Here is a 70,783-nt window from a genome sequence, read left to right on the forward strand (position 1 = left end):
CCGTAACCTTAGTATTTGTCTTTCATATATGCTTGAGGCTCAGATGCACAGCCTATTATTATGTTATTATGATTGCTGTAATTATTCTTGGATTCAATATGTAATTTATAGGTGTGACTACAACATGGAAATAGAAAAAGACACTCCCATTATTTTTTGTTGTTTTCGACACATAATTGCGTGCAAATTGCTCCTTAAGAATCACAAAGGTCTTGTGAAAACCATTATGGTCCTTTGTCCAGAACATGACTCTCATATAAAAAGGCGTTGGAACTATTAAAAGAAGAAGCATCATGGAATGAGCCGTTGGCTAATCAGATAATGCCTCTGCTCTCCTGTGTTGATTTGCGTTTTATAGCGTCAAACACATACCTGTGGCTTCAAAAAGCTTTAAAGAAATGTTTGTGAGAAAAACTTTATCAAAAGCATTTCAACACTTCTCAGTGCAAGCATCAGGCTTTTATTTCTGCTGAAAACGCCCTCAGGCCTTTTTACAATACTGTGCTGCATATTGCTCATAATATCCTGCAGAGCTGGAAGTCCGACGCTGTTTTTAATTTGAATTTCTTCTCTTCAAAAGTTGAGGTTACAGTATGAGAAAATATTTTCACACGAGACACAGCAACCCGTGACACAACTGCTCAAGGCAACTTTTGAAATAGTACAACTCAGTCAGTAAAGCTAACCTTTATGCAACAATAAAAAGTTGATTTATTGTGTGAGTCCGACTTGAACTGAACTCATGCTGACATGTTGTTCCACCTAAAATCCAGTCCTTGTGTTGTTCTGCAAGGGAGCGCAGAAGCTCAAGTGGCTCCTTTGCTCTCTCTCTGTTGGGTTTTGACGAGTTGCATGGAAAGCGAACCAGGGCTTGGGGGCCAGGCAGTGGGGCTTGGACTGTGTGGCTTGGGCGGTAGTATGGAGGGTAGTGGAGCGGAAGAGAGAAATCCCTACCACATGGGTATGACTCAAGGTTATGTGTGTTTTGTTGGAAAGACAACGTCTTGAAGTCAAACTAACACATCTTGATAATGATACTAGGGGTAGATTTTCTCTTGCTTGTATATACACTTCAATCGGCCCCACATTGACCGGGGTGGTCTGTGCATGCTCCACAGTTCCTTGACAACATAAATGCATGGAAGAAAACTGGGAGGAAAACCACACGAAGCTATCAGTTTGGCGAGTGCTAGAGCGAGAACGTACAGAGCTGTTGTCCATTTTTGGCCGTCCAACATACAACCAGTTTGCTGCTTGCTAATTTGTCAACAAGGTCAACCGGATGAAGGTCCAAGAACTAGCTGAAAAGGGCTCGGAATATCAAAACACCTACTGTCCCAGAGTTCGTTATATGTCCGTCAATAGATCGATTTCCCTTCCAATGCTTGTGTACTGGGACACAGACCATGAATGGCCTAATCAAGCTTTAAATGCAGCTCAAATTAACTGTGCATGTACAGTATGTGTTGTTATTACACTCATGAGTAGCATGCTGGTTTTTCACTTTTTTTGCAAGATATGGACTTGAGATTCTGATGTTTATAGAACCTAAACACCTTGGTAAGAAAAAAGATGTGTGTTTGGATGAGTCCTCTGCAGATCGTGATATCGTGCCATTTATCATTTCCTCGTCCGCTTCTTTGACCAGGCGTGGTCACCACAAATGCATAGAATAAGGCCTGTTTCCCCATTCCTTCAGTGCATCGGGGGCCGGGTCATCAATAACTGTAAAAACAACCACAGAGAGAAACAAAGAAAAACGTAAGAAAAACCAAGCTGGTGCGTTGGCAAACAACCTTTACGCTATCGGTTCCCATCTATTTCTGTTTTGGTACCTCACGTGTTGATGAAAAGCTACCTGCAGCACAGATTTATCAAACTTAAAATAGTGTGTAAATGACAAACACATCCAGTCTGCAAACGCGGAACAGATCACATCTTCCCGGCAGTTGAAGCTGGTTAGGCTTGTCTCCATTTCAACCGCAGCTTGAGTTGTGAGGCTGCCAAAACATTTTTGTTTTAATCTCTGCATCTGTTGGTATGAGGATATGGTGCCTGTATTTACTAGAAGACACAGAAAAGGTTTTTTTTGCCAAATCACTCTGACAAGGATATGAAGGAATCCTTTTACTGGTAGGCTGCGTTCACCTCGAGGCACGAGGGGAAATTGGAACATGTTTTGCTAGTTTGAAAAAGGTCATGTGGGCCTACTTTTCATAACTACAATGATAACTACATTTTGCATTACTATGCTGCTTTAACTCTTAAATCGGACGCCTCCTGGAAATTGGTCTTGAAATATTTACAGAGAAAATATTAAAATTTCAGCTTTGATTCTATTTGAGCATCCACCAAAGTCTGGTTGGACATTCACCAAACAAATACAAAGCCAAGATTTAAAAGCAAAAATCCTAATTTTGCTGATTAACCTTTTTTTTTCAAGGTTCTTTAAGAAACTTTTGGTTTGTGTGGATTGACGTCCTCTCTGGACGAGGTGGTACTTCTATCTCATCTCTTTGCGTATTTTGTAAGTAGTGTTTGTTTTCATCTCATCCTGCAACCTTTTAACAGTCAAATGTACAACTGTTTGAGAATATAACTGCTATTTCAGTGTGTTTCATAAGCAGCTAATAATACCTCACTTGGCCTTTAAGACTCGTAGGTGTGGCTGACCACTTTTCAAACATGTGACTGTTTGCGTAGTGAGCCATTGTTTGAGTTGTATTAGTCACAGTCAGAGGAGGATGCCTTGTTTTTAAAAACCAGCTGAATCAGTCAATGAATGCTTTAGCGGTTAGCGGTTAGCATACACACGCAGGTGACCTGAGATGCTCTTTGATTGAAGAGATATGAATGTAATGCTAAATGATGGACTCAGAGTGTAATGATAATAAGTGAGTAATCATCAATGTTACTGAATACTTTTTGCTTTATTATACTGTAGTCCTATACGTCCATCCATCCATCCATTTTCTTCCACTTATCCGAGGTCGGGGCGTGATGGCAGCAAGCGCAATAAGTCAACCTAGACTTCCCTCTCCCCCCAGCATCGTTTGCTAGCTCCTCCTGGGAGATTCCAAGGTGTTTCCAGGCTAAACGGGATACATAATCCCTCCAGGAAACTGGATCTACCCTGGGATCTCCTCCAAGCTGAGCGTGCCTGGGAAACCTCCAAAGGGAGGCATTCTAATCAGATGCCCGAAACCACCTCAACTGACTCCTTCCAGTGCAAAGGAGTAGCGGCTCCACTCGGAGCTCCCCCCGAATGTCTGAGCTCCTCACCCTATCTCTAAGGCTGAGCCCAGACACCCTCCGGAGGGAACTAATTTTGGCCGCTTGTATCTGTGATCTTATTCTTTAGGTCACGACCATAGGTTGGAATGAAGATTACTGCTGCCAACGCTTAGCCAATCCGTCTGTCAATCTCACAGTCCATCTTACCCTCACTCATAAACAAGAACCCCGAGATACTTAAACTCCCTCACTTGGTGCAAGGGCAGTAAAGGCCAAATAAGGGACAAGCTGCAACGCATCAGTTTCATGTTCCGATTTAAACTATGTTAAATTGCATGGTTCCTATCAAATTAATCAATTCAATTATTCATTGTTGTTGTTGCTGTGGTTGTCCCTATCCGTCTTCGGCATCTCCTTCTATCCCACTTTTCAAGACCAACACAGATGGCAGATTGCTGTTCATCAAGAGTCTGGTTCTGTTCGATGTTTCTGCCTCTTAAAGAACATTTTTCCTTCACATTGTAACTTCACTAAATGTCGCTTAGTGCTCATGATGGATTCACATTCACATTCTTTGTAGAAGAACTTTTTTTGTCTTGGGATAACATTTGTTGGTGAATTGGCAATATACGGGGGCGGCAGTAGCCAAGTAGCTGATTCCTAACTCTATCCACCATCCTGTCTGAAATGAAGGCATAAAAAGTGCCAAATTAAACATTTAAAAAATGAATTGGTGCGTTACAAATAAAGATGAATTAATGGATTGATTGAATTTGTCTCTTAATGCAGAAAATATCAATGACTTTCTGTGCTATCAGAGTAACATGTTGGCATCTGACTACATTACAACATACAACATGGTCATACAAACAAGGTCTGACTCACAACCAGAATGCTGGAAGCAAAATGATTCAAACACAGAGAGCATTCAAAGTTACACAATGACAGCATTGTAAAAACTTTTCCTATAGGCTCATATATATCAAAGACTTCAGTTGGACCTGTTCTCTGTGTAGGTTTGTCCAAACTCTGGCCTTCCTCTGTACACACACCATGACACTTCTGAACAATATGTGTCGCATATGACGACCTGTTACATTGTGTGTCGACTTAAACTTGTAACATTGAGTGTTTGCCTTTCAAAGAAGTGAAATATCGTCGTCAAAAAGACGACAGAATGTAAGGGATCATTATGTGCTTGATTCAAAGCGGTATTTATTTTGCTAAGCTGTCATGTCATTTGTCAGGGTCATGTCACTTCAGTAGCATTGTTGGAGAACAGTCTGTACCGTCCTGTGTCTTTTTTTTTCTTTTTCCATAGAGCTACTGAACAGACAAAACAAGAAATTCAACTGTAATTTGTTATTACAATTTGTCAATAATTGCATGCCTGATTAGCTCCAGAGATCCAAATGAAAAAAAAAACAATTACTAATCTCCAGAGGCTTTCAGTTGGTACTAACAATTCACTTTCCCCTTATCCTTAACTTTGTTGACATACACTGAAGGCTGAAATGTTGACAGAAAGATATGCCATGAAAAATAAACATGTTCAAGAATGCTGGTAGGAAAACTTGGTGTTCATTTTCATACCTCAGAGTCAGTAGTGTGCTGAATGCCTCCAGTTACAAAGCAAGTCTTGTTGGACTGTCACAACAAGTGTATTTTGTGCTTCAGTGTCAGTGTTATGAGGAGATTGTGTTTTCAATACCCCAGTAGGAAAGAAATCCTATACACCCATATGTACAGTATAAAGCTTGGAACAGTTAATCACTGTTTTTTCTTCTACACAGACTGTAGATTAAGGTTTTATAATGCTTGTGGCATGTGGTTCAGAATGACCTCTTTGATAAGTTTGCGGTCGTTAAGATTCAACAAAGGGGGTTCCTCAAGGCTCATTACTTGGACCGTTTTTATCAAATACAGATAACTTCTTCAATATAAATTGGAGTCTCTATCCTTATGCAGATGACACTGTCCTTTATTATGATGACAGTTACATTCATAGTTTCATTCATTCTCAAACCACTACAGCAGTGGTTCCCAACCTTTTTGGGGTTGTGACCCCACTTTGGTTTCACAAAACTCTGGCGATCCTAGACATCCAAATACTAAAATGTACATGTTTACAATCATGTAATAGTTTCTCTACTGTGTTACAATAAAACATTCATTTTAGACCTAGACCACATTTAGGCTTTTGTATATATTATATAAGGACAGAGGAAGAAAGGATGGTATGACATTTCTGCACAATAGATGACAGACAGACAGAGACTCTGCAAGCTTTTTGTTTTAGCCCCTTTTGAATTCCATGTGACCCCTAGTGGGGTCGGGACCTCAAGGTTGGGAAAACCTTCACTACAGATGTCTATAACCTAAAACAGATCTTCTCCCACAGGTGAGTTTTATTAGAGGATTGTGTATTTAATACTCCAGGACAAAGGGAATCCAATTCACCCTTATCTGTATATGGTTAATGGTAAATGGACCTGAGCTTGTATAGCACTTTTCTTCTGACTACTCAAAGCGCTTTTACACTGCAGGTCAAACCTACACATACACACCCATTCACACTCTAATGTCAGAGGCTGCTATGTAAAGAGTCCATCAGAAGTAACTGACCTCTCTGAAGATAGAGAGGTCAGATAATGGGTAAATTCAAGTCCCCTTTTCTTCAAAATAAAACAAGGGAGTTCCTCAAGGTTCAGTTCTAGAACCCATTTCATTCATTACTTAATAAATGATATTAGTTCTTCAATGTTAAATTGCAATATCAATCTTTATGCAGATCACTATGTTTTGATGCTGATTTTATTCATATTTGATCTAAAACTTCAGCTATATGTTAGCTTGAAAAGCTTAAAAGTAATTTAAGTTGTCAAAAACTTTCCAAAGACAGAAAGGTTGTTGATTTTAAATGCAATTTTATTTCATTTTTGAATGTTGCATTGCTGACTTTTTTATGCTGCTACTTATTTCTTCTATCTATTTATTACAATCGTTTTCAAGGGATAAAAGGGTTGCATTAACTGTGCACTTCACTTTTAATGTAAACGACAAATACACTGAATTTAATTTAATTGATGGTGTCAACATTTCATCTGACTATAATATTAGACTGAGTTGCAATATTGTATATTTGGGTATCTACATCAATTAAAAGCTCAGTTTTAAATCCCACATTAGTAAAACTGAGATTATACCAAATGGGCTGTCTTTTTAAAATCCATCTGGTTTTCTTTTATTGACAAAAAGAAGTATGCTTAAGCAGTTCTTCACTAAGTGTTGGATCAGAAAAATTGGCACTTGGGAGTCAAATCTCATCACCCCTCACAGATTTTTTTACATGCAGAATCTTGAGAGGTGATGAGATTATATCTTGAACCTCTGAGTCAGAGCCTGAAGGGGAACGCTAGGGTGGTGCTAGGGCTGAAAGTATGAGTGCAGAACTGATGCGGTGTAGTGCGCTGACAATGATACAGCAAAGCGAGAGACTAGAAATCTTGCAGCTTTATTACACTGCAGACCTAGGAGGTTATATTGTCAGGTGAATCTGGAGAATGATGCATGTCAAGTTTGAAATCTTCAGTTGCCTGTCTGAACTAGCTCGCAGACGTCCCTACAATTAAGTTACTGACAGCCTAATAACAATTACCGCCCTCAGGCTCTACCAATAGGAAGGGATTGGCATTCCTACTTATATGTTTGTAAACCTACCCAACAAAAGATTACTTCTTACTTACTGAATTACTGAATGACTGCCACTGTTTTGCTTTAATCCTTTAATTGTCTTGGTTTTTAAAAAATAATTATTTCACATTTTGCTGTCAAAATCTGCAGAGGTAAAAAAATATGATAGGTCAAGTGGGAGGAACAAACCTTTCCTTGTAGTAGGAATAGAGCAATGTGCGGATCTCAGCGGATAAATCTGGGACCTGTAGACCCTCTCTGGGCGAGGAGGGAGTGACTGGAAAAGAAGAGAAACAGGAAGAAGAGTTGCTTTAATTATCTGCTGTAAAGAAAGCAAAAATATTTCAGATACCTTACTGGAAAAAATATTCCCATAAGTTGATAAGTGATTGATGGAGGGGAATTCACAGACACATTGTTCTTTCCATTATATCTTGCGTTCTTCCTCCAGAGAGGTTTTGTTCCTGTAGCCTGTCTTAAAGATTGGAATGCTCTTTGAACATCTTGTTATTCAGACGACACACCCCAGTGAAAGCACTAACATTTTTGATACCCTTGGCTGCATCTATAAAGCATATCTGTACACTTTTGGATGAGCATGACTGACGTTTTTGTCGGCAGGTGTTGGAGATAATGCACCTGTTCACGTCAACAGTCTGGCTTGTCGCCCAGTGTTGGTGTAGTGCTGCATTATATATCTCTTTAACATCTTGCTATTGACTGTGGCTTTTTTACTGACGTATACAAAGCATGTAGACAGGAGGCGTTACTTTTGACCTGTCTATATATTGTAAGAATTTGAGGCATGAACAGACAGAAGTGCAATTAGAGCATGATCATCCAATCCAGCGAGTGATGTGTAGGTTTGCCTTAAGCTCTGACTTGGTTTGTAATGTATTGTGGGAGGAGGTGTGTGTTTGTGTGTCTGTCAAAAGAAAGCAGGAACCTAAAAAAATGTTTGTGGTTCAGTTAGTTTGTTTGGTTTTTTTCAGTGAGCGTAGGCACTAATTAGCAGGTTTCTGCGTCTGTGCTCACCATACCTGGCTCGTTTGTAATGCATTGATTTATTTGTGGCAGTCACGGCTTTAAGGTGAGGAGGAGAAGACAGAGCTTTTAACAAGGATAGTTTGGATTTTATTTAGATATGACATTAAGTAGATAGTCTCCAGTGCCTGCTAGTAAGAGCTGGCTGAGCTGTTTTTACATATGCACCCCTTACAAAAGTCTCAAATCCTTTTAGGCAGACCGCCCCTGGGGGGGGAGTCTCCTTAGACTAGACATGACATAAAAAAAAGAATGACCCAGAAGTGTCAAACTGAGCAAAAGAATCAGCTGTGCGATGTTGAAATGAGAATATTGTCTTTATATTAATGTTATGTGCAGGTTGACAGAATCACAATATAAAAAAAAGAGCAGAGAAGAACATACTGGAGAACAGGAAACATAATGCAGCAGTTTAATTATGTGCATGAAGATGTGCAGACAGTCTATGGTCGCGCACCGATCGCAGAGAAGAAACGTCAGCCCCCCCCCATTGCTCTAGATGAATTCTCCTGATTATATCCTGCTGCTTTCTCGCATCCGCTCAATTGGACCTTTTGCAGTAAAAATACAGCTCTCTTCCAGCGACACACCTCCAACCCCCCTGAAGGGAGTTATCTCGCCATAATTAAGCACCATTAAGCGCAAACGGCGGACAACATTGTCCTCGACTCGAGCTGCAATCGCCTTTGACCTGCATTGTTGTGTTAGCATGCTAATGTTAGCGCTCTTTAGTTAGCTCGTAGCTTCACATTGCATGTAAATTAGCACAGAATGAGCGTGATCTAAAAACTCTTACTAACATCCAAATAATCAGTGAGTATGTTCTTCTTCTTCTCTCTAGTTCTTGACTAAAACAGCTTTTATACACAAGGGGAGGAGCCGGCCGTCCCGTCCATGTAAACACGGCTCTGACAACAACACAGCCAGCGGGACTCGAGCTTCTCCCTCATTGTAGACAGTCATGACTCAGAGACACATTTACACAGGACAGACTTTATGATTTATTTTTGTGTCAAATGCTGCACATTCTTCCTTTTCAGATTCATACTTCCAGTCCAGCAGTAACTTCAATGACTTGTGTGAACCTTTCTCCTCCAGGTCAGATGTGGCAGTTTGATAAGCTTTTATGTCAGGATGTGACTGAAGGTAAACCAGCAGAACAGCCTATCAGGCCCCTACTTGTCTCCTCTACTTGTCTCGTACCTATTTCATGATATAGCGATCCCTGCCTCGCTGTCGTGGCTTTCCTGGATCTGGGCATCTCAATCTTCATCAGGTGATCACAACACTGCTTCCACTTGCCTGCAACACAGAGGATGAGGAGTTATTTTGTTTCTTCAGACATAAATCAACCATCAGTAGCTAGTTTCTAATTATTGCAGTCAGAGGGTTGGCAGACATTCAATACCTGTGTAATGATGACAGTGCATACCTATAATAATGCCATAAGCATAACTCCACATACCAGACAGACAGGGATGATGCAACTCAGGGGTGGCCTGGAGTTTGTGCACCCAAATTAATTTGAAAAAAATGTAAAAAAAATAGTTGTAAGTAAAACATTTTGGCAACATATACATATTTTTAACCTGATTCTTTTGGGTATCAAAAAGATATATGGACACATTTTATAGTACATACAAACTCTTGCACGTTGTCTAACTTGCAATAACACATTTATTGGCAAGTAAGTCAATCGCTTACTTGCCAAGTTAGACAGAGTGTACAAGTATTTGCGTTTAGCTCTTCATCATTTAACAGTCTTTAACCTCTCACTGAGTCAACTCTCAGAGATCAGGGTCAAAGGTCAGATCCGGAGGTCAGCTCTCAAGAGGTAAGGTCTCATCAGGACACAGAGGTCATGTCTCAGAGGTCATGTCTCAGAGGTTCTGTCTCAGAGGTCGTGTCTCAGAGGTCGTGTCTCAGAGGTCGTGTCTCAGAGGTCGTGTCTCAGAGGTCCTGTCTCAGAGGTCGTGTCTCAGAGGTCGTGTCTCAGAGGTCCTGTCTCAGAGGTCCTGTCTCAGAGGTCGTGTCTCAGAGGTCGTGTCTCAGAGGTCCTGTCTCAGAGGTCGTGTCTCAGAGGTCCTGTCTCAGAGGTCGTGTCTCAGAGGTCATGTCTCAGAGGTCCTGTCTCAGAGGTCCTGTCTCAGAGGTCGTGTCTCAGAGGTCCTGTCTCAGAGGTCGTGTCTCAGAGGTCGTGTCTCAGAGGTCCTGTCTCAGAGGTCCTGTCTCAGAGGTCATGTCTCAGAGGTCCTGTCTGAGAGGTCATGTCTCAGAGGTCCTGTCTCAGAGGTCCTGTCTCAGAGGTCGTGTCTCAGAGGTCCTGTCTCAGAGGTCGTGTCTCAGAGGTCGTGTCTCAGAGGTCCTGTCTCAGAGGTCGTGTCTCAGAGGTCATGTGATTTGAAGGTCAGGTCTTGGAGTTTTAGTACCTAAAGTATTCTTATTATTATAACTGAAAGAACAACAGCAACAATTTACACGCAGCCTGCTGAAAGAAAACAAACAGCATAGTTGATTTCAACATGCCCCACCTCTGACATCATTGATTTGGTAGTTGGGTGGCACCTGTGGTGGCCAATCAGATCTCAAGTGGGGGCCAATGCCACCTCTCTGGACACGCCCCTGGACACGCCCCTGGACACGCCTCGGCACGTAAGATAAATGATGCCGTCATGCTTTTACGTAGGTATGTGTATAAAGGAACAACAATTAAATTCACAAACATGTAATTTGTTAAGAGAAATAAAAGGTAATGCACACCTTAGTTAGTGTGTCCTAACCCTAACCCTAACGCTTGAGAACATGCAGGTGATTTGATCCCAGATGAAAATTTGGCTTTGGAACAAAACACTGCAGACAAACAAACTCACACACCCTTGTTTACACCAAGGTGTGGCTCGTCACCACATTCAGGTAATCAATAATGGCGGTGATAACGAGACACATTCCCGAGCCTGTTCTCCCAGGAGTGCAAGAAGAGCAAATAAAAATAGATTTGAGGAAACAACACAGTTGATCTGGTTTTTTTTTCAAACACAAATGCAATCGCTCCCTGCAAACACTCTCTTATTGAGGAAGATTAATTTCATATCTCACTTCTTAGAAATGCACGGAGGCATAAAAGACGCCGCAGTAATGGCCCCCCCCCAAGGTGCACAGTATCTAACTCATGTTGCATTAGCTCGCTTAGGGACACACTCCGGTGTAGACGCCGGAGAGAATTGAAGAAATTAGATAACTTAATGAGGTAAATTTCAACTTTCTCTCCAAGTGAGATTTCATTCAGAGCAGCAGAATCAACCTGTCGTCTCTTCCTCAGAGCTCCAACCAGATTTCAAGTGAATTTGATGAAATGGTTTTCAAGTCTGAGAAGTAAACTGCTAAAATGTCCATTATAGAACTATTTCCTTCTATAAGATTGAGATGAAGATAGCAGGTACACAGCCATTACTCATCATTTCTTATGGCATGTGTTCAATACAAACTAATTATACGCTTTGGGATTAACCTGCTCGGCTTTTTCTCAAACCTATTTTCTTGTCATTCAACCCTAAGACGTCTGAAAACTGAATTTGGAACACATTATTTCTGCCTGTAATTAAATTGTCTCCATCATCCTTTGTGAGGTTTAAAAACGTGAAAAAACGCTACACGGGCCAACTCACTCAACTCTATACTGTAACTCCTCTAACTAAGAGCGAGGAGTTTTTTTTCATACTTATATTTTCCACCAAGGACCCTAACCCAGGACACGATATAGCACGATACAACACAACAGGATACTAAGCGATATGATACACTGTATTGGCCCTGAGGGATGCCTTAGCTGCCTCCACAATTGAATAAATAGATAATCACAAGAGAGAAGCAGCCACCAATGAAAACCACAAACCCACTTTTATTTCACATAACCAGAACTGCATTAAAAAAAACAACATGTGATCGAGATGGGCACCCAGACAGGATGAGCTCACAGTTCTTGTAAGATGTAGTGCTGTGTTTAGAGCAGCGGGGTTCTCAACTGGAGGGTCACGACCCAAAAATGGGACGCGGAGCTGTTCTCGTAGGGTCCAGGTGTGACTGGGGGAAAAAAAGGTGTCAAAAAGTCTGCGAAGAGTGGGGCGCTGAATAAATCTTTAAAAACAAAACATGTTTGTTTTGTTCCATCACATGTTCTGTACCGTCTGAGGACCAAACTCCAAATTTGTCATTAAATACATTTGATTGGTTGAAAAATATCCAAAATTTGGGTTGCAATTTTTCATGAAGGAGCGGACGCTGGGTCATGAGACGATGCAGTGCTACAGAGTACTTGTTGGAGCCATTTTGGGTTGGGCTGACTACTGGGTGTGCACTGTAAACCCAGGGAGCCAAACTTTATTTCAATGACGCTGATTAGCAGCTGGTGTGGTGCACAATTGAGGTCAATGGTTTTCGACCGTGGCACATAACCGACAGAGAAATGTACGTCGACAGTACTATATGAATTCAGTTTTTGTACCCTCACTTTAAAGTTTTTCCATCCTGAAACTTTTTTCACGAGCACAGGAAACGAGTTACTTTATGATGTTATCAAACATGGTGATGACATTTTTGTACAGGTTGTTGTCTGGATGAAAGCGAGGACATATAACCTGCAATGTCGGCGCCATGCACTGCGGAGCCAATCGCTTCCTCTCTAGTCAACACTCAAGTTTCCTCTGCACACTACTCAGCTGTACTCCGATCCAAATACGCACCAAGTCTATTTTAGACGGAGCCCGCTGCAAAGAAGCTTCAAGCTAGCACAGTCTAGATCTATGTGGGCAGGAAGCCAGCGTCCTGTCGATTTCAATTTCAAAATAAAAAACCCAATATACAGACTCCAGATCGAATATCCCAACACTTTATCAACATCATGTCCTAACTGGCACCTTGTTCTCTTTCTTCCTGTGGGATCTTGTAGTTCTGCCTCATGACTGCGCTCGCTCCTGACCCAGTTTGGTCGGGTGCGCGCCGCAAGACGGAGCAAAACCGTTGGAACGCGGAACACACAGACTATGAGGAAACTGCGGGTTAGATTACAATTTTATTTTTTGCACTGAGGATCATAAAAGAGGGAAAAAACCTGTCCTGTCCTTTTTGATAAGAGAGAAAAATGAGACATTCTATTTCTATTTAGATTTTTAAACATTCTCCCTGAACGTGTCCTTAACCTTTATCCTTAAATCTCTTTGTTCACAGATCAAGTTGCTGCTCCCATTCATGACTTTTTTTATTGGGCCAATTTTGGTGATTTAAGTGGGTGGATTACTGTTTGCAGCGTATCATTATCCATCATCTGACTGAGGGTTAATTGTGGCAATTTCAAAGCTATGATAATGAAGCTTGGGTACAGGACAAACCAAACCGATGAACTGTGACTAAAACAGTGCCGCATTTACTGGATTAGCATTTTATAACTAATCTGACCTTATTAAAATCATGTGATCGCATGAATGTGCTTGAGTCATCTCCCGTCTTACAAATCAGGGTTTGGATTTTATTGGCCGCAACAGAAATGTTCTAGTTCAGTCTTGTTGACGTTGTTGAATACGTCATTTTCAGAATCCCCAAATGTCAATCGGAAACAAAGGTTAGCCAGTAGTGAGTTCCCTCGTGAGAGCTCAAACAGAGCTGTAACGAAAGCAAACATTGGACATTTATTCATCAATTACCCAGAAACTGAATTGAATGAATAGTTATTGTTCTCCATTTCCATTTGATGTGTAAACACAAAAATGTACACTTACAAGTTTACGAGTTAGCATACATTTTTTGGTCCAATTAGCCACACCATAGCTAAGCTAGCACAGCGTCTCCCTGTAGTCGCAGTCTTTTAAACGTCTAATTTCTTCTATTTTTTAAACTCTCAGAAGTCGAAGGTGATATCCACCTCGGGGCATTAAACATTTTATTAGTTTACCGTCATCTTTAGATATTTTTATTTACTTAAAGATCCGTTCGGCCCTGCGTCCACCTAGCATTTTTTTCCAGGCGCTTGCATGAAGTGTTTGTTTGCTGAGAAGAAAAAGCACTGCACATCGGTCCTGTCTCTGATATATAATGCTGAGTACCAACAAACAAAGTATATGTACAAAGGAAGAGTCTGATGGGAATCATATCAGTTACACGCTGACAACCACGAGGACAACTACACGAGGAAGCGATCCTGTTACTTAAAATGTTGCTACAAGATAATAATAGTTTCAGTGGTATATAGTTTCATGCAACAAGGCTTTAGAAAGCTAATCCTTCCTTGAAAATAGATATTGTTGATGGTTGTCACTCATAGACTGTAAATATTAATGTACGATGTCTGAGTGACGATCACCCGTCTGTTCCTGCAGGGGGCGCTAGAGTCCCATCGATGTTGGTCTCCATGCTGGAAATGCTGTCTCAGCCTAACTTTCAGTCAACCTAACAACAGGCTGAGATCTGGAGCTGAGGCGGGTTTTAAACATCTTGACAAACCGTTACTCCGCTCCCGCCTGTCAATCATGTCAGCTAAATGCCTTATTGTGAAACCTCTGCACCTTTAAGAAAAAGCTAAAGACCCAGCTCTTTCATGAATACCTACTAACTTAATGATGATGGTCTCCATATTATTGATGATGATGATGGTAATGACGATGGTTTTTGTTTGATAACGACGACTTATAAGATGGTTTCTATACTGATTAGAGCTCTCAAGAACTGCCCTCAATGTTGTGCTTTGCCTCTGGTCACTTCCTGTCAGCACCTGTGTGTCCAATCAGACTCAAAGCTGATCGTTTGCTCTTACTGACATTGTTCCCTTTTTTCTAGATCCTTGCTTGTGTTGTTCTTACTCTCTGATGTACGTCGCTTTGGATAAAAGAGTCTGCTAAGTGAATTGTAGAATTGTAGAATCACACCCCCCCCCCCCCCATCATGAAATGTACAGTGTGTGCCGATCGAGACGTGAGCTAATCAGACCTATTTCCCTTTTTATACCAGGCTGTAAACATGTTAATCTCAGCTGTAAAAACAGGCCTTTTTGAATGGGTGTGTATGTGACTTCCTGTGCTTCTGCAGCCAACCTCTAGTGGACACTCGAGGAACTGCAGGTTTATGCACTTCAGCACCTGCTCCATTTTTCAACATCAGAAGTTGCCGCTTGGTGTCTCTACAATTAACAATAATTAAAAGTAAATCTAAATAATGCAATGTTTCAAAATAATATAAAAAGTGATGTTAGTCTTTAATTAATTAATCAAACGTGACATCAAGTCATTTTATTGTTTATGTTTGCTTCTGTATTGATTTGCCTTTATATAATGTTCCTTATACTTTCCTGTCTCCTTTCAGTTTTTTTTCTGTTAACTGGATTTTCCGATAAACTATAAAAGATTGTATTTGTTTCTGTTTTATTGTCCCTACATTTTTTACGTGTGGTGTTATTTTTATCCTTTAAACCTGTCTTTAATATTTCATCTTCAACATACAAATGCAAGGCGTTGCTCTCTTCACCGTCTAGACTAAAAGTCTGCGTCTCATGATGTCGGTCAGCCATTGGACAAATATTTTCTGTGCAACATTGAATACATCAGATGACATTCACATTTCCCCGGTGCCATGAATGTGTCACTGAGGAATGTCGTCCTGCAGGTATCAGGAGGTATATGTTGTGTCTTTTTGATAAACATCCCCTCCAACCATTTCCAAACGGACTAATCTGAGCTTGAAACACGGCACAGTTAATTATGTCCCTCCTCTTGTTTTTGGAGAAGAACAATGCCCAGTTATGTTTTGTAGACGCTGAAGCAGTCGTTCAAAGAACTAGCATAACTGCCCTGTGGCGAGAAAGCTTCCAGGGATCAGTCAGGTGGCAGTTCATATCCAGTAAACTGAATGACAATGAGGGCGGGGCAGGATATTTATATATTGAAACTATTTCAAAGTGAATATTCACCTAACCAAAGCAAGTTGCACCAAGTGTGGCCATTTTTCTCAAACTGATGTTGTTGACTTTTTATTGACCTCCTGTTTTTTCTCTATTAATCCCCGAGAGGAAATTCGGGTTTACAATTTTTTTTAGGAACATGCTTCTCCACATAGGCCGGAATCACACGCTGCTACACAGAGAGTGCAGCAGAGTTGTTGCTCTCGACACAAAACTCGCCTTGGGCCCTGACCGACACATGCAAATATTACATGTGCACTGCATGTGCCCTCTCCAAGCATATAGAGTTTGGCTGCACAAGATTCAAGATTCAAAAAACTTTATTGTCTATCACATTGTGACAGAAAATTACCTTTTGTTGAGGCTCAACATGAAAACATACAAACATTCACACTAACACTCACATTAGGTCATAAATAGCTAAAAGTACCCTAAATAGGTAAAAACACATGCACAGCATTTAAAAAACATTGCTTATCTAGCCTTGTTTAAAATGCGTATTGCAGTGGGAATAAAAGAGTTTCTGTAAGTTTTCTTTTTCGCCAGTGGTACTCTAAAACGACTGCCTGAGGGGAGCAGCTGAAATGAGTGGTGAAGGAAAAGAAAAAAAGAAAAAGGGCAGCCCAAAATCACACAGCAAGCATTCCTTTGAAATTCTGTTATTTACCTGGTTGCCATTTAAATGTATTGATCAGCATCTGTATCTGAGATTTATGTGATCTTATGTTTGACCCTTTGATAAAAGTAGAGGTGTCATGTGTTACGGCTAGTGGGGTAAAAAAAAAAAAAGTTTGTACGGTGAAGCCTTACTCATGTTGAAGACGTGCCTCCAGAGAGCCTCTGTCCAGATCTGTGTGTCTTCAGGTGTGTGCGTGGTCAGCGTGTAGGTGACATCCTCTCCCTCGTGCTCTGTACTGATGAATATGCTCTGGCACGGGTCAGGACCTGTTTCTGATAAACACACAAGGGTATCCTGAAAAAAAACAGAAAAAGATTACACACACACACCTGATGATTACAGACCCCAGATAATCAGGTCTTGCTGGAGGTCACATGACAGAGCAGCAGAGGAGTGGTTTGTGGGAAACATCCACACAGATCACACATTTCTGTAAACCACAGTGTTGTTATTGGCAGCTGTCAGACTCAAATAAGCCAACGGTTGATTAACAAAAATAATAGCAACACTTAAACACCTTTTGTACAGAAGCTCACGGTGAATCTGCTGCCAACAAAAACCTCTTCATCCTAATTAACGTCAAAATGTCAAAACATTCTCCATTTCAATAAGGTACAATTCAAATTTGGATGAGTTGACATCTTTAAGACCCCCGTGTACACAGAGCGTCATTTTTCAGTCGTTTTCAACGTGTAGAGAGTGTTTGCAGCAGAAAGCAGCCGCCTGGATGGAAAGAGCTGCGCCCAGCGTCTTCTTGGCAAGCGCTCTGCCGTTTTTGTTCGGCCTCTCCAAGCGCTCAAGTTGAAAATCTTTTGATTTTTCAGAAAGCCGCTGTTGACGTCACCGGCGCTCTTTTCAAAATGTTTGATATTACCCCGTAATTTAACCTCTTACGGATCGTGTCTGATCGGGTAAAAAACAATCTCAAATAAAAAAAACCTGCAGTAAAAAGTAACAGAGCCGTGTCGGTCATACAGCGGTAACCATTGTCAACAGACTGTTGTCATGGAGACAGGATGGACTTCATGCAAACACTCCCGAGCGCACAGTCAGCGCTTTTCTGCACCGGAAAAAACGCCAGGTGGACACAGGGCCTTAAGTTAAATATTCAACGTTAAGTTAACAGAGTTCCATCAAACATCCCATAATTTCTTGAGAGTCTCAGTTCTGCAAAAGGTTTCCCCTCACAGGAACTTTTTCATTAATTCATCAGTGCACTCTGGTGGCCTCGGCTTGTTATTGTAATCTACGTGGACAAAAAGCTCTCAAATGAATCCATCTATTTATTCATGAGACTCAGGTTCATTATCACCAACCTTTCTGACGGGGATCACGAGGAACGGCTCGTCCTCAGACTGCAGGTCTCCTTTGCTCTGATAGCAGAAGAGAGTTTGGCCCCTGAGGACGCCGTAGACATTTTCCCAGCAATTAGAGTCCTCTTCAAACTGAATGAAAGTGATTCAGTGAATAACAATGTGATACCATATTTTGGACGGATTATATAAAAAAAAAAAAAAACATGGCTGCTCACCTTAACCCTGAGTCGTCCACTCATCACCGGCTGAATCATGCAGAGAGGCTGAGCCCTGAGGCGGCAGCACATGTTGCCGTACAGAGGCAACCAGAAGGGACTATCCTCTGGAAAAATACAGATCAAGGATGGATTATCAGGAGGGGAAAAAAGAAATGGAAATTATGGAATTGAGAAGGATAATTAAAAAAGACAGGAGGAGACTCACCTGTTGTTGCTATTGACAAATCGTGTGTCTTGAAACCTTCCTTAATGTGATCGATTGTCAGAGTCGCGTAAGCCAGCAGGTTGTACTTTGGCCCCCTGAAAATAGAACATGTCAGAATCAGAATCAGAATCGGGTTTTATTGCCAAGTACATTTACACATACAAAGAATTTGACTTGGTGTATTGGTGCTAAACAATTAACAGGGAAATAATAATAAACGACTTAAATAGTACAGTATAAGAAGCTATTACAATATATAAAATTTAATTTAAAAATGTAAAGAAATTAAATTAAATTAAATAAATAGATAAAAATTAAAATTAAAAAAATTAAAAATTAAAAATAAAATATAATAATAATAATAATAATAATAATAATAATAAATAAATAAATAAATAAAAATAATAATAATAATAATACAAATAAAAAAATAAAAAAATAAAAAAACACAAAATGTACAAAAGGTGCAATGTAGGAACTGTGCAGTGGACTATGAGAAAAAATCTAAGTGTGTGTAACTACTCACAGAGTGCATGTAAGAAAGATACATTTTTAAAGTCCAGTGGGCGTTAATGTAACGCATAAAGAGTTCAGCATTCACATTTGTGTTTTAAAGTTGAAGATAGATATGTAGCTTAAAGTGTGTGTTTGACGTGGTCGTCCTTACAGTCTCGACATGTTGGAGGAGAGAGGTGGCGACACATTTCCGGGTCCTGCGAATCCAGCGCTTAAAACCGACCCGCAAACCGCCGCCGACTCCAACGCCGCTCGGATCTTCTTCCCAGAGGAGCCTCCCAGAGAGCCACCCAGGTAGCTCCCTCTCCTGGGTGCAAGGATCCCCGGGGAGAAGTCATCGACCGCACTGCTGCTGTAGAGCTCGAAGCGGAGCTGGAAGCCCGGACCTGCCTCCTTGCTGCTCACACACACACACACAGACAGAAATATTTATTTAAAGATGTATCATGACTTTTTAAAAAGAGGGATTGAACCAAAACTGAACCTCTGAAGAAAGTGTAGAGGAGCTCTCTCTCTCTATATATATATATACAAAAACAGCAAAGAGAAAAGGAAGAAATGGAAGCACACTTCAAATGCCACAAAAAAGTTTGTATTAAATCACAACGTTTGGACCAGAAGTCTTCTTAAGGAGGTGATTTTGGAGTTGAATTAGAATTATGACCTGAACATGACCTGAAGTTGAAATGCTGTGATTAAATATTTAAACTTTTTGTGGCATTTGAGGAAGTGTGTGGACATACCTCCTTTTTCCCTGAAGTGTTTGAGATAACATTTGTCATGACAGGAACTGACTGATTGATGGACTTACAATACGATAGTGTCTTCAAAACAGATGTCGGTTAAAGTCCGGTCGACCATGACCATGTCGGTGTCGTAGATCTCTGTGCCACACTGAAGCAGGCAGAACACGGCACAGCGATGGAGCTCTGCAGGTCAAAAGAACAAAGAACAAATTATATTGAGCAAAAAGAACAAGACATGATGAGGTTAAAAAAGGTTTCCATTGAATTCACTTTTTTAAAGGAGCAGTATGTAACTCTGACACCTAGTTTTTAAAATCAGTACTGCAGTCTAAATTCTAAACATCATAGAGAGCTGTCTCCCCCCCCTCCTCTCTAGAGTCCATGCTCACACAGGTCACCATGTGGTGGACACTGAAGCTTCAGTGTTTATCCAGCTCTGCATGGGTCTGTAAACCTTTCTGTGTTCTAACCTCTCTCCATTTTTCAAAAGCATCTCCAATATTGATCCTAGTTTGAGCACGTTTCTGCTCGTGGAGCTTATTAGAAACATGCAGAGGCTTTTTAGGTCGGGTACAATCACTTCTATCTGAACCACTTCTCTTGACCCGCTTCCATCGCTGCAACACCTGTTGACCTGATAACTGCTCTCATATCTGGACAACCGAGGGGCATCCAAAACGGCCGTGTAGGGGGGCGTCTTAAAAGCGCCTACCTTCTCTGGTCCAAACAAATCCAGAGCATTCAGGAGCAGAATCTAAAGTTAGAAGGAGGACATACTGGCTGCTGCATTGTTGTCAGAGAAGCCAGCACTTCAACATAACATGAATGTCTGATCATACAGTAAGATCACTTTATCATCTCACTCTCTACACATCTCACTGATTGGTTCTTTAGATTTGTCCTCTAAGACTTACCTCCTTTGTTTTTGAAGTACTCTGAGTCTTTCCACATCAGTGGGATTCTTAGATCTGCAGAGTGCAAACATTAAAACAAGAAGTATAATTCTTTCTCTATATTTTTCTATATGAAATTTATTTTATTTTTCATAAGTATTTTTGTTGACACTCACCTGAAAGCGCTACTTTTCCCAAACATGGCAGCACATCTTCAGAGGGCCTGCAGTAAAGTAAGAATTCAACCATGCATTCATACTTGCACACACAGAAATGTTCAGAATGTACCGAACAAAAAATAACAGGAACATTCATAAAAACCAGAACGAGGGTACAGATTACAGCCTGAAGGAGAAAAACACAGTTCATACTGAGCTATCCGTAACCAAACCTAGAACAAACTGATTATATCATGTTTTGAAAAGATTGTACTTTGATTGCTTTGTAGCACATTGTGTTTTATTGGAGTGTTGACAAAAAGAGAATTGTCTGCGTGAGTGTAATGTTACACATACACACCTGCAATCAGGACACAAAAGATGTGATAAAAAAAAAAACCTTACATGAAAACAAAACGACGTCTCTTGAAACATGAGACTTCAAGGACTGAAAAAGTGGGTTTGTCTGCCCTCTAGTGGCTATTAGGGGTAATACACAATGTCCACAAACACTTCACCTGCTCCCCTGCAGAACAGATGTATAACAAACACCCCCCCTTCCTCTGATAATAAAACATAAAGAAATGTATATCCTTGCACTGTGTCTGACCTGCGTTCCACTCTGTGCAAGATTTGCGCTTTCCTCATCCTCTGCAGTTGGCTGAGCAAGGCCAGAATGCGGGAGTTGCAGGTGAGCAGGCTCTTGGAGGCCTCCAGGGCCTGCTCTCTCCTGGAACAATATCCCAGCAGCTTACTGGCCCCCTCCCGCATTCTCACCTCCTTCTCAATCTGCTTCAGCACCGCTTCATCCTGTGTTGAGATTAGAGGAACAAAGAACATTCTTTTAATGAACTAATAACAATATTCATAATCTCTTAACTAGAAAGGGAAAAAGGGATAATCCGCTTTGAGCATGGGGGGAGGGGGGGGGGGGGGGGGGTGTACAGAGAATTATCATACTTTTAGTATGGTAGTACTTTTAGTCAACCCTTCAAGTCATTAGTAAGGCGTGTCATGACTATTCACGGACATAATGTTTATTAAACATCTTGCCGTAATATCATGTTGTCATGTCCAATAATTGACCCTTACTGAAAGTGATAGCTGTAGTCATAACTTTTATTTTATAACGGGCCCCAGAGTCATTTTGTATATCAAAGTGGGCCGCGGCAGTTTTAAGTTTGGGAAAGGCTGGTCTAGTCTAAATATCTCAACACCTTCTTCATTGAATTGAATTAAATTTAAGACTGATATTCATGGTCCTGAGAGATTCAATCCTTTAAAGGCACAGTGTGTAAATTCCACCACTAGGGGGCTCTCAATCAAAACAATAACAATGAAAACAAACTCTGAGTTGTATAATCCAAGTATAATTAACATGATGTTTTTTATCACAACAGAACAGCATCCTATCGTATCATATAGCCCGTATTGTAGCCTGTGATTGTTGTTCATTAGCTTCCACAATGCATTGTCGATCTAAACCGTTTTGGGGACTTTTTGAAGAGGAACTATCCAGTAGGGAGTCCCCTGAGAACTACACACACCATGGAGACTTTATCGCACCGCCATGGTACTGGGAGAGGACCTACTCTTAAGCAAGACTGAAAAAGGTTCCTCTAAACTAAAATAGTTCCTAGTTCCCGCGGTGCAAAATAAATAAAAAAAGGGGAGGGGTTCCAACAGATCCTAGAACTATGAAATAGTTCCTGTAGACTGAAAAATTATTATTGACTCGACTATATAAGGTAAACAAATTATCCCAAAACATTCAGACAGCTGTACCAAATGATAAACTGCCAATACAGAACCGTATACTGATATGGACGCCATGTTGCATTCCAGGGATTGGTCATCCCCATTTCCAGTTGTTCTTGATGATGATGTAAACAAATACTTTATGGACAATTAATTATATATCAGGTGACAGTCACCATCATAAGCCTCATGACTTTTAAACACAGCTTCAATTGGAAACACCCCAAACCAGACCTGTTATACAAGAGCCTGGTCGTCACAGGGAGACAATGTAAAATTAGTGCATCAGACTAATCCCTGGATCCAGTCCAGGATTCAGAGCTATACGAGCTGTCAGAGCTCTCAAGTGATTTCTGGTGACTTTGTTGAATTACAGAGAAATGACAGAATGCATGCTGGATGAATATAGTGAAACTTGACCTTTGATTATGTCTGTAAAAAAAAATAGGTTTTGTTGTTCTTGGACGGGTCGATAAACAACAATGTGCATGGGGAAGAAGGAAAACCTCTGCTTAAGTCTCCATGCAGATGATTGTATTCAATCTTTAACAATCAATACATATTTATTTGTATAGAGCCAATTCATAACAAAATGTTATCTCAAGAAAAGAGCAGTTTAAAGACTTTACTCTTTGATATGTTACCTACAAAGACCCAACATGAATCCATCATGAGCACTAAGCAACATTTAGAAAAGTAACAGTGGATACAGAAAATGTGATACAGGGAGATGCAGGAAGAAGGATAGGGACAAACACAGCAACAACAACAACAAATAGATAGATTCATTGTTGGAATTCTCCACTGATAATCCACTTAGCTTGGTTTCTAATTTGGCTATAAATAGGAGAGGGATTGTTGAGTGTTGTTTTGGTTTCTCTATTTAATCTTTGGCCTTAATCATGTTTTTTTTCTATTGTTGTCAAAATGTTTGTTCCCCACAAATTAACTTTGAAGAGAAAATAACAATCTAATATTAAAAATACATTCATTATGTATATAATCTGTAAAGGAAGATTGTGCGACATGTTCCACATAAATAAATCATAAAGTCTGTCCTGTGTAAATGTGTCTCTGAGTCATGACTGTCTACAATGAGGGAGAAGCTCGAGTCCCGCTGGCTGTGTTGTTGTCAGAGCCGTGTTTACATGGACGGGACGGCCGGCTCCTCCCCTTGTGTATAAAAGCTGTTTTAGTCAAGAACTAGAGAGAAGAAGAAGAAGAACATACTCACTGATTATTTGGATGTTAGTAAGAGTTTTTAGATCACGCTCATTCTGTGTTTATTTACATGCAGTATGAAGCTACAAGCTAACTAAAGAGCGCTAACATTAGCATGCTAACATGCAGGCCACAGGTGATTGCAGCTCGAGATAAATAAAAGACAATTTTCGGCGTCGCTTGCGCTTAATTATGGTGTGTTGGAGGTGTGTCACTGGAGGAGAGCGGAGGCTTCAGAATAGCGGAGGTGTGGCCAAATTGCAGTTTGTTTTGGTTTCATGCTGGTGCTCAAGAGCGACATCTACTGGATCAAAAAGTCACACATCCTTCCTCTTAGAACAAAGCTATAAAGCACACTTAAATTCTCATGTCCATGATTTTTTTTATGTTCTTATTTCTACTTCGTGGTTCTCTTAATGGATCCTCCGTTTCTTGGTATGCTTTCGGTGATTATTTTTTCTCAGTCTCGAGTGAATGCCGCTTCATGCCATATGAGTCGAGAAAAGTACAGCTTAGGGATCAGAGGTTCCTTGCATAATTCAGTCATGTTTTCTGAGCTTAAGCTCTGTTGATAGGCGGCTCTCTTGTTCTTAATAAAGCATTCAAAAGTTACATAACGTTTGGTTCAGCTGATTTACAGTTTTGCTACATAGTATTATAGTATAAAGAGTATCAGGAGATCACTGGTTCAGTTCAGATCTAATGCTTTGAACTGTATGGTTTATTCTTAATGAAAACAAACATGGATTAGAAGGGGAGCCAATAAGAAACCAACACTAAAAACTGGAGAATGGATCCAAAGTCCTTTTTTCCACACGAGTGATAAAAATTGTTTGTATTTTCATTGTTTTACCACATTCACATGAATTGGTCACACACACAATAATTTAAAGTACAATGTGAAGTGGTTTTGGTAACCTTCCAGACAATAATTCTGCCTTTAATATACATGAATGGGGCGATACAAGTTAGAAAAATATAGAGTAAAATGTAAAAATATTTTTAAAATACAGTAGTTGTAAAAAAAAAAAAAATGTGGTACCTTTCCATCCATGAGATATACGCATGATAAACATTAAATGTGTTTTGTTCAGCTCAAATGCGTCAGATTGAGAGTCAACTTTTATGTTATCTTACTTTGTCAATCAAATTTCCCAATGACTCGACTTCTTCTCTTTTGTAAATGCTTTTAATCAGAATACAAATGTAAACATCCTGTGGGAGTTTATCAATTTTCTATTTACAGGTGGTATTATTTTTAATGTGTGTTCCCCATGGGTACTGATTTAGAGCATCAGAAAGTATTAGGAGGATACAGGCGTTCAAGTCGTTCCAAAGGAGACCGGCCGGGATGATGCAAACTTGTTTGACTTTTACAATATGCAAATTACTTACTTTCCTTAAATAGGCTCGTCTTTCCACTCCTTTTCGGACGTGTACAATTGAATTAGAAAATAATTGAGAGCTTCTTTTTTATGATTCATTGTTTGTACAATGAAAAAAAAAATCTGTCCCCTTTTTTCTTTTTTAAGTTTTCTTTTCTTCTCTCTTTTTTTTAACATAAAATAAACCTCAAACTTCAAATAGTAAGAATCATATTTTTTGTCCTAATGACGTTCATTAAATGAATTCATTTTAAAGGAAATACCTGTACATTTGTTTATGCTGGTTGTCATTAATAGCAGTAGATTTTTGGGGTTTCCAGAACAGGCATAGGCTGGGATTTTACGTTAAATACTCTGTTTGGATGATGGTTAACAGGATACCAAATTTCCCCCTCCACTGTGTTTGAATGGTTTATTCTAGGTCACTGTAAAGTTATTATAACTGCGTACTTAAAGCTCATATTTTGGATATCCATTAAATCCCAAAACAAATGAGATTTGAGGAGTAGATTCCTGTACGGTTAAAAACCACAACCAAACAGAATACAACTATAAACATACACTCCTCTTACTCATTACCTTTATTACCACCAGTAAGGTTCAAAATACACTCACCTGTATGTTGTCATTCATGTTGCCTCAGAGGTCTCTGTGTGGTCTCTGTGCGGTCAGCTGGAAGCACAGTTAGCGGACTGACTAATCTCACAGCTGAGTGAAAGAGTGTTCACAGAGGACAGAGCAATTAGTTACTCGACTGAGAGATCAAAACAGTATTAAACGTCACTAGAGGAGGTCGCGGCAGGCGAGATTAGAGGATTCTTAGAGCTTGAGGGCCTTTATTCCCTCCGCTTTATCACATACGACGATCATTGTGTGAATACAGAGCGGATATTTACTTCATCTTAAGATACTTATTAAAGCGAGGAAGTACAGTTAAGAAGGTGTAGGTACTGTAATAAGTCAGTTAATTATAAGAACATTAATAGTCTCTTAACTCAACGTAAACAAGCAGTAAGAATAAAATAATAATAAATAAAAAATGACAAAAGAAATCCCATTGTTCATACAGAAAATCGTTGAATTTTGCATCGTCAAATCACAATAAGAGTTCAGTTCGATGCAAAGCCAGTTGCCAGTTTGGGCATCTGATTAGGACGCCTCCCTGTGGAGTCTTCCGGGCACGACCAACTGGGAGGAGACCCCAGGGTAGACCCGGAGTTCCTTGGAGGGATTATATATCCCGTCTAGCCTGGGAACACCGCAGAATACTCCAGAAGGAGCTGGAAAAGGTTGCTGGGGAGAGAAGGAAGTCTGGTAAAAAAGAAGCGGTTCTAGCTCTGCACCTTGTGGGACTGCATGACCAACTTTTGGTGTCATAGAGTATTCAAAGTAAACAATCACAAACTGACACAGATCTTATAGACAGGATTTAAAGCAGCTTAACGCTGCTCCTTTAATGCCAATTAATGGTCCCAGACTCTGTAAGAGGATGTGACAGTCAATTGTGTCAAATGCCACACTAGAGAACTAGGACGACAACACAGAGAGATGTCTTCCCTGACTACAGCAGATCAATTTCAACTTTAACATATACAGTCTCTTTAGGTGTTTTCACACAAGGTTCTACAGAATGCCAGGACAGTCCAATCCTTCTGAGACGGCCTTCACAGGTCCCTCACAGTAGGGAGTTTGGCGGGGTCTCAGGAGGCAAAACATCAGGTAAAAAGGACGCCCCAACATGGCAGACCAACAACAGAGTCCCACACTATGATGACAGTCTTTGTATCAGTAATGCGTTTAATACAACGTTTTCAAAGAATAAAGGAAAGAGCAGAGCAGAAAATACTGGCAAACAAAAACAATGACACAGTTTTAGTGCCTGCATTTTCCTGAATACTTCCTCATGTTCCCCTCATGAGGGCCAAACTAAGCAAAGCATATTAATATAATAACTCATGTTCAAAAACTTTAACTAGTTGTTTTGTATGTATTTTCCCAATAATAGATATAATGAGCAAATTTAACCATTTTCTATTTTTGTTTGTTTTTGGAAGGAATCTCACGACCCCCTTCTCAGTGTCTTGCGACCTGCCAGGGGGTCCCGACCCCCACTTTGGGAACCACTGGAGTGAGGTACTAATAAGTGCTTAATAAGGACTAATAAGCAACCAGTATGCTGCTAACATGCTAATAATCAACTAGTTAATGGTGAATATTGTGACCATAATTTAAAGTGTTACCCAGTTGTTTTCAGAGAAGACAGTGAACGCATCACAAGATGAAATAAAACAAGATGGCGGCTGCACAGACTGAATCGAGTGGTGGTCGAAGAATACATTTTATTCATATCTTACATAATTCCAGGTTTTACTGTAAACAACAAGGGGAACATCTAAAGTGAAGAACAAGTGAAGTGTTTTCTGTTTTAGGTATCAAACATAATAAATCTGAATGCTGAACATCTGTATAGGACCAATGAACACATTCTCACAGTGAAATTAAAAGACTGCTGAAAGTTCTGTAAACAAAGTTGAACAACCTCGGCTCTGTACACGGTGATACAGAGGTGTGTAACGTTATGCTTTTACAGCTCCTGGCCTTGTCTTTGTTTTATAAAAAACGAGCTAATTAAAGACTGTTCGTGTCAAATAAAAAAAGAAGCGTTTCTTATTACAACAGATGTTTTACAATGAGCTCAAAAATAAACAAGAGACATTTTACAAATTCGAACATACAACTGTACATGATGTCAAGTAATCTGTTGTTCTTCCTGAGACTTCTGTCTTTGCGAGTGTGAAAACAGAAAAGGTATGAAAGACAAACATCGCTAACTAGTTCATATTTGTACAATATTTAAATTTACAGGTACCAAATGAGGGAGTCCGAGGCTTAATACTGAGGCCTGCTACACACTAGAGGATTTTAAAAACGTGGGAGACCACAGACGAGACGAGAGTTACTGATTTTTTTAATTATAATCCTCCGAACACACACGACTCAGCCAGACCAAGAGACCACACACCGGTTGTTTGAAGTAACGACATCCCACAGAACCTTGCGTGATGAAGAACTACAAATATGGAGGACGATCAACATCAGTCGGCCATATTGCGGTATGTCTTACACGAGAAATGTTTATGTTCCCCGTCATGTTTGTGAGCTAGTGTTGTAGTACTCTAAATCAGTTTTGGTCTCAAGACCACTTTTTGAAGGTCCAGGTCTCAGACTGGGCGGACTCTGGGTTTTAAATCAAGACCACCACTGACGGGCTATTTTAACGTCATTCCTGTGATTAGAAGGAAAAAGTCTCTTTCAGGCTTTTCTAGTTTGACTTTTATCCAACGGTTACGGATGCAACCTTTCCTGGTGTTACGGTCTAAGTGAATGACACGCCCCCTGCACACAAGAAGCTGAGATATTTATGGTCTCGGTCTTGGTCTTGTCTGAGTCTCCTTGGAGCACTCTGGTCTCGGGTATGTCTTGGTCTTAGTTAATGTGGTCTTGACTACAACACTATTGTGAGCTGAACAAGTACGCGAAAACCCGATTGGTGATGCATCCCGGTCTGCTTGCTCTCATTGGCTATTGCGGGCATTAAGTCGGAGGCAGCACGACCCGTGATTCTAGATTGGGGCGCTCCAACAGGATCAGCATAATGATCGTATTGACACAACACACTTGAGGATATTTGGACAAATAGTTGCTCTTAACAAGTCTTGAATCAGGCCACGCCCCTCCCCTGTCCGATCGTTGGGAGGCCTAAAATCTTCTAGTGTGTAGCTAGCTTAAGTGAGTGATTGGGGATAAGCTGCCAAAGTGAGTCAAACTAGTTATTATTTGATCTAATGGCTTTTCAACAAGAAGGAACTTCAGAGTAATTCAATTAATGTACATATTCAAAGTGCTTGTGAAAGAAAAAATAAATGAATTTTGTCATTTAAGTAAATTTATCTTCACATCATAACTGACAGCAAAAAAACAACAAAACATTTCTGTAATAAATTAAACTTTACAAATATAACACAACTAAAAAGATTTAAAAAGCAAGCCAGTGGCAGGTCCGGTCTCTCACCTCACCTCTCTGTGGCTCTCAGCCCTCCTCCACGTCTGTAAAAATGTCACTTAAGAAGTACTGAGACACGCTGGTGGCCTCTTCTATCGAGCTGCCGTCCAGATCCAGACTCTGCTGGGAGGAAAACACCTGAAAGGAAGAAGACATAATGAGGATCAGGTTTATTAAACTGGACAAGAAGTGTGCAAAAATTCAACTGAAGTACGATAAATCTCCATTCCCTGATCTGTACTTTAACCCTTCTTACGTCAAGAAAAGACTGAGACGGAGTGAGCCCCGGGTCCAAGCCCTGTCCGAAGTCAAACGTCTGGCTGATGTTCAGCTCTGTCAGAGATGTTGAAAGGGGTTGTTCCTCTAAGGTTTCTACTGAGCTGAATGTGGGAGCGACTTCATGAGATGTTGAGGCTTCAGATTCTGGTGCGGATTGTTTTCTTGCTGCACGTGGAGTTTTGACTTTCTGAGCCTTGGATGTTGCTCTCGCAGGCGTAGAACAGCTCGGAGGGGCCGTGTTGTTCGTCTCAGGAAGGGAGCCTTTGGGATTTCTGTGAGGCAGCGGGAAAATAAAAATAAACATCGACATGGAAACTAGGGGAAATCTGATCCAGACTAATAAACTTTCACACTTTTTTCCTCACCTATTACGGGTTACTCTTGTCGGTCGTGCTGAGCTGCTTTCTTCAGCGTCCTTTGAACCAGTTGGAGCTTTCTTTGAACCCTCTTTACGGCTGCCACCTTTCTTCTTCTGCTGCTGCTCGTCAGATTCTCTTGGCTGCACAGAAAGCCCGGGGAGCTCTGACTCCTCAGTGGTGTTTGTTTGGAGCGGGGGTGACTCTTCTTCTTCCTCAGCAGTGACAGTCGTGCTGGCTTGTTGCTTCCTTGAAGTGTTGGGCTTTACCTGCCGTTTGGCTGTTTGTATGAACACATAAAGATCAGCCAAATATTCTGAAAGTGCATGTGATAAGTGGTAATGGTAATGTCTTCTTGCCCCTTTAATATCATATCTTTTTGTTTTCTTGATCGCATATGTCATTTTGTGCATCTACCTCTGATGATTTTGTGTGGGTGCTGTGGCTTTGCGGGAGGGATACGTGGGCGGATGGGTGTTTGAGAGCCTTTATGTTTAGTGTGTATTTTGTGCTTGACTGTCTGTATCACACTGTACTGTTCTGTTTTTGTTTTTGTGTTGGACCCCCCTCGAAAACGAGATGGTTCATCTCAAGGGGCAATCCATCAAATAAACAGAATTTCTCACATTAGTAAAAGGATGCTCGGATGAAAAGCTAGCGGATTTGTTTTTCACAGGAACATGATTAACATACTTTTAACTTGCTTTTTCCCTTTCTTACTCTTAACTTAGGGTATATTTCACTCGGAGCGGCTGCTCAAAAAAGGCGGAACGCTTGGAAAAAAGACGCTCTGCTGCGAACGCTCTCTACCCATTGAATTTTAAAAAGACACTGGAGCTCAGAAAAGACACTAGGTGGACACGGGGCCCTAATGCATGTGATGTTATTTTTTTTGAAATCACACACTCAAATGAGCAGAAATCCCAAAATGAATAAATTTGAATTAAGGCTTTGAGTAAAGCATCATTTTGCAGAATTAGGGGCTCGGCAGGTGGGTGCGTTGCAGCTGTCTGCGATGACGCTTAAGGCCTCCACAGCTCCACCTCTGTGACTGTTTGTAGATTGATTAAAAAGTTAGGTTGAGATAGCATTTCCAATATGTGTGCACCTCCTTATGACGTTATGAATTCAGACATTACTGCCTTGGATTTTCTAAATGTATCTGGAAGAATCTATTTTTACAGGCTGTGTTTAGTAGCGTTCAAACTCGTACATGTAAACTGTTTTGTGTTCAGTAACTGTGTACCTCTTCTTGTTGTACCCTGAAGTTTCTGCTTGGTAGGCGGGGTTTCAGTCTCCTCAGTACCCTCCACGGTTTCTGGTAATGTGGATGTCTGGACTGTAGTACTCTCTGTTCCAAAAATACCAACAATAAATACACATTCACTTTTCCTAATAACAGCCAGTTGTAGTTGTTAAAGTAAATGACAGAATAGTGCGATCACTGTACCTTGTGGATCCCCTTGATTCTCAGGGACTGAACCCTAATGTGAGAAAAAGTAAATGGCTGACAAATACAGATATTTGATCACATTGAAGCAACAAGTGGCTCCATGCAAGTTCACTTACCGTACAAGTAGTGGAGTTGGATCCAGAATCTTTGGCGTTGATGAGGCCGGTCTCCTCGCTCTCCTCCATGGACACAGTGAGAGCAGCGCTAGAAAGACTCTCAACTCCTGTAGCTGTCGAACACTCTGCAGGAACACTGTTGATGCAGGTACAAGAATGTTAGAATCAGACACCAAATGAAGAAATCAAACATCCTCCCAAGTATGGGACGACCAACTCATCTAGAGAAGGCACCGACCTCCGCTGCTGTATCGACGCCTCTGTGACAGGAGGACAAGGAAGAGGCTCAGGCACACTCTGCAACATCTCTTCTTGTTGGCAGACTGGGATCTCAATCAGAGAGAGGATGATAAACTTTTCCTCCGAGTCAGAAGGCATCTGCCCTGACAGCACTGAGAGAGAGAGAGAGAGAGGGAGAGGGAGAGAGAGAGAGAGAGAGAGGACTTTTAGCCAATAATTACGAGTACAGAATTAACAGGTGTGAGTGATCAATTGTTGACTTACTGTCTGGAAATATTGAGAAACTGGGATCACTGAAAGACTCTTCTGTACTTGGCAGTGGTGCATCCTGGGATTTGAAAAAGAATCAAAGCCACAAATTTCAGGATTGATCCATAAATGACATGCAGTTAAGAGGTTTTTCACATAAATCACAGGACTTTGGATGATTTGTATTAATCCCTGAAATGACTTGTAATGTTGGTACTACATAGCGTAGTTGTCTGTTTCAATCCAGGCGCTGCATCCTTCAAAGGACACATTTGAAAACCAATTGTATCTCGGGGGTGCGTCGAAGGCCGTCCCATTTCAAAGGCTCCTTCGGCTGACTAATGTGTCCAACTTTCCCAGGGCCACAGAGGAGGAATCCAGAGCATCTTTTGTGGAACTACATATCCCTACATTCATTGCGTGCCAACTCAAAGGAAATGGCATCCAAGAGGTCAACGATTAAACTTCTAAATAAATGGTTTCAACTCAGTCAAAAAGCTAGCAATACATATCTTATCTTATAAAAAGAAAGGCGCCTTGAAACTTTATTTATTGGTGAAGTTGGTTAATCTAGCTAGTTCTGGTGCAGCTGTAGAAGTTGCTAGGCAACAGCAGCAGCGCTTAGTAATGAGAAGGTAAAGGCAGGAACAGCTGGACAAACAGGAAATCCTCCATAGACCGTCTCATTGCAGAACAACCTGAGCGGTCTACACGGGGCTACGAAGGCTGGGTCCCTCATTGGCCTGGTCCTTTGAAGGATGCTACCCCACTCAAACGCCATTTCCATTAAATTGATGCCGCATAGCATAATGTTGACAAGCTAAAGTAATTAATAAAGCCAGACTGATATAGGATTTTGAGGGCCGATGCTGATATTAGTGAGAACAAAAATTCCAATATCGATAAATCAACCAATATCTTTCTAAGATCTATATATATTTAGATCTCATCTCTTACCTGAGTCGAATGGTCCTGTGCTTCTGATACACAGCCAAACGAGGCTCCAGCAACAGTTGGAGGTAAATTCTGGCTACTTAATTGGCTAAGAGCTTCTTCTACTTGTTCCTGAATGTCAGGTTGAAGTTCAGGCAGAGCTCCGTGAGAAACCGAGGCATCCACACCTTCTGAGGTAGGAACAGAATCTATGGAAAAAAAGGACCATTAGCTTTTAACAAGTTGATCCTTTGTGGGGCAAGGGGACTTGATTTTCTTACTGAGTCATACCTGCTTCTGCTTGCTCTGCGTCCTGGACTTGTTGGGACTGAGGAGGTTGGCGACTGCGTCCAAGGTTAGGTTTGGGTTTTACATACCGGCCTCTACGACTCAGAGGGTCTCTTCTTGACTTTGAAGAGTCTGTTTGTTCCAAATGATCTTTGGGAGTGCTTTAAGTGGAAAACAAACGAACAATGTTAGAGGAGAATCCATCGAATACTTCCTTTATGGTGGTTTGAAAATGGTTGAAAATAAGACAATAACAGTTTCAAGTGCGGGTGAGGATCCCCGGGTAACTCATGACACAATGTAATACTAGATATGATGCCCACAATAAGGATTATATCACCATACAGCGTTCCCAATAGTTGATATATTGCAAGAAAATCAGAACAGAAGACTCTAAAATTCACCCAAAAAAGTAAAAAGCAGGAAAATTGTATTTATTCACTGCAATTTCCATTTTTTATCTCTATCCTACTGTCAACTTCTTTGGTCAATTTAATTTCCATCAATGTTGCCATTATTCATGTCATAGACTCCCCCCTGAGGAGTCGTGAAGTAGTGACATAGTGAGTGAAATTGCCTGGGAAATCCAAAGCACCAAATTGTCTTTTCGATTAAAATACCAATATTTAGCACCAGCAACTTGATTATTGTGTCACCGTTAGTTAGGACAATGATAAATTGCAAAATCGATATTTTATCCCACTCCTACTATTTGGATTGTCTTACATTCTTACACAAAATACATTTAAATTCTTACCTTTGTGCAGTTGTTTGATTGGCTTCAGGATATTGTTGGACTTCTTGACATTGTGACTTTGGCAGCTGAGTGCTTCCCTCTGAATCTGATGTGGACTGGTTATTAGTAGGGAGATAAGATTTAATTTGTGACTCTGCGGAGCCTCCTTCTGAAGACTGAGCATCAGAGATAGGAATCTCTGTTGGTTGGGTATTCGTTTCTATTGCTTCAATAAATGTGTCCTGTTTGAGGTCCCAATGTGCAGCAGGTCCAGCCTCCACCTTGTCGCTGGTGGGCATTTTGTCCCATTCAACGTTGGATTTTTCAGTGGTTTTATTTTCAAGAACTGAGTCATCAGCAGACGAAGACACAGCCTTGTCATTTAAGATATCTACAGACTCTGCAGACTTTGTTGAGCTGAGAAGTTCTGTATGTAAGGAACATTGCGTCGTCTTTAAGTCCTTGCTGTCTCTGTCTGTGGATTCCAGTTCCCTTTGTTGACTGTTATTTTCTGGTATGTCCTTGTGGCATTGTTGGGAAGGTTTACTTGTATCATCTGACTGCATTTGAGTCTGTCTAGCTCTGGTTGACGATCCAATGTTGGGTTTGACTCTGGGAACCCGTCGCCTTCCCTGAGCTACACTCTGTTGTGAGCCCTCCGAGCCTGAGTCCAGTCCAACATCTGTCACCGGCTCCTCAGTTGAAGATAAGTCCTCCGATGCTTTTTGAGTAGAGCGTGATTCCAGTGAAGATTTTGAAACCAAAGCAGAGACAGTACTTTCATTTTGTCCTAGCTGTCCAGGAGGGACTGTCCCACCACCAAGATCTTGAACATCTGTCTTTTTCTCCTCATTTATAGAAACATTATCTTTGGGTGAAGGAGGAAATCCCAAATCCAATGACCATACATCATCTGGGGCAGGACCAGTGCATTCACTTGTTTTTTCAGGAGATGTCCTGCAGGCTGGTTGGCCCAAAAATTCAACCTTTGTTTCTTCTTGTAGTGTGGGTTTTGGAATTTCAATGGAGTCTTTCTCTACAACGTTGCTAGTGGTTTGTGGTTTAGGACGTACAGTTCTTGATGTCAGAGCTACATTGGGTTTTGGTTTGAATCTCTGGAATCGACTTCTTCTTGTCTGGGGGGAGGATGCATCTTCACTCTCATGTTTCTGACTGACAAGAAAATCGTGTTTAACTGAGTCTATATTTGACCCCTGGTCACCTGAGGATTCTGTGACCACACATGTTTGCAAATCTCTAGAGCTACTTTCAGTTGTCCCAACATGAGGCACCAAATCTTGCACCTTGGGCTGAGATGTTGACGTTGTATCTCTGGTAGTCTGATTTGTATCAAACTGGGCTTCAGATGAGATCTGACTTTCTGTGGGTCTCTGGTCAAATGTTGCTGAACCAGGTTCAAACTGACAACGAGCAGCTCCAATTTCTTTCTTTTCCCGCTCAATTGTAGTCATTTCCTCCGTGGGTGCAAGAGAAGTTCCTGGAACCGAAGATGGCATTAGATCTGGAGCAAGTCCAACGCCTTCCCTCGGATTTTCAGTTAATGGGATGCAAGTTTGTTCTACAAAAACGTCTATTGTTTTTTCATGGACGTCAGGGTTTTGAGTTGGCTGGGATTGTTCCTCGACAGTTTCTTTGGTCGTTTGAGGTTTAGAACGTACAGCTCTTGATGTCTGTGCTACATTGGGTTTGGGTTTGACTTTCTGGAATCGACTTATCGTGGTCTTGCAAGTTGATGCTCCTTCGTTATCCTGTTTCTGACTGACAGGTAAAACTTCTGCAGGCACAACAGGAGCAGAGTCTTTGTTAGACCCTTGTGATTCTGTAACTACGGTGTCTGATTTCAGCTGATTACCACCGCCCCCTTCTGTGGACTTAGGTGTTGGTTTTGTTTCTTCTGCAGCCTGTTCTGTACTCGATGGGGCTACAGAAACGTTCTGGTTTTCTGAAGAATCCTGGTGTAAAGTGGTCATCCCCAAATTATCCTCACCACCAACGAGTCCAACAACTGTCTTCTTCTTGTCCATCTTAGGTATTTCCTCTGACAAAGTAAGAGCAGGGCCAAATTCCAATGAAGGTGAGGAATCAGAAACAAGTCCTTGACCTGGTTTTTCAAGAGAGGTGGGTTCTGCTGAAGGGATTTCAATGTTTGGAGATGGGTTGGGGTCTTTCTCTACAGTTTCTTTGGTCGTTTGAGGTTTAGAACGTACGGCTCTTGAAGACTTTGCTAGGTTGGGTTTTGGTTTGACTTTCTGGAATCGACTTATCCCGGTCTTGGGAGGAGATGCACTTCTACTCTCTTGTTTCTGACTGTCAGGTAAATCTTCTACAGATGTTACACCTGAAGCCAGATGCTCACTGCTTTCTTGGACTGAGGCTGAGTCTACATTTGTCGGTAGTCCAATCTGTAAATCTTGGACTGCTGTGTCAGATGTCACCAGATTATTTGTGCTACTTTGAGTGGTCCAAACACGAGATTCGGGCATGACGTCTGTGGACCATGAGTCTCCGCTGTCCTTGATTATTTGCGTCTCTGGACCTGATGTTGCTGCATCGGACCTCTCCTGTCTGCCAGATTGCTTTTCTGTAAATTTGACGTCTGAACAACTCAAGTGCACATTGTCATCTTTCAACATGTCTTCATGGTGGGATACTACTTCAGGGATTTCTTCTGCAGCTGATAGTATCCCAGTGGCTTGAACAAGGTTTGGGGAATCTGTATGGCTCTGTTCAGCAATAGATGTGTCAGGTTGGGATTGCGACTGGGCAGCCCTCGAGGCTCGGCCTAGGTTAGGTTTTGGTTTCACCTTGGATAATCGTCCCCTCTTGGCTGGTGTAGAGTCTTTCTTTGAACCCTCTGGACTTGCATGTAATTTAGTGGTAGGATCCACATCAGTACCAGTCTGCTGATTACTACTTTGCAAGCCATCATCGTCTGTTGTGCTACTTTGTAGCTCCAAAGTGGTTTCTGAGGTTTCTGTGATTCCGTGGCCAGAGGTTGCAGACATAAAAGGAGTGGCACTGTTTTCTTCTTGTGCATAAGGCATTGATGCAATCTCTTCTTCCAGGTGTGGACTAGCTTCACTCAGATTTACTGATATCGTCTCTGCAAGTGAACATTAAGAGACGTTTAGTATGCAGGTAATTTAATCCTCTTAATTCAATGTAACATTTTGGTTTCTTACCTGTTGTTTGTTCTGGTGTGACTAATTGATTCTGGTCTGGTTGAGAGAGGTGAGCCAGATTGCCGATGGTCAACAAGGTCTGAGCGGCCTCGTTGTAGCTCTCGTCTTCAGTTACTGCAATTAAATGATGCACAAAAAAATTAACTCTAATACCATGTAAATGTATTGTCAAAACTGGATTTCCACTGTCAAGCCTTTCAACATACCTTCTGAGTGTTCTGAAGAAAGGAATTCTATAACATCCTGTTGGGGGAAAAACATGTATTGTAAGTCAAATGAACTCCTCTTACACTGTACAAGCCAGACTAGTTGTGAAATGATGTGATATATATATGGAAAAATGTCTATTACAATAGCTCCAGTTACACTTTTGCAGAGTTTTTAAAACTAGATTTCAACAGGACACAAAAAAATGCAAGTTGTTCCATTTGTGCAAAATATGGAGACTGCATCCTTATTCTTCAAACTAAAAGTTTTTGCTTTTTATGTGCCAAAAAATAAACTTTGTTGTGTAGATAATAAAAAGCAGATATTAGAAATTGTATACAAATGTAAATTTGAGAGTAACTGGGAATAAGGATTTGCTCTAACTGGTAGTTGGGTTTTATGCATGGAACACTTACAACTAGCAGGTCCAATTGGTGTTCACAGGGTTCAGCTGTGCCTGTCTCATTTTGTGCCCGCTCACAAGAGGCATCAGGGCACATAGCATCTTGGGAGATGCCCAACACATCAGGCATATTGGCCAAGATATCAAGCTACGTGCAGGATGAGGGGGGGAGTCAAGAGTGGAGGGTTTGAATTATGGAATGAAAAAAATCATGCACAACATAAAACACATGCCCACAAAGATGATGAAATCACAAACAAACTGATTTTATGAAGCTACAAAATAAAAGTAATGGAAGGTGTATGTTTCTGCAATGCATAATCGCTGAAGAGTGTCTCATACCTCCTCCATAGTCTCTTCCACTTCTGACATCATCGGATGTGGGGAGCGCAGGCTGGCAGGCACAAATGCCGGTGCATTGCTGTCGTTACTGGAGCCACATGCAGGCTGCGACGCCACTTGTTCCTCCCACTGCTCGTCATTGTCTTCATCGCTGTAGTCTGACTGAGTGGCCCTGAGGGTGACCAGTTTGGGCTTTTTGGACTCTTGGGCTGATTGGGCCTTTGACGTTCTTCCTCTCTTGGCAGGGGGTTTGGGTTCAGGCCGAGCAGAAGAGGCAGAAGTGCTTTCAGATGCAGAGGAGTGTGCATCCTCTCTGGCTGGGTAGTTCAAGGGCTTAGTTGGTTTGGGCACTCTCCCATATCTACAAAACACAATCACACACTGATGAAGAACTCTTAATGGTTTTATATGTCTTTGGGAATAGATGTTGGAATGCCTCTTGATAAAATGACAAATCATTGTACCTGGTGGGTCTTACAGGTTGAACAGTTGTCTCCTCTTCTTCAGAGGAATTGTCATCATTGTCTGACTTTTTATTTGCTTGTTTTAGAGGTGATGCATCTTTGTTTAACTGCTCCTCGGATGTTCCCTCTATCTCACTCTCGTCCCCCTTATCGGACGCAGCATCTCCGGCCTTTGTGGAGGCTTTGGGAGGCTTTTTGCCCCACTTCCTGCCCAAAGGCAAAAGTGGTTTTGGTGCTTTGCCTCGAGACAGTTTAGCCGGCTTAATTGTAGTGTCCTTGGCTGCATTCACATCCCCACTCTTCTCAGACCTGAACATAAAAGAAAACAATTCTATTCCAGCTCACAGTGCACAAAAATCTTACATTTGAACAACATTTTAAAAAGTTTCATTACATGTCTGAATTTGTGTTTTCCGCGGGAAGTGCTGCTTCAGTGTCTTCTGGTATGCAGGAATCATCTGAGTGTAAAAACACAAAAAGAATTACGATGCAAGCAATGCAACCTCATTGGAATTTTAAAAGTCACTTGCACCAGAAACAGAAGCATTGATAGAATACAACATGAGCTGTTTGTGTACACAATCCTAACTCAAGAAAATTTCAAGGAATCCTTGAATGTCAAATGACTTTGTACCTTGTTCCTTGTCTTTTTTACCCGCTTTGTTTTTCTTGTCTTTTGGCTCCTCCTTCGAGGCGTCGCTCTTTCTTTTGCGTTTCTTTTTGAGCTTAGAAACCTCGGCTCCTCCTTCATTACAGAGGTCCTCGTTTTCTTTTTCTCCTTCCCCCTCCAAGTCAGGTAGGCTGTTCTCATTGTCCTCATCTTCCTCCTCAACATCACTCAACTTCTTTGAGTTTTTTCTGCCTTTAGAGGGAATTAAAAAACAAAAGGATTGTTCAAATTAAAACAAAACCCAAGGACAAAAAGTGTTAACCTGTCCATCAAAAATAAATATTCAAGAGACTTTACCAATAATAGACATTTCACAGATTAATAAACATGATGAAATAAGGAAATTAAAAAACATACTTTTTCTCTTTTTCTTTTCCTTCTTGGGAGAATTCTTCACAGTGACAGATTTGAGTTTCTTCCTGGTTTTCTGAACTTCTAGGATCTTCTCCAGCAGCTTAGAGAAATACTCTATGTCCAGTTTGCGCCTCTCTCCTACAAAAGTTTACCAATTAAATGATGCATCAAAGATAACAAGGAAAACATCTACAATGTCCTGCTGAATACTCACTGAAAGCTTTGTCAACCCTCCAGGAATTTTCTCGTTCTTCTTTTTTGAATTTGTTCTGAAGGAGAAACATTTGAATGTGTATTTAGAAAAGCAGCTTGACTTGATTTTGTTTTTTTCTTTCAAGAGTTATTTTATTTTTTTGTCTGTTTTCTGCTCTGACCTTTATCTCCGATCGAGATCTGTGAGGAAACAGCTGACAAATCATGGAAAAGTCCGTCCCCACCATGCTGATTGCCAGGAAGAACATGTCGGTTTCTGATGTAAAAAAAAAAAACAATAACAGCAATGTTTTAAATAACACGTACAAGGCATCACAAAGGAATCAAGTCAGGTTCCTTTGAGATAAAGTGGCTGTACCTTCACTAGACCAGGGCTTGGAATAGGTCGGTTTCCTGAAGCTTGCGTATGTTGTAGTGGAGCCTCGTTCAAAGATGGGGTCCCGATCGTTAGCTGGGTTCGGCCCTTTGGCTCGCAGGACTTCCACTGTCAGACTGGGACAAGGGTTGGGGTTGAAGGTATTGTTAAGACAGCAATTATATCTCCACTATAAGAACAAGGTAGCTATGTTTGAGTAATATCACATGTTGTGAGGAAAGTTTCAAAGCATTTGTATACAATCAATTTTATCAAGTTGAGATAAACACAAGGGTTTAAATATTTATCCACAGAAATCCCAGGGAACTAAATAAACACAAAGATGTTATTTTGGTTTCTAAAGAAGTCCACTGACCTCTCTTCATCGATGATCAGTGTGCCATCCTCTGCTACTTTGACCTGAGGCACCATGAGCGAATCATCCTGGTCCTCCTGGTTCTCCCCGTCCTCCTCCTGAGCCCCCTCCTCTTCCTCCTCCCTCGGGCTTGTGATTTCAGGGACAGGTTCAGGTTCCTTTACTCTCTCTGGTGACCTGCAAACATCGGACAAAGAAAAAGGTGGCTATGAATATTTTATCATGCCATTAACCGACTTCTGATGTCAACATATGAAGTCTTTCTAAGATTTCTTCCTGCATGGAGAACACTATCCAGGCTGTTCAATCATTCAGACTGCATAAGGAGAAAGGTTTTAAGGTGAGGGAATGTCAAAGTAGACGTCCAACGAACTTCCTCTTCAAAGTCGCTCGTGTTACCGACATGCTACCATGAAGAGCAAGGTCTGTTTTACAAGTTATGCAGGTCAGTCATTTCCTTTGCAACACTCAGGGCGAAATGCTCCGAGGCTTTAGAAGTTTTAGGACGCCATGGTGTTGTATCGGTCGCTGCCATTATGTTGTGTTTTGTTTAAAGGGGACATATTGTGAATGTTATGTTTTTGAACATATATTTGGGTAACCTGAGTGTCTACTGACCCACAAAATGTGAAAAATAAACCCATCCAGTCCTTTGTTTGTGGTCTGCATAAGTCTTACAACACAGAGAAAAATGCTCTGTTTCTAATGTGCTCTCCTTGTGATGTCACAGTGGGATTCTGGTAAAAAAGAAATCCCCTCCCCTCCCCTGGTATCTCCACCCATGGACTCCACCTCAAGCCTAGAGCAAAACTTTTGCGCAGGTCCGCCATTTTTATTCTCGGAGTGATGTCTACTGGGAAAACTCAGGGGGGGGGGGTCATTGCATTTAAAGAGACACACACACCAAAACGGAGCGTTCAGAGAGAGCTGGTTTATACAGGGTCACAAACCTCCTCTGGTGCTTGATTCATGTTATATTTTGACCAAAAATAAAGCTTGTTGCTGACTGAAATGCAAAATGTTCCAATCATGAAATATCAGAACGCAACATACTGTGTCTCACTTTTTCAATATTCAAGCATTGATGCAAACAAACACAGAAAGTCAGAAATAAAGCTCCTTTAGTGTTGTTCCTCTTTAGTCACTGTTTACAACATGTAAACGACTGAACTCTGAGGGACAGAGTGTTAGAAAATGAGGGGGAATGAACTCACGCTTCTCTTGCAGGTGAAGGCGGGATCACAGTCTCGTTCTCGATAACGGTTTCTTCGAGACTAGATCTGGTAAAAACAAGTTGAAAAATTAAAGTCACATAAGACAAACTTCTTGTGGAACACATTCCAAGACAATCAATAGATCGATTTTTCTGCAGATATGGAGTGAGTGTTATATTGAATGAAACACAGGAGCAGCTGGGTCTTAGGTAAACACTTACGTCATGGGGTTAGACTCCGGCATGTAACGGATAAGATCCCTCATGGTCATTTTAGCAGGATCCAAAGAAAATTCCTTTTTAATCACCTTAATTTTCTTCTTCTCCTGCAACAACAAATTATAGAACTCTTTGAAGCACTGATATCTTTTTAACACTAAATACTCAACAACAGTGTTATTTAAAGGCTTTATATGCGATTTTTTGATCCAGCAGATGTCGCCCTTGAGCACCAGCATGAAACCAAAAAAACTTGTGCTGCATTGTTGTGTTAGCATGCTAATGCTAGCGATCTTTATTATGCTCGTTTACCTGAAATGAGCGTGATCTAGAAACACACTTAAGCAGTGAGTACAGTATGTTATTCTTCTTTTCTCTAGTCCCTCAATTAAACAACTTTTATACACGAGGGGAGGAGTCAGCCAGCAGTCCGGGCGATGAAGATAGTGAGATCTTCGAAGTGAAGATAGGACTCTGAAAACTCTGAAAACATCACAGACAGTGGGACTCAGGTGTTACACCCATTGTAGACAGTCATGACTCACAGAGTTATTTTCAGAGGATATACTTGATTTCTACATTTAAGTGTGAAAAATCACATATAAAGCCTTTAACATGAAGTGGAGTGCATTCACAAATAATCTATCTTACCTTTTCTCTGTGCATCTCCTGTCTGAGTAGCTCTCTGAGTTTTTGAGCCTTTGCGATCCTCTGCATGTCCGACGGGTCGTTCAGGAGTCTGCTCAAGGAGAACGCTGGAGATGTCACCGAAAGGCTGCCCTTAGACGAGACAAGAGTCCTCGCTTTCTCCGATATCTCTGTGGCTTCTTTGTCTGTTAGCGAGGGTTGGACTTTATCCGGTTGTGCAAAGGAGACTTTTTTAACTGGACCGTCTGAAGTGCTTTCTAACTGTTTGCCACTGTCTGCTGGCAGATGTGTCTGTTCTTGTGAATCGTCCGCTGAAGGGTCAGCTAAAGGTCCCGAAGTGTCTGATGAGATAACGGCTTTGGGCTGCACTTTGGGCTGCCTGCTGTCCTCCGAAGACCTCCGTCGCCTTGGCGATTGGAGTCCTCGGGGGGAAGTTGGAGTCCCAGGTTGGCTGGATGTTGTCGGTTTGTCGAGGTCTGAGATGGAGGTTTCGGCGACGGCCTTGGCGGGCGACTTTGGCGTCCGGGAAAGGGTGGACAGTCGGCCTGGAGCCACTTTCGGCTTGATGGAAAACCGCTTCCTTCTCTGGACCGCCGCTGAGGAGCTGGTACCTTCTCCATTTTGATCATTACCATCCCTAATAATAACATAAATATTTTTTTTTGTTACACATGACAAATAGATGCAGCCAAGATTTCTAACACTGACAGCTTGATGCTTGTAACTCACCCCGTGGATGTAGGTTTTTCTGAAGGCGTCGCCTCAGACTTGTTTTCTGTCACAGCAGCATCAGTTGTGCAGCTCTCACTGACGTCTTTGGGGGTCTCACCACCAGCCTCCTGACTCGCTGAAGGGGCTTCCTGAGGTGTTGCTGCTGTTCTCCCCGCTGTACCAACATTGGGTCGAACACTAAATCTTGATCGACGAAACATTTTGTCCTAAAAAAAGACAGAGAAAGTCAAGCAAGCTGCATCAGCATTCCTGCAGTGAAACCTGATTTACATGACTTGACAACTGCTTCCTCACAGAGCTCAGTCAGAGATAAAGGACAGTGCAGAAAACATACAAAAGAATCTGTAGAAAAACGGACAAAAACGATCCACGCTGCTTTGCTAAATACACATTCAAATGTTTTTGTCTTCAGAACAAATTCAAGGGTTATGGTGAAGTTCAGAAAACCAGGAAGCTGAAAATACTTCCTTTACCTGGTACCACTTCATGTGTAAAAACTTATTGTAAGCACCGGTGTTATGAGAAGAAATGCATGCCTGCCAGATATTGCACGCACCCCTCAGGACAATTCAAAATGCCAAATTGTGCACCCACCCTTAAATTTACTCGACAGACAAATCAGAGTCAAACACTGTCTGCAGGTCATAATTACGCAGGCTAATGAAAAAGCTTCTTCTACCAAGTCTACAGAACAACAAAGACTAGGGATGTTAAGATTAATCGTAAAATCGTTTCAGAGGTGTCAAGATTCACATCGGTACTCTGAAAAATGAATCGCAATAATATGGTGAGCGTCAGCAGCTGCAGAGCAAGATTTTGAAACTGAGGATGCACCACTGTCTTCACAAGTCGGAGGACAAAGACAGAAAAAGACAAGAGGTGAGAAGAAAACAGACGAGACAAAAACTGTGTGCAAATATTGCAGGAGGACAGGGAACGACACAAAAAAGCACAACCAACATGATGCAGCGTTTAATCGACACTACGATGAGAAGCTCCAATCCCCCCCTTGTTGCGAGGAAAAAAACATTAAAAGGCCAAAACTACATCGACAAGCGGGATTGCAGCGCCTAAAGCCGGGGGCTGTCCAAAGTGCGGCCCGAGGGCCATTTGCGGCCCTTGAGGAGATTTTTTGCGGAAGAATCAGAAGATTTTGTCCCGAGGCCTCGATTAAGATCGGCACATTATCTTATTTTTCTTTTTCATGTTAACAAGGGCTGAACAATATTCCTAAAATAGAAAATGTTCAGTAACATGTATGTTGTTGTCTTTTACTATTTTCCACATTTTCTTGTAAACTATGAAAAAAAACGTATGCAAAGTTTTTGCAAACAAGCGGACTGTTGTTTAACCATTTAATGACCTGAGCTAAATGCAGAAAGCTTGAACCACGTTACAGGCTTGATTCTGAGAAAAAAACAAATAAAGTAGAACGAAGAAATCTAAATATTTGATTTCCTTTTATTAAAGGGTTTCTTTAGATTCTGATCTACAAAGCCTTCCTATTTTTTCAACTATATTTTAAAAAACAAAACCTGTGGCCCACGAGCGATTCTAACACGACAATTTTGGCCCGCAAGAAAAAAAGTTTGGACACCACTGAGTCTAAAGGAATCTTTTTCAGCCATATTTTATCTACATTCTCATTTTGTAAATGATGTATCGTGAACCGTATCGTGAGTTGAGTGAATCGTTACATCCCCAACAGACACTTAATGTTTAGTAGGTATAAACTTCTCATACTTAGTCATCACAGAAAACCCCAAATCATTCTTTTTATTTTTTTGTGAAATAATTTTAACATTGTTTTTTTTTGTTTATTGTATTTTCGTGCTTTTCATTTTGTTTTGTATTTTTGATATGTTTGATTTTATTTGATATGTCTGAAATAAATTTACTCAATCAATGAATCAATCATTTAAAAAAAAACACGTTTTCTAACACTACCGAGGTGCATGCCAGTTTTGGCAGGGATACATTTCTCGTCATAACACCTGCATGTGTATGAGCATAACGTAGGTCACTGTAAACACTGAAACTGCAGCCACTAGTTCAGCAGATATACAGCAAATATCTTAAACAACCTGCTACCTCTCTTTGGCTGTCACTTAATAACGTTAACATCTATATATTTACGTCACAATATCACTTATAGTGGTAAATAAAACTGACTGCTCAGCAACTCGTCGACTGACAGGACCGGTAACGTTGACAGATGTTCAGCCGTTAAGTTACGTCAAGAGCCGTTACGTTACCGAAAATGACAGAGAGATAACCCCTTTACATTTTAGTAAACTAACAGAGTGTGAAACATAGAAAAGCGTTTCAATACTTGACACAAAGAGCAAAAAAATGTACAAACCTGAGCTAAAAAAAACTCCTATGACAACAGTTTGAGTGTGAGAGTCTTCCTGACTTGAACCGCCCTTTTGTTGATTTGGACAAGCAGAGACTCCTAAATTAATCATTTTTTAAATGTCTACATGTTTTACTTCGCTTTCTACAACGTACCTGATCAAGAATAGGTCGTTAGCTTGGAGAAATAAAGGTTCATTTGTCGTCGACGAGTGGCGAGTAGCGGACCCCCATGCACACACACTAATCCGCCATGTTTTTTCCTTGACGCGATATTGACGGCAGTGAAAGGGATTGTGGGAAGTGGAGTCCGAACGCTGCAGAATGGTAGATGAGGCAAGATACTGCAGTGTACATGCAACATTAGCTTTTGTTGTTAAGAATTATGAGCATTACATTGTATTTTTTTTGTATAGCCTGTTGTATTGTTTGTGATACTCATTTGTGGGATTAATAAAGATACATTTTTATTAAAGTAAACATATGAATACACCCATTTTATAAAGCTCACCTGAAATAAAAGCATTCAGTAAAAATGCATGTAAAAACTATTTATTTGGGGTTGCAGGTGGCTAGTTCGCTCACCACATGTACTGAGCTTGCAGTGCTCAAGCGGGTGGCTCAGGTTCGAATCCGACCAATGGCTTCTCTCGCACGTCCTTCCTCACTCTTCTCTCTCTCTCTCTGATTTATGACTCTATTCACTGCCCTGTTTCTCATATTAAGGCATAAAAGGCCCAAAAATAAACTTAAAAAAACAACTTTTTATTAGATTGTAAATTCGTATAAAGCCGCACATATGCAGTATTTTTCATTCTGGTTAATTACTTTTATAATAATCATCAGGAATTTAACCCTTTAAATGCCAGAATCATGTAATCAAACTGGCATGTGAAGGGTTAAATTCCTGATAATTACTCAATATTTGATATTTTTGAGCAGGGCTGGAGTTGTTTAAGAGATTTATGCAAAAAAAGTAAAAAAAATATTAATCTGTTCTATTTTTATAGCAGTTTTTGTAAATTGGACATTTTCACCCCATGTCCAAACAGGGAACTACATTTTAATGCTACACAAAAACTAACAATGCATCAAAGTCAATATTTTGGATAATCTTTGACATATCCAAGACTGATTTGAAAAAGAATCCCCCAGCCACCAAATATTTTTATATGGAAAATAAATAGTTTTCTGTTTTTTTTCTTAAATAACAACAGTGACCTCAAGTAATCAAACTGGCAATTAAAGGGTTAAATTCCTAAAAATTATTGAATGTTTGGGGCTGAAGTTGTTTAAGAGATGTATGCAGAAAAAAAGTAGAAAAAAATATCAATCTGTTCTATTTTTATAGCAGTTTTTTGTCCTTAGTGACGTAAGAGGGTAGTAAATTAAACTGATGCCTGAGGGTTAAGAATACATTAAAATACATTTACCACAATACAAAAAATATATAAACCAATGGTACATTAGGATTTATTTGAATTTAGGTACTAAAGGAATTCTTACAATTTAGTTTAAGTGTATACACTTCATAGGGAAGTTTGTTACAAACTTAAGCTGCTTGAAGGCCATTTGTTCCCTTCACCTAAGTAGTAACTTACGTATACATCAATGTTGCAATGCATTTGCTTCTGTGTGACCAAAATGGTATAGCAGCGTGCGATACAAGACGATGAACTATCAGCATTATGATTTAATTTCTTTTATTTCATAACACAGACAGCATCAGCAGTGAACCTCTTTGGACACCCCTTCTCTAATACACCACATTTCTTTCTTCAGCAGATCATGACATTTACATTTAGTTCCTCGATCGGTGGTCTTTGGAAATAAGAGAACTACTGATTGGACAGGAGAAAAAAAACAAACATTTGAGGTGAAGGTGTAGAGGACGGGCAGGGCAGGGCAGGGCAGGGCAGGGACGAGATTTAGAGGAGTTCATCATTCGGATCGTCTTGCACACATTGTAGCTATTTGTCCTGAAGATGTTGTTTCATGTGAAGAACTCCTTTCCCTCCAATAATGCCATTTCAACTGTAAAGGCAGCGAGAACAAAAAGAGGTGAAAATAGTGTTTATCCTGATGCATTTAGTATATAAAATGATGATAAAACACAAACCTACTTGAGTACAAAGTTGTGGTCAAGCAAAGGGATTTCCAAAAGGATCCCCAAAATCTGCTGTCGAACCAGAGGTCAGAGCGGCAGGCTGCTGTAGGATAAAGAATAAAAAGGCCAAAATTACGTTAGATTGTAACTGTGGTATTTGCAAAAAAAATATGCACATTTTTTTCATCTCTGTACCATAGCTACAGGTGGCCCTCCAAAAGGACCGGAATCAGGGGCCCCGAATGCTTGATCAAACATGTCCTGATTGAGTCCTTTTCCCTGGGCTGGAGCTGAATTGTTTGCGACGGGAGCAGAAGAGAAGGCGGCTTCAAAGCCGGAGTTGAAACTCGGAGCTGGGGCTGCTTTGGGAGCATCTACAGAAGGAAGAAGAAGAAGAAGAAGAACAGAAAAATAGTGACATCTCTGATAGTCATGAGCGTGACAACTTGCAGGATTTTGAATTCATGCACTGCAGCGACTTGGTTTACCATTAACCGCTGGTATTTGATTGATATCAAAGTCGTCATGATCTGCAGAATCCTGAGGCAGCCCCACTTTACTGGAGAAGTACTGATCGAACGCCCCGGCCTCGTTGCCGCCGGCTGTCGGGGCGGAGTTGGAACCCAGCTCCCCTTTCCGCGCTGGGATGGCGGGAGGCTTGGCAATCTGGAAGTCCTTGAACATGTCCTTTCCAGTCTTCTTCTCTCTGTCTCCGAGCGGGTCCAAAGATGTGAAGGCACTGTTCTCCACCTTTGGGGCTTCCTTCGCAGGCGGTCTCGGAGGCGGGCGCGATGGACCGTGCTGGTCACCCATACCGGGATATGCGCCAGGCTGGAAAGGGTTGGTCATGGCGGGTTGACCCCAACCGGGCGGGGAGGTCGGTGGGAAGATATGGGGTGGAGACAAAGGCGCGGCATACTGAGTGTGCATGGGCTGGCCCCAGGCTGTGGGAGGAATGGGTAGACCTCCAAAGGCAGATGGCTGCGGGTAGGCGGGTCTAGGGCCTGGAGCTGTCATTCCTGGCATGGGGAACATGGAGGGTGCATTTGGGGTGGCTCCCCACATGCCTGCAGCAGGGATAGTCGTAGCAGCTGGAGGACCGAGCTGAAGATTTCCTGAATGTAAAAAAAAAAAACACAAATATTTCTATTTCATGTTTTTTTTTTTCTATTGGGACTAGTATGGAGTATTTAAACCGTTTCCACACACTACATTATATAAAAAAGGTACTACAAATGTACAGCCAAGACAAACACAGCTGCAACATCGCCCTCATGTCTCACCCAGAGCGGCTATGGAGGATGGAGTGGAACCGGCCGGCGTGCTGTTGAAAAGGTCGCTAGAAGCAGGCGAGCCATCAGGTTGACTCGGAGCAGCAAACAGCTCTGCTCCAAACAGGTCGCTCGCTGTGGACTAATGACGGAAATTAAACAAAAATATTAAGTCTTTTACTTTGCATCACATTTCTATCACTTTAAAAACAATAGACTGTATTTAAGAAGTAGATTTTGCCATCTTGATTTCTCTTATTGGCTTGTGGAAAAACATTTTGAAGCCTTGGGTTGCTGGCAATTTGTTTTTTGTAACCGGAAGTTACTTTGCCTCGGTCCTGATTGAGAGGTTGCTGTGGTAGTTACTTGTAAATCCCAAGGTAGATACTCCCTTACACACATATTTTTCAACCTATTTTTAAATCATACAGGGTTGTAATTGTTGTAAAAGTTTAAGCGTGACATTCCTTGTAAATACTGCGGCGCAGTTACCACCAACTCTTAGCAGACATACAATTTACACACTTTTTGTGAGTAGATGTTAGTGTCTGTGTTTATGAATAAGACCTTCTTTTGCATGAGGCTCATTGGTTTTAAAAATGTGCCAATTTTGCCCCTAAATGAACGAAGACTGGCTCATTTAACTCTGTTAACTTGTCTCATATGTGTAGGTAATAGGGGCGCATAAGCTGCACAATTTGTTCCCAAAGTCTAATTCTGCAGTCATAAGAGTCGCCTCCTGCTGGCCATTTGAAAGAATTCAGGTTTAAAGGCTTTATATGCAAATTTTTGATCCAGCAGATGTCGCCCTTGAGCTCCAGCATGAAACCAAAACAACTCGCGCTGCATTGTTGTGTTAGCATGCTAATGCTAAAGATCTTTATCATGCTCGTATCTTCACACTGCATGTAAATTTACCTGAAATGAGCGTGATCTAGAAACACAGTTAAGCAGTGAGTACAGTATGTTATTCTTCTTTTCTCTAGTCCCTCAATTAAACTACTTTTATACACGAGGGGAGGAGTCAGCCGGCCGTCCGGGCGATGTAAACAAAGTGAAGATAGGACTCTGAAAACTCTGAAAACATCACAGACAGTGGGACTCGGGTGTTACACCCATTGTAGACAGTCATGACTCACAGAGTTATTTTCAGAGGATATACTTGATTTATATTATATTTAAGTGTGAAAAATCACATAAAGCCTTTAAGGCATTCCTGTGATTATTAAACCTTTAAAACCTTCAGGCAGCGTAACATTCTTAAATACAGTCTCTGGTGAACATTTTCTAAACTACAAGGAAATTAAGATCAAACCGACTTCATCATCAACATACTTTAACTATGAAATCAGAGTATTTACCTTGACAATGATACATATGCATGCTTTGACACTTACCAGTGCTTTTTATCACCGAAGCATGAATGTTAGAGGACACATTAAGAGCAGAAATAAGAAAAGTACAGGTCATTGTTGAGCAGCACATTCAAAGGATGGTGTTTCCAAGCCAGACATAGAAGCAATGTGACCACGAGTGCATGCATGCAGACAGACAGAACATATCCAAACATCAAGCCCTTCACTGCAGTCCTGAATTATTTCACCAAATGCAAACCGCCTGAAAGACACCGATGCACAACCCCGAATGCTCAAAAAACGTGAGACGTTAGCAAACATCTGTCGCTTTGGAAAATGTGCATTAACCCCTTTTTCCAGGCATCACACATGCAACTCTACTAGCTACAAAAATTTCACCTTTGCACTTCTTCGACCTCGTCCAGCCTTAGAGCTCTGCGGGGGCGGGCTTATGACTACAGAGTCCTTGCTATGAGTCACTTGAGGCAGTGGATGAAGAGTTATGCCGTTAGAGACGGGGGACGTTTGCAAAGAGGAGTCAAAAAATGGGTTTTTGGTCGAGAGAACCGGAGCAGTGTCATTCCCGTCCATCATGGTTATCGTGCTGGCCTGAGATATCTGGCCCCCTAGTGGCCACTGTCCGTTATTGAGAGCGAGGATCACGTTCTTACTGGATAAGCCGTTTATCTGCCGACTGAGGTGTTCGGCGTCTCCGTTCAAACCGCCGTTAATAAATGTCTTGTAAGTGTTGCCAGCATTGTTGTTGTTAAGGAAATTAGAGGCAGCGAGGCGGGAGAATTCCGAATTATCGGGCGCCGACAGTGAAGGCGCTTTGGAAAGGGGGTCGTCTCTGAAAGGGTCAGTGTCTGGCGTTGGAAAGTAGCCAAAAGTCGAGGAAAAGGGATTCACTGTGTAGGGAGACGGCCCGAGGTCGAGGTCGAGGTCGGGGGCGCAGGAAGTGACAAAGGAGTTTCCCTTTATGCAATTCTGATTGCTGTCAACTTCAGCGGAAAAGTCCAGCAAGAGAATATCATTAGAGTCCTGGTTAAACATGAGAGGGGACAGTGGGAGAGAAAAAGATACAGAGACTCATGATCAGTTCTGCAGAGAGACAAAACACATGTGTTACAACACAATTACAAAATGAATCATATGGTGTGAACAGACATGACGGTTTAAAGCTGCTACCTGTGGAAAATAAACCATAAAAATATCCTGATATTAAAGGGATAGGTTGTTTTTTTAAAGCGGTCTTGTATGAGGAACTTGTCTTGAAGTAGTGCTTTCTACATTTAGTAAATATAGTATACACTTACAGGGTCATTGGGATTTTTTAATGCCTCTATTTTATTGATTGGAGAGTGGATAGAGTTGGAAATCGGGGAGAGAGAGAGAGATGACATGCAGAAAAAGGAGCCACAGGTCGGATTTGAACCCGGGCCGCCCGCTTGGAGGGCTTTTTTTGTTTTTAAGATTTATTTTTGGGCTTTTTGTGCCTTTAATGGAGAGACAGGACAGTGGATAGAGTTGGAAATCTGGGATAGAGAGCGAGTGAGGAATGACATGCGGGAAAAGGACCCACAGGTCGGATTCAAACCCGGGCTGCCCGCTTTGAGCGCTATGGCCTCCATACATGCGATGCGTGTACTAACCACTAGGCTACTAGCACACCCTGGGTCATTTGTTTTTTTTTTTAGATCAGTTTTCCTTCAAATAAGCTAAGCTAACACTTAACCGGTCTGCAGAGATGTATAGCCTAGCTTCTGTACCCGCACTCCAGTCAGTTTATCATGATAATTGAGATTCCCTGCAGGTGATACAGATGTATTCTACAAGTTCCTCATACAACCCCAACAAAACAAACAAAAAAAATCCCTTCAAAGCTCCTGTAAGGAACTTTTGCTTTCATGTTGAATTTGGCGCCCCCCTGTGGACAGACAGTGCCTCTTAGCTGCTCTTGCCCTACCTGTAAGTCCTGATTTCTTTTAACAGTGAAATGCATCACTTTGAGAATATTTGCTGTTAAAGATGTAACAACTTGTGTAACCGCAGCGAGCTGTTAATCTCCTTCTCTCTGCAGCAGCTGATATAGTATTTATAAGAATTATATTCAAGTTATCCGTGTTGATTCTAATAGTCTTCTTTGATTTTTTTAATCCAAATAAAAGCATTAATTTTAATTTCAGTCTGTTTCAAAACCAGCTAAAACTCCAAACAGGAGCTTGAAAGTCCATGGAGTTCATAGTCCAGCTTTAAAAAAAAAAAAAAAAGAGTTGCGACACATGACTCATCTCGGACAACAACAAGCTACAGAAATATGCTAAAGTCAGCACTAACTCAGCAACAGTAATGTGAGGCACTACCACCACAGGGCCACTAGATGTCGCCAAAGTCCCCAACAAATAAAAAAACATCTCCACTTGTAGCAGCTTTAAAAGTTTGGTGAACAACAATGAGATTGGTAAACGTGAAGCTCAAACTCAAGTCTGAAAAGATCAGTTTAAATCTTTCATCTTCAATTTCATAAAATTTCATAAACGGCGACCTTTTCAGGTTTGAGTTTGAAACGTGGAATGGTCTTGTGAGCTGCTGAGATTATTCAGTTGAGTCTCTTTCTTTTTAAAAACACAAAATCTGTTCTTTGAAGCATGTTTTTTTGAAAAGGAGCAGAATTAAGCAAAACATACATTTATATAAATGACCACTTACTGGAGTATTGCTAGTTTCCTATAATTCTGGATAAAAGTCTTCCTTCAGCTACAGTATGCACTTTAAGTATGATACTGTACATGCCCAGCTACACTGCACTGACGAAGTATAATTCCCCAATGTTGGCCACATAAAGGGAACATTTCATGGCACCACACTTACATTGGGAGCCCGGATGTCTGGAGGGGTCGACATGTCTCCAAAGAGGTTGAGCTGCTCCACCGGCTGCACGTCACAGAAAAGAAACAAAAACACACTGTATTTATTCAGCTCCTATAAATCACTGTTCGTTTGTTTAATGTTACGCTGCAAACACAACGGAGCAGAAACTCTTACTTGGGCCGCTTTGACTTCATCCATACTCAGCAAGGCGTCACTTCCATTCTGGAAAAAACACACAGAGAGAGAGAGAGACGAGTGTTCAGGAAGTAGTTATAAAAAAAAAAAAAAAAAAAAAAAAAAAAAGGAGCTTATTGGGGGGAGAAGAAGTGCTTCCAAGTTCTTACCTCAACTACAGCGCTGCCATTTTCTCCCTGTAAACAGAGGTAGACTGTGAATGATTATACTTATTTTCTTAATTCACCGAGGGCGTGTGTCATTTCACATCATTTCAAAAGGAATGTCAGATGCTGTGATTCATCGAGGGAACACAGAGAGGCAGTGTTGACACTCACACGGGGTTGTATTCTGCCAGGTCTCCAATTCGACCACATCAAGAAAGAAAAACATTCACACTGTCCCAACTTTTTTTTTTTCTCACCGTGTGGGATGATGAGTCTGAACAGTTACCTTCTGTGAAGCCTCAGCCTCTTTCTTCCTGATGTTGAAGATGACCTGGAACAGATCCTTCAGATCGATGACCAGCGGCTCCGCCTGGTGTGGAGGAAGAGTTTTGTCACAATGCACAGAATTTTAAAATGTCAAACAATAATCAGCACCTGTCTCGTTACCATGGCAACAAGAGCTGAAGTCCTAGGGACCCATTTTTGGGTACTGTCATGTTTTTAACTAACCAAAAAGTGCAAGCAAACTCCTGCACAATGTCTCCATCTATTCAGAAGAGGAACATCATTTTATTACCCAAATGGCCTTAAAAACATCAGTATTTGCCGACCTCTGACCTCTGAACCTGAATGCACCTCTCATCATCCTTGTCAACAAAAACAGAGTCAATGTCCTCGCTACACTCAACAATGGTGGTCAAAAATCTGTCCGCCTCCCCTGGTATGCAGCTCACCTGTCTTTGTGTACACGTTCCTCTACTTGTACCTTCACCACACACCACAGTGAGTATGCCACCTACTGTGACAACAAGGAATCACAACTGAGAACACACACACATATTGAACACACAAAAAATGGCTCTAGCAGGCGTGCGAGTTCAGCGACAGGTGGATGTGTTTCCAATATGGTGACCGCCATCTTTAAACTTCATAACGCCCCCACAAATACCCATGGATGATGTCACTGAGACCACGTCCATCTATTGGCTGAACACACCCCCTGGTTGAAAGGTTATTCTGGTATTGACTCATCAGTGTTTGGTTTGTGGTTTTTCCAGTCTTGAAGCCTGGAGTTCAAGGTTTTTTGCCCACACCATCTTGTTCCTCCAGAGCCCAAAAGGTGACCATATTTGGGCAAAAGGTTGATACCAAATTCCTACGCCGCCCTACAAGCCCGCCACCACCATTTCTGATTCAGTAAATCTTAAACTTTGCTGTGATATTTTGTTTGGATGAATGATTATGGGGGAGAAGCGTCAATTACAAAGAAGCCACAGCCTAAAGCAAACCCTTTTTTGTCGTCTGTTATACTCAAGAGGCGGGGCCTATTTTACAGAGTTATCATAGATGTGTATTGAAGAAGACTTGAGACTGAGACAATAAACTCATCAGAAAAATGTTTACTGTAGAAATAAACAATGTGAGAAGTGGGGTCATTTTCTGCCACTAAATTTCCACTGTCAATCAGAAGGGTCGCCCCCTGCTGGTCATTTAAAGAACGCAGGTTTCTACATTGGCTTCACCTTCAGAGCTAGAATGCTACGTCCACATTTTATACACGGCTTGTGGTCTTGAGGGAATCAGAGTGTGAATGTGTGAGCTTTGTCCACTTACCTGCTGTGCGGTCTTTATGGCAAAGAACTGATGCTGCCCCTCCGCGCCGCACACATACCCAAACGCCCTGTTATCTGTCACATCTCTGGCAATGAAGGAGATCTTATTCACCACGTGCTCATGCTCGATCACCTGAAGGACAAAAGTTTTATTATCAAGCCGATCTAAATCTCACTGAATCTTCACAGCATGTTGTAGAAATAGAAGGGACTCACTCCTGATCTCTCATCGATGATCTTGATGCCCGACATGGAAATGTTGACCCAGATCCTCTGTTTGTGTTTGCCCTGAGACCGAGCAGCTACGGCCATTCCCTGGGGTAAAAAGAGAGATAACACAACGTGGTCTTTTTCTGACGTCCGTAAATACCGCTGAACATAACATGACCTTCAATTTTAAGCTCAGATCTGTGATGTCTGTACAAAATGTTGCTCTTGCTAGGGAGGACAAATCTACAACAAAATATTGAAAAAGAACACTCCAAAAACATCAAACTTAGCAAATGTATTTGTCTAATTTCTTGTCGAAAGTATCTCATGACACTTAATATAAACCTATAGAAGACTTCAACCTGACATGTCCAGAATTACATCGTATTCCAAGGTATTAAAAGCAAAACATAAATGCCTGACTTTATTTAAATTATGTCATGTTTACTTGTTATAAGGGCAAATATTTTATGCAAAATACACTTCACCATGTTCCTCTAACTCTAACATGTGTCCCTAGTCTGTCTACAAACCCCCCAATCATGAGAAATGTTCATCCTCTCCGTCTTGTGCTACACTTTTCAGAAAATGTGTGCTCAAACAGGCCATTTGGAGATTTTCCCTTCATGACATCACAAAGGGCAGTAGCCCCTCCCCCAGGTGGGTGACACTCCCACAGCTAGGTGTTTGTTCTGCCCTCTGAGTCTGCCTTCTCACCGTAAACAATAGGACATGGAGCGAGAAAGCACCGAGTACACCCAAGCCCTTCCAGAGAGGGGGCGTGGTCAGACACAGCTCATTTACATATTTAAAGGTACAGACACAGAAACAGCCTGTTCTGAGCAGGGCTGAAATAGAGGGGTTTATAGACATGATCAAATACAGGATCAGAGTGGATTTAGAACAAGAAACTTCACACACATGTTTTGGGGAGCTCTGAGACTTATTTAAACTTACTAAAAAGGAGGAGAATATGTCACCTTTAAGTGTCTTGAAATAAGATATAAGAACTATTTTGGACGGTATTAGAAGTAATTCAGGTCGTATGTTTTCCTTTTTATGTCTTGAAATAAGATTTTTTTATCTAGACTGGTCAGGTGAAAGTGTCTGCTTATAATATTTCATGACAATAAAGATGGCAAAAGTAGCATGTTGCACCTTCAGTTTCATCATGGAGTCCTGGGACATCTTGTCTCCTCGGGCCTCTTGGACGTCATCGATGCCGATCAGCTTGGCTTTGTACCTCACGCCATCCCCTTGAAACCTGCCCAGCAGGTACTCGTCTGTCTTCTCTGCCACTGAAAAGAAGAATCAAGCAAAGTCAGATTTTTTACAAGATCAGAAACGGAACATTCTGACTTTCAGTAATCAGTCGTGTTGATGAATCGTCATCCCTTACCTTTCTTCTTCTCTTTCTTGAACGGGACTTTGGATGCGGCTGTCGCGGGGGAAGCAGGAGGGGTGTTTGGCGTCGAGGCTGCGGTCGGGGATGCGACGCTCGGATCGGCAGGGACGGCGCTGCTGATCTCCACCTCTGCAGACATGATGTGTAGGGAGTGAGCCTCACAGGACGAGTGGACGGTCAGACGGTCAAAACAGACGGCAGCTCCGTGTTCAGGGGGGTGGGGGGTGGGGGGCAGCGAAGTCAACCGAACAGATGACTCTCAACACCCACACATGCTTTTCTTCTTATTCGTCTGCAGCAGAAGAAAAAAAAAATGAAGTGAAGTGCATGTGAGGAGAGAGAAAAAGAAGAAGTTGAAACACTCTACTCCAGTAAAAACTGCAAACCAGATATGGGATTGTAAAGAGAGATAATTAAAACACCACTTGAAGGTCGAGCAAGGAGGTGGGAATAGATGTTTTTACACATCATAAACATCGTACAACTTTAACAATCCACATTAAGGATTTACAGCCATGAAGCCTTCTTCAGATAGAGAAGCATAACCAGACACATGACCTATGAAACATGATGGTCTCATAAGGACAAGAGCACACACACACACACATACATACATACACACACACACTTTAACGGGGCTTCACACATGCTGCGTCAGATGTTCAGCCTTGTAAAGTAGTAAATCATCCAAGACAAAGACGATCCTGCACACAGCCAAATTACATCCTGTTCCCCTCATTGAGCTAGGTATTTAGGACAGATAAATAAGTACCCAAACAGAAAATCAAGGGTCCTTGGGGTTTTGGATTGTTGCCCGGACAACAGAAGCAACTAGAAGATGTCACTTTGTTCTTCCATAGAGTCACAATAAAAGTAACAAACCTGTACCTGTTTCGATACCATGGCAACAAAACCTGAACTCCCTAGGCAGAAATACTGAGTAATTTCTTGTTTTATTGCCAAAAAATGTGCAGGCAAGCTCCTGTGCCGTTCTGACTCTGCTCTCTCTTGTTTGCTCACAGCAGCTTTGGTTGAAGATCTGGGTTTTTTTAACACTTTAAGGTACTTTTTGATATTATCTATCGTCAAATAGCAGAGACTGTATTGTTTTAGAACACTTGGTATCAAAAAACCTCTGAAGTATCGAACGTTTTCACAACCTTAGAGTCTCAGAAAACACTTTAAAATCTTTAAAAAAACGTTCCTCACAATAGATAGACAAAATATCAGGCAGATAACTGCTGAAGGGGAAGAAAAACGTCTGCAGCCCTTAAAGTGTCACATCATGTGATTTGTCAGTCTAGTAAAAATTCCCCAGCTCACTGTGGCTCAGAAGCAACAACACGCTAGCTGAATGTATATGCATAACAACAATAAAAACCCTGAACTGTTTATATAGTAACATGCTGAAAATCTTGTCATGAGTGACTCTGCAGGAAACACAAGGCGGTGTCATGTGACACAGAAACATCACAGTGGAGATTCAACTCCATCTCCACAAAAAATGGATTCCAAGACGATCCAGCACCATCACAAGTCTGATAAATCAAACAATCACAACACCGAGGTGATTTACAATCCAAACCAAAAACCAAGAAAAGACTCCTGCTCTAGCAAACTCAAACACAGCTGTGTGTGTGTGTGTGGGGAAACAACGTACCTTCAGGTCCACTTCCAGAGGCTACACTGCACTACAACAAGCGCCGTCAAGAAAGCTGTGACGGCTGCGGGACGGACCAAAGGTTGGACGCGGGCAAAGGTTGAGCAATTACCTGAGGTTAATCTTACGCTAGCAGAGCAGAAGATCTCGTGATGCCCAGCTGAGCAACAAAAAACTTCAGAAGGAAATGGGCAGCTTTTTGGAGTCATCATGTATCCATTATGTTGTTAAACTTTCACTCACATCCAATTAAGCAATTTTCATTTCATTTTTTCCTTAATTTTTAACATGTTTTAAAAAATAAAATAAAAATATGCATTACAAACAAAGCAAACAGCAATCAAAGCGTACTTTCTGTAGTGGCTCGATTATTTTTTCTTAACCAGTCCATGTTCGAAAAGGGTGTAAGGATGAAGTTAAATAACTTATCCAGTCCTACCCCTTTTATCTTTTTAGCTTAATAAATTAATCCAAGACTAAGCTTTAAAAAAATAAAGTCGAATAATACAGATAACAAAGTAACAAAAGCAGCAGATATAATGTTTTACACACATTAATGATGCAGAATAAGGGGAAAAAATATGACATTAAAGTACCGTCAATAATGAACAAGAAGTATTTCAGAAGTTGTGCATCTTAAGAAAGCCAAAACACACAATGTGTTGGAGGGGGTTCTTGTATGATTAAATCTGTTGCACTGTGTTTTATATCTTAGATAGATAAAGGAAATGCCACTCAAACAGGATGAGATAACAGCTGGGAACCTTCAGGTCACCGAGGTTGTTTCAGGTTTGTGCCAACTGTAATCTTTATTTTGACTAAATCAGAAACTGATCCCGTCTTCTTTTTTGGAAACTAGTGTGAGAAATGTTCAAATATTTTTAATTTCCTTTAAAGAACAGCACCTTTTTTCAAAATGAGGGGTTGCATCACACGTGCTTCTGTGCAGCTGTAAAACAATAGAAACTGAATTTGGCCTGCTAGTACCACTTCTGAAGTCAAGGAGACAAGCAGGCTAAGCCTTTGAATGTTTGCTTTACCCCTGGTGACGTTTTAAATTCCTGCACACAGGAGACACAGAGACAAACATGCCGCTTTTTGTTTTTTTTTGTTTCTGTGTGGGGAAGCGTAGAAAAACAAGATTTAACTCTAAACACTTGTTGATGCCTCCTTTTTACACAGTGTGAGTGTGACACATGACTGCGCTTGTCCAGTAACTAAACAGCGGTGTCAGAGTCCCACTATAGCTGCAGGAGAGGCTAATAAAAAAAATGGGTGAAAAGTCAGCTGTTCATGGCAGATTTGAAGTTAAAGGATTACATTTTAACGACGCATGAACGGTAGCAGCACTTATCAGATAAGAGGATGAGAGGACGTATGTTTTAGTGTCACACCACAAATAACAGAACATGAGTGTCAATTCATATTTGTCAGCAGAATAACTGCAGTGCAAGGGGCAGAAATGTCACAATCCTGGGCCGCCAGGAAACGTAAACTAGTGCACATCTGGAGGAAATCAGGGAATGACTCAGTCTGCAAGTGAATGAGATGGTGAAATACCACAGGCCCACTGTGGACACAAAGGGCATGCAAACACTTTCAGACAGAATGATTTTTATTTGCACTCAAACTAAGTTTCAGATATAAATATGTGGACAGGAAAGAGAAGTCAAGTCATAAATTTCTTTAAAGACTAAAAAAAGCAAAGTTGCAAAAACAACAAAATCAAAGTTGCAACTACATGGGTGTTCTGGAGGAGAAAACTTGGTGATAAATTAAGTAAGTTTGAGACACTTTGGACAGAAATAAGAACCACAAAATGACACACAAACGCGGCTTTCGCTTCCAAAATGTTTGTGCCTTTCCTCTCACAGTAAATGGAAAAAAACATTTGCTTTGTTTTAGACTCTCCTCAAACTTCCCCAGAGTTCAACAAGCGAAGTTAGATGACAACTTCTGTTAAACAACTCTAAAAAAAACTGACCACCTGAGAGGAGAAACCTGGTAGATTCTTTAATTAGCGCCTGCATGGATGTCAAAATGTTTAAAGCAAACAGTGACCCTACCTGTTTGAAAGCCCCGCAGTGAGATGTTTGAAATCCTGCAGCCTGGCGAAACACTGATTTTTGTTCCCCGTGATGCCTCCGCGGCTCGGGCACAAAGTGAGTAAAAACCAAACACACAGTTCTCGGGGAAAAAACGAGCAGGGAGTCAGATGTTTTCCGCTAAATGCCGAGGACACGGAAAGGGAGAGAGTGCTGCAGACTCCCAGTTTAACCCTTCACTGACCGGCAGACCAAACTCAATGCAGATTTTAAACTGTTTGAGGGGCGGTCTCTTTACGTGGAAGAGAATAAAACCAGCAGGCCGGGAACCTACCTACCTACAATAAGTGGGTCATGAAAAATTGTTGTTATGTCAGAGGAAAATTGATCTTTTTTTTTATTATTTAAGAAAAAACATGAAAACACTGCTGGACTTTTTTGACTCCACTTCAACCTCACATTTATCATGACTACTTTTTAAGACTTTAATGAAAAGGCCTGTGGTCTAATTCTTGAAAAAGTATTTTTTATTTGTATTGCTTCTTGTAAAACAAACTATATCCAATATTAAAGGGGGTTTCTTGATGACTCTGAAGATAATTATCTCCTGATGGCTCTGGAGATCTCTTACAGATGGGCCCATTGGTTGCCAGATTGGCTAATTGTTTTGGTTCAGGCTTTTCAACATTTGAGCCATTGCTAGTTAACTAGCTTCTTTCAGCTAATTGTTTTGGTTTTAGGAATTGCAACTTGTGGCCTGTTAGCTATTTTGTTTCAGCTAATTGTGTTGGTTTCCCTTTTGTAACATTCTTGTTTGTAGCTAATTAGCTAGTTTCTTCAAGCTAATTGTTTTGGCTCTAATATTAACAACTTTCTAGTTTATTTAGCTAGTAAGTTAGCTTCTTTCAACTAATTGTTTTGGTTCAGGAATTGCAACTTTCTAATAACTGTGGCCTGTTTTTTTTGTCTTTGTTTCACATTTGTTACTTTCTTGTTTTTAGCTAGTAAGCTAGTTTCCTACAGCTAATTGTTTTGGCTCCAAGATTAACATCTTTCTAGTTTCCTTATTAGCTAGCTTCTTTCAGCTAATTGTTTTGGTTTTTAGGAATTGCAACTTTCTAATAACTGTGGCCTGTTAGCTATTTTGTTTCAGCTAATTGTGTTGGTTTCATGTTTGTTACATTCTTGTTTGTAGCTAATTAGCTAGTTTCTTCAAGATTAACATCTTTCTAGTTTCCTTATTAGCTAGCTTCTTTCAGCTAATTGTATTTTGAATCATCTTTGCAACTTTCTAGTTACTGTAGCTAGTTAGCGAGATCCTTTTAGCTAACTGTTTCGGTTTCAATTTAGTTGGCTTCTTTAAGGCAGCTCATGTGTGCTTGTATGTTTGTTTCTGGCTTACTGTTGCCTGTTCGCTATTTACAAACATGAACGGGGTAAATTGGTTGGAAATGGCAAAGCTGTAACTTGCTGAGATTAAGTAAGGGTTCATTATTGACCTCCGTTTGTGTCAGAGTTGTTTTTAAACTTGAGAAAACCATAAGTATATCCCAACAGTATGTTAACAGTACAAACATCAATGGTTTGGAGCGCCACATGGGTCCTCAATCAAGCTGAGCAGCAAACAGGTGCTCTTTGGGGAGGGTACCACACATCTTTAACTTTAGCTGTAGCCCTGAATTAATAAAGGCTTTTTAACTTTTGTAACAGAGCAGAGTGCCCTGGATACCTTTTGTGTTTGCCTACTGCTAGCCTATTGTTTTCAGTATTTTAACAGTATTGATGACGTTTGAATTAAAAGTCTATTCGTTTAATTTAAACATTTTGTGTCCACAGAGTATAATATCATTAACTCTAAAGGGAGTGAGTGAGGGGGAAGAAGAGCAGAGAGAGAGAAGCTCCAATGTTGCTTACACAGCAGAATTTTTGAGGGACCAGGCAGGCGCAATGTTTCCTTTGCATTGCACTAGTGCTATTGCAATTACAGTAAACCGATGGCTGAAAACAGGTCATCAACTTCCTCAGAACAAATGTCTGTTTTGCCTTAGATACCATGTAGCGATTCAGCCATGTAATGACAGTTTTCATATTCGCTGTTCTAAGCACAGAGTGCCAGTTGTGATATTCCCAGGAGGGGGGGATCCTGAAGCCACACAGGAACTGTTTAGTGTTGTGTTTGCACAGGCTTCAGAGGCTGTTTGGGATAATTAAGAGAAGAACTCGGTAGTGAGCATCAGCAGGGACAGCCTCGGTTAAAAAGACAACGACCTTCAGCTTCTTCAACAGTCGAACTGAAGAGATAGAAAGAAATTATTTAGAAAGTGTGGAGCTGCAAAACTAGAATAAAACAATGAGACATGCAGAGACATGAGTAATGATGTCAGTGTGGTGTTTTTCTGTGGACCAATAAGTTTCACTTCTGTATTTTTTTTATTAACTTCGCATGCCATCCCCTATGAATTATTTTATATATATCTAAGACATATTTCATTTAATTGAACCTCTACATTTTTTTTCTGTCACTTTCAGGTGTAACTGTCATGTCTGAATAGATTTGGTCTGACCTTTGTGATGTTCTGCTGCACTAATTCGATCATGTACTGTGTTGCTTTGGTAGCATCTCTGATAAACCAGCTTCTACTACGACAGTCAGCCACCTCCAACATGAACACAAACTTCAACCCCTGTACGCATAATCAATTTCCAATATGCTTAGACCAATTCACCGACATGCAGAACAACTTCTAAAGCACTGTCACTGATTATTGTTATTGAAATATGTTCTTATTGGTGTTAGCTGAGAGTCTGCAGCAATAACTCCTCCCCTTTACAGACTCTAATCCGGAGCATGTTTTGCTCTCCACAGATGAAAATCTGAAAATAAAACCTGAACCATTCTTACTCTTTATTGCTTCCCTGCAGAAGCAATAAGACTGTACAATGTGCTCTCTGATTTGCTCCGGGCTATTAAAAAGTATGAAGTCTTTGTAAGCAGCGAGAATATTGCCAGGGACCCCCTGGAACCCCTTGAGCCTACTTTGAGAATTTTAATCATGAATAGCAACAGATGAGGGGAATTCGATTTATCTCTCAAATGCACAGATTTTTTTGATTTTTTTTAAAGATTCATGGATGAAACATTGCAGCTTTTCCCAAAATGTTCAGAATAGTAACGTCTGAACTTGACTTCAAAACTTCAAAACCTTTTAGAGCCAACACACCACAGTCAGTGAACCTCTGCACTTTAAGAGTAAGACAATATCAATTCTATCATTTCTATTTGTCCTGACTCGTGATCAAATATTGTATCGCTGTGGCCAAAAAACAATTGTGTTTAAATAACAGCACCCAGGGGAGATTTGAGGGCAATGTGATAGGAAGTGAAAAGTGGACAGCAGGATGAATAAAACAAGAAGAAACTAGGAGGAGAAACTAATCTGACTCTCCTTTCTGGGGAACAATTTCCACATGACGAACTGCAGCTAACGCCAGGACACAATTCCTCCACATTATGTTCATGTTTTCTTGGTAATACTTCCTTGATTAAAAGTAAATATTAAACACATGGAGATATCTAAAACAAACAGGGTAGTGGAAGTTAACTTAGGTAACCTAGCAACAATAAACACCGGTGAGAAGGGCTTTGAAAATGAGATGGTGAGCGTTGCCTTTAAAAATAAAACTCTGTTAATGGATCGTTTTAGAGGCATTTTATATTCTTTAATTCATCAGATATCATGATGCATTCGTATATGATTGTCTATTATAGAATAGAATAGAATAGAATTACTTTATTGATCCCAAACTGGGAAATTGTCTATTGCAGAATCGCTGTATTGTAGGCTCATTTTGTGGGCCAAGTCTCATATCTTATCGTATTGTACCATGAGTTACTCACCCCTATAGTCAAACATACATCTAGTTTTGACATCCCAAAACAGATGTTCATCATGTTATATGATGTTGAAGAGATGTACACTCTACTATATGCTGCATGCTGGAGGATGAGAAAACGAGAGCGTTAGGGACAGAGGAAGGACGTCCTTCCTGCCTTTGTATCCTGTGTTCTGCTGACAGAAGCTATTTTTTTTAGGAGATGAGCCCCTCAGAAGCCAGATTACTGACGAGCTCAGAGTCTGTTTTCCACCACTGGAATGATCTTTTTTTCCATATCCTCTTACTTATTCCGACTTTTTGTCTGTAATTGCAAAAACACAAGAATGAAATGCATGGAATCTGTGCAGAATAAAAACAGAATATAAGAGCTGCTGCTGCATCACGTCTGGTCTAAGATGTTTTACATTTGCTTTGTGCTAGATGCAAACAACATTTTTTTAAATGCATGATCATTTTAATACGTACATCAAAGATTTAGGGGAAGAGAATGCGTTTTTCCTGATGTAAGATTGCAAGAGCTTTTTTTTTGTTGCAATGACGTGTCACTCTGATCCAGCATCACAAGTGAGATGACGTTGGCTTACAATTATGGTTCCCTGTTCTTCTGAATGTGATTCAGCAGTGTGTGTTTCCATCAGGGTTACGGCCAATTCAACCGCACACACACACACACACACACACACACACACACACACACACACACACACACACACACACACACACACACACATACGCGAGGACATGTTGGAGTCTATTTAGTCCAACTTTCTGGTGATAGGAAAAGGAAGAGTGTGACAGACTTCAGACGACACCTCGACATAAGAGGGGAGATATTTTTTTTTATGGCAGAACGCTGACAGAGAAAATCTAATGGGAAATGTCCTTTTCCAGTTTATGACAGGAAGGCCGCAATCCAAACATGTAGGGCGTGAATCCTGGATCCCGGCTGCCACCACAAACCAGAACCTAAGATAGCTACTTATCTCCAGTCCATAATTGAGGGTAGTCTATGATTTTATCTTTTAACTCTTAACTTGCCTCCGACTGTTTCAGTATAAAAAATACAAAAACATCAAAGCAGCGTCATCGCTTTAAGCTGAATGTGATGAAATTCCTCAGGATATAGGGGAGTAAATTACAGTAAAAGCAGCAAACAACAGGCGGTTCAACAAGTGTTTCCACACCGTTTTTTTTATCCTCCCCTCTGAAAAAAAAACAGGAAGTCTTTCTAGTCAGGAGAAATATTGGCCAAGCACCTCACCTACCCTCTGGTTTCCTGAGAAAGCTGGGAGGAAACTGCCGAACCTCATAAAAAGTGGTGACCTCAGCACATATTTGTGCTCTTTAACGGGCCATGACCACGCAGCCCTGAGACTACCAGCCCTGGGGGGGGGGGGGGGGGGGGGGGACAGGGCAGCCCCCCCAGATCGTCTCTGGAGACATCAGGGAAAAAAGTCAGACTGTGTTTGTTTAAGTCAGCAGAACGTACTCAGGAATTCAACATTAGTTTCACTCTCTCAGATGGATTAAAAAACACTGCTCAACCTCTGTGACCGTTAATAAATGATTCACCTGATCATGAGAAACAAAGCTAATTATAATCACGCTCTAGAAACCAAAGTTGACTGTTAAATGCACCAGAGTTTCTCGGTTTCTGTGTTGCTTCTTTTTGTAATTTATACTCCCCGCACTCCCTCCTTTTTGAAGAACAAAGTACTGCAGACTCAGCAAAAAGCCTCTTGAGATCACATGACAGATCATTAGGTGCAAAACTTCCTCTGCATTGTGCAAGACCGAGCTTAACCATATTCATAAAAGGAAAACAGAGTGTGACTCCACAGAGGAAGAAGTGCAAGTGTATACATTTTAAACTGGTGTGTGTTTTTTTCTGTTCATGCACTCATTCACCCTTGACATTAAGAGTATTTAAATCATGGACACAGAAAATGAGACGGCTGTAATCTGTTCCATGTTGCCATCTTGTGGGCAAAGAGCTGCACTTCACACTCACAAATCCTATCACTGCACATGACCGTTTTTTTTTTTAGCTGTTGGCAGTTACAGTTAAATGTTCCTCGCTGTTTCAGTCCTGTGATTCACTTTCCCAATCTCTGATGATGACCTGAATGTACCTTGGATGTTTCCGGGCAGTGGATTACAACACAAACGCAAAAAGAGCAGCAGCCCTCTTTAAATATTTGCTCTGCTTTGCTCCCAACCTGACTGACTGAAAGGTTGCATAATCCTGGAAACATGGGATTTAAGGAAACAAACAGTCTCTGATTAGTGAAATAACTCAGATAGTTCCTGGCTAGACTAAATTATAAAGTGCTTTGCAAGAATTAAATAAAAGAACAAAACAAATTAGACAAGTAAAAGCAATGAGACTCTTGAAATCTCAAGGCGGCTGAGGCTCAGCGGTAGAGTCGAAGTCTCTCAACCGGAAGGTCGGGGGTTTGATCCCCAGCTCCTGCAACACATGTCTGATGTGTCCTTTGGCAAGACACTCAACCCCAAGTTGCATTTACATAGCAGCCTCTACCATCAGTGTGTGAATGTGTAGGTGTGACCTGCGGTGAAAAAGAGCTTTTTTAAGAGTAGATTTAAAGGTGGTCACTGAGGTGGTTGAAGCTTGGGGGGGCTCTGTCACCCCGAGTTTTCAGCCGTGCTTCAGTAACACATAAAAGAACCTCTGCCTGGGAAACGTCAGCCCAGGTAGCGGCTCATGTGGGACCAGGAGGTCAGATATATATCATGGAAAGACCATAAAAAGCCTTAAAGGTCAGCAGTGAGATCTTCTCTTAAGCGTGCTGCTAACCGATGCAAGGACGCTAAAACGGACTTAATCAAAAATAAAAGCAGGTTCAACAATGTTATAAGAACGTAGGTCAGAGAATATGTTAGATACCAGTTGAATAACTGAGCTGCAGTGAAAGGATAACTCATAATTTGAAGAACAAAATATTCTAACTGTCATCTCTGCCTTGGGAGTTTCCCGGCACCAAATCAATACGGCTGCCTCTGAAATCCAGCCTGCTGACCTCGATGACAACAACATGGTCCTTCTGCAATCGCATAATAATTGACAGAGAGGTCGCTTAAAAGGCAGGGACAGCATACAAACACTATCTGTCTCGTCAAAAGGTCCAGGATGAGGATTGAGGTCGCTCTTCAGCTGGGCTTCTGTGGCCTGTGTCTCACTGTGGTGCTCATTGGAGAAGGAATGTAAGTTGTTTTTTTCTATTTCATTTTGCAGAACAACAAGGATGCTATTTTTTTTCCATAACGTCACATTTTGATTTTGGACAAGAATGCATTCACATTAATTCTTATTTTCTAACTTTCAGTGGAGCAGAACTTGCTGATCCACCAGCAGTGGACTGTGCCTGGAGCCGCTGGTCAGACTGGAGTCCTTGTGATCCTTGCACCAAAAGCAGAGTGAGTCCATTACAATGGCCCATGAAAAAGTTTACCATGGTATACCATATTACTATGCCACACATACCCCATAACCAGCACAGATATTACAATGGTTCCTCAGATAGGCCGTTACTATGGTAGAGCAAATTATTACAAACGCAGAAAGACTAGACTCTTCTCCTCTGTCGCCCCCCGGTGGTGGAATGAACTTCCAAACTCCATTCGATCTGCAGAGTCCCTCTGCACCTTTAAGAAAAAGCTAAAGACCCAGCTCTTTCATGAATACCTACTAACTTAATGATGATGGTCTCCATATTATTGATGATGATGATGGTAATGACGATGGTTTTTGTTTGATAACGACGACTTATAAGATGGTTTCTATACTGATTAGAGCTCTCAAGAACTGCCCTCAATGTTGTGCTTTGCCTCTGGTCACTTCCTGTCAGCACCTGTGTGTCCAATCAGACTCAAAGCTGATCGTTTGCTCTTACTGACATTGTTCCTTGCTTGTGTTGTTCTTACTCTCTGATGTACGTCGCTTTGGATAAAAGCGTCTGCTAAGTGAATTGTAGAAAGGTTTACAGACCGATACAGAGCTGGCTAAACACTGAAGCTACAGTGTCCGCGACATGGCAACCTGCACGAGCGTTGACCCTTGAGGGAGGAGCGGGCAGGGGGGGGACAGCTCTCTACAATGTTTTGAATTTGGACTGCAGTACCCATTTTAAACACTAGGGGTCAGAGTTACATATCGCTCCTTTAAATGTGTGGTGTAATTTGTGATTATTTTCAGAGGCGTTCTCGAAGTGCTGAAGTGTTCGGCCAGTTTGATGGTCAATCCTGTCAGGGATCCCTGGGGGAAAGGGAGTTCTGTGAAACGAAATCTGTATGTGATCAACCACCTCCACCTGCATGCTCTGATTCAGAGTTCCAATGCGAGTCAGGTACTTCAACTTCTTTTACATTATGTTATCATTGAAAACCTATCAACACCTAATGTCGAGGAAATTATTAACTCCATACAATAAGACTCAGTTGACTCAGATGGCTTACGTTGATGAAAGTTTATACATAAGAAGAATACTCATGAGGAGACATGATTCAACATCACACTTCTGTACTCGTGTCTTGCTCAATCACATCTCCAGAACTTCTCGAAAGGCATCACATATATCCTAAAGACATTATCATTATCAGGGTCACATTGACCCACCTAGACTAAACTGTGACGTCTATAACACTGGATCAGACAATAAGTCGACCAAACATCCTTGCAGATATCAGGAAGAACAGCTGACACTCTCTAAGCTGTACTTGGTGTTCTAATAACAGCTGAACTCTGTGAGGTCTGACTGACATTAGAGAACAGTGAATAACCCTAATGACATCTGTACATTATAATCTTAATAACTACAGAAATTCCACCACACCTAACACCAATCTTTACACAGGTACTTGCGTCAAGAAAAGATTGATGTGCAACGGGGACTACGACTGCGAGGATGGATCAGATGAAGATTGCGATCCTATCCGTAAACCATGTCAATCAGGAGATCTGGAGAGCAATGAGCAAGGCAGAACAGCAGGATATGGGTAAGCGTGAATATCTGTATAATTTATTTGGAAATCAAACAGCAGACGTTCTGTAATATGAAAGTAAAAAAAAGAGGCATTAACTGACTTTGGAAAGCACTTACAGCGGGACTTGCTTTGTTTGATTTATAATCTCCCATTGGACAGCGATCAAAGGGTTTGCAGATCTGACTGTTCTGCTTTTACAGCCAATCACAGCACAGAGGGGCGGGACTACGTATTGACAGGAAAAATAATGGGGAAACAGCCAAGCTCCCTCTGTTGTAGGGTTTAAATAATCCACCTACAAGCACCACTGATACTGAGTTATCAATGTCAAAGAATAATTATGTTTTCCCCTTGATTTCAAGCCTTATGCTAAGCTAAGCTATCCATCTCCACGCTCTAACTTCATATTTCACAAGAGTAACAAGTGGATGGTAAATCGTCTAATCGAACTGCTCTAGCACACTTCTCTTTAAACCTTCATATTCAAGGTTCAAGGTTTCTTTATTGGTACCTGGTATTGGTGCAGACAAGAGATTCAGAGTTCCAAAGATACAAAGTACACATAATGCAAATTCAAGGTTAAAAAGAGCAGACTGAATACACTAAAACAAACATCCTCAATTGAATCAGGCTAGGCAAAGTCCTTACACAGACACCCACTCAAAAGTTCAAAATATCCTGGCATGGTTAAAGTGTATCATGTTGTGCTAGCTTTGTTAAGCAGTACTATAGCTGCAGGTACAAAAGTGTTTCTGTGGTGAGAGAGCAGGAGCGGAGAAGCTGAAACTCGCCATGGAGAATTGAGCTAGCCATACAGCTGTAGCTGTAAAGAATAAAGATCTGAACCCTTGCCCGATCGGAATCGGGCATTAAGTGAGAAAGCCTGAGCCACCCAAAGCCCTTCCAGAGAGGGGGGCGTGGTCAGACACCGCTCATTTACATATTTAAAGGTACAGACACAGAAACGGCCTGTTCTGAACAGGGCTGAAATAGAGGGGTTTATAGACATGATCAAATACAGGATCAGAGTGGATTTAGAACAAGAAACTTCACACACATGTTTTGGAGAACTCTGAGACTTATTGAAACTGGTTGAAGAGGAGGAGAATATGTGCCCTTTAAAAGTGGTCCCTCTCTGTTCACCAGAATCAACATCTTGGGTGCAGATCCTCGAATGAACCCCTTCAACAATGATTACTTCAACGGGAGGTGTGATCGAGTGAGGAATCCAAACACCGGGCGAGACGACAGGCTTCCCTGGAACGTCGGTGTGCTAAACTATGAGGTCAGCCAGAATTACCTCAACCTATTTCATCCTAATGATGCATTCACTGTGTGTGCATTTGTGAAACAAATTCGATTACCTTCCACTGCCTTTCCAGACTCGGGTGGAGGAAACCATCTCTAGAGAAATCTACGAAGACACACACAGCCTCCTGAGGGAATTGCTGAGAGAGATGACTATTAAAGTCGATGCGGGACTTTCCTTCAAATTCAACCCGAGCGAGCCGTCTCTGTCTAATGTTTCT

The 70,783-nt window shown here is 41.1% G+C and overlaps 4 protein-coding genes across 7 annotated transcripts in view; 1 reads left to right on the forward strand and 3 right to left on the reverse strand.

Moving 5' to 3' along the window:
- Positions 1–444: 444 nt before the first annotated feature.
- On the reverse strand, positions 445–25,954 carry LOC132992465 (rhotekin-like). The gene is made up of 14 exons (XM_061061763.1): positions 25,624–25,954; positions 21,255–21,454; positions 20,663–20,709; positions 20,508–20,561; positions 19,659–19,776; positions 18,999–19,244; positions 18,332–18,426; positions 18,124–18,230; positions 17,909–18,037; positions 16,724–16,886; positions 9,175–9,273; positions 7,117–7,204; positions 751–1,725; positions 445–686 (listed from the first exon to the last, which is right to left on the reverse strand). The coding sequence occupies exons 1-13, from the start codon at positions 25,639–25,641 to the stop codon at positions 1,719–1,721; spliced, it is 1,371 nt and encodes a 456-aa protein (XP_060917746.1). The 5' UTR covers positions 25,642–25,954; the 3' UTR covers positions 445–686; positions 751–1,718.
- A 1,375-nt stretch (positions 25,955–27,329) lies between these two features.
- On the reverse strand, positions 27,330–45,735 carry zgc:162472 (uncharacterized protein LOC553495 homolog). Of its 2 annotated transcripts, XM_061060914.1 has the most exons (28): positions 45,632–45,735; positions 43,118–43,326; positions 42,392–43,025; positions 41,744–41,847; positions 41,523–41,588; positions 40,309–40,485; positions 39,936–40,069; positions 39,739–39,833; positions 39,579–39,633; positions 39,368–39,502; positions 38,975–39,202; positions 38,735–38,798; positions 38,341–38,649; positions 37,877–38,237; positions 37,548–37,682; positions 37,131–37,167; positions 36,925–37,038; positions 33,743–36,845; positions 32,989–33,146; positions 32,722–32,906; positions 31,780–31,843; positions 31,514–31,667; positions 31,276–31,411; positions 31,157–31,190; positions 30,953–31,057; positions 29,716–29,986; positions 29,328–29,622; positions 27,330–29,209 (listed from the first exon to the last, which is right to left on the reverse strand). In XM_061060914.1, exons 2-28 carry the CDS (start codon positions 43,318–43,320, stop codon positions 29,099–29,101), a joined length of 7,467 nt encoding a protein of 2,488 aa, XP_060916897.1. In that variant the 5' UTR covers positions 43,321–43,326; positions 45,632–45,735; the 3' UTR covers positions 27,330–29,098. The 2 variants fall into 2 exon arrangements, with proteins under 2 accessions (XP_060916897.1, XP_060916899.1); XM_061060916.1 differs by lacking the exon at positions 37,548–37,682.
- A 1,426-nt stretch (positions 45,736–47,161) lies between these two features.
- On the reverse strand, positions 47,162–60,596 carry dab2 (DAB adaptor protein 2). 3 transcript variants are annotated; one of them, XM_061062072.1, is made up of 15 exons: positions 60,375–60,596; positions 56,643–56,940; positions 56,402–56,541; positions 55,250–55,348; positions 55,035–55,166; positions 53,707–53,790; positions 53,424–53,450; positions 53,254–53,301; positions 53,080–53,142; positions 50,608–51,249; positions 48,866–48,995; positions 48,071–48,697; positions 47,778–47,956; positions 47,599–47,685; positions 47,162–47,509 (listed from the first exon to the last, which is right to left on the reverse strand). In XM_061062072.1, the coding sequence occupies exons 2-14, from the start codon at positions 56,785–56,787 to the stop codon at positions 47,617–47,619; spliced, it is 2,385 nt and encodes a 794-aa protein (XP_060918055.1). In that variant the 5' UTR covers positions 56,788–56,940; positions 60,375–60,596; the 3' UTR covers positions 47,162–47,509; positions 47,599–47,616. The 3 variants fall into 3 exon arrangements, with proteins under 3 accessions (XP_060918055.1, XP_060918056.1, XP_060918057.1); XM_061062073.1 differs by lacking the exon at positions 60,375–60,596 and adding an exon at positions 58,309–58,432; XM_061062074.1 differs by lacking the exon at positions 50,608–51,249 and having other exon boundaries at positions 60,375–60,591.
- A 6,743-nt stretch (positions 60,597–67,339) lies between these two features.
- The window catches only part of c9 (complement component 9), a 6,991-nt gene continuing 3,547 nt past the window's right edge, over positions 67,340–70,783 (forward strand). The window contains exons 1-6 of the mRNA XM_061061666.1: positions 67,340–67,475; positions 67,598–67,688; positions 68,467–68,617; positions 69,125–69,266; positions 70,401–70,539; positions 70,637–70,783. The exon at positions 70,637–70,783 is cut by the window's right edge and continues 75 nt beyond it. Of these exons, the coding sequence (XP_060917649.1) occupies positions 67,402–67,475; positions 67,598–67,688; positions 68,467–68,617; positions 69,125–69,266; positions 70,401–70,539; positions 70,637–70,783 (744 nt within the window). The 5' untranslated portion in view covers positions 67,340–67,401. The remainder of the gene's footprint in view (positions 67,476–67,597; positions 67,689–68,466; positions 68,618–69,124; positions 69,267–70,400; positions 70,540–70,636) is intronic.

This window comes from Labrus mixtus, chromosome 17, assembly GCF_963584025.1.
Source record: "Labrus mixtus chromosome 17, fLabMix1.1, whole genome shotgun sequence".
Classification (NCBI taxonomy): domain Eukaryota; kingdom Metazoa; phylum Chordata; class Actinopteri; order Labriformes; family Labridae; genus Labrus; species Labrus mixtus.

Coding starts and splice junctions, on each gene's coding strand:
- LOC132992465 (XM_061061763.1), bottom strand. Junction 20,562..20,662: donor GGGAAAAGTAGCGCTTTCAG/GTGAGTGTCAAC, acceptor TGCACTCTGCAG/ATCTAAGAATCCCACTGATG. Junction 7,205..9,174: donor ATCGCTATATCATGAAATAG/GTACGAGACAAG, acceptor CTTCTTTTCCAG/TCACTCCCTCCTCGCCCAGA.
- dab2 (XM_061062072.1), bottom strand. CDS start 56,787: ATGTCTGCAGAGGTGGAGATCAGCAGCGCCGTCCCTGCCGATCCGAGC. Junction 53,302..53,423: donor ATGGCAGCGCTGTAGTTGAG/GTAAGAACTTGG, acceptor TGTTTTTTCCAG/AATGGAAGTGACGCCTTGCT. Junction 51,250..53,079: donor CAGACATCCGGGCTCCCAAT/GTAAGTGTGGTG, acceptor ATGTTTAACCAG/GACTCTAATGATATTCTCTT.
- zgc:162472 (XM_061060914.1), bottom strand. CDS start 43,320: ATGTTTCGTCGATCAAGATTTAGTGTTCGACCCAATGTTGGTACAGCG. Junction 40,486..41,522: donor CCTTCACCTGCAAGAGAAGC/GTGAGTTCATTC, acceptor CGATGTTTGCAG/GTCACCAGAGAGAGTAAAGG. Junction 37,039..37,130: donor TTCTTCAGAACACTCAGAAG/GTATGTTGAAAG, acceptor ATTTAATTGCAG/TAACTGAAGACGAGAGCTAC.